We start from the raw sequence: 72,089 nt of genomic DNA, 5'->3' as shown, positions 1-72,089 counted from the left end.
GATGTTGCAGGCAGAAGTCTTCCCTCTGACTTTGGATAACTTTTTGCAACCGATTCCCTTGAGTGTCACAAATGAAGGCAGGCTTTTTCTTGTCCATGGAAGGAGATTCCCTCGTTGGCATTATTCAACATTTAACTGCCTGTCTCCAGGAATAAATTAAAATAACAAGGTAGGGCAAGCTATTTTATTCATTCCCTCTCTTAGCAGGATGTCCCTCAGAAGGGAAGTGCTTTCCAGTGTGTTTCTGCTCCTATCCTAATTTCTTCTTTGTTGCCCATAAGGGGAATAATTGAATCATAAGTGCTTTGGACGTCAGCGTTAACCTCCTGGGTCATCCTCTTTGCATGGGATGGAATGAGGGCAAGTAGACTTACATTCCAGCCTGTGACTTAGGAAGGTATCCCTTTGCTCATCAGCAAGCTGGAGGCTGCTGTGTTATATAGTTTTCACCGTGGAAAAAAAGCACAATTATTATAAGGCACTGTTATCTCCTGTCACATTCAATAAAATCAGCCCGACTTTTGGGAAGTCCTATGAGGAAGGCGTCGGGATGAAAATTCATGAGTGCAGCCTAAGAGACGTTGGCAAATAAGACCTTCTGTCAATCATTACCCTGCAGATACTTTTTTTAGGGAAGGAATGGGCAAGCTGGGGTTAGGGGACCATGTTGTGTGATCTGGCAAGCATTCCCAAATGCCGACCCTCACGTAATGACCAGTGATGAAGGCAAGTTGTGTTAATGATCTTTGCACTGCAGTGAGGTGGGTTATACAACTGTGTAGCTCTGTCTGATGGTGGATGTTGACTTTGATCAGCAGGCACAGTGGCTCCTTGCAGAGAAGTGGCTCTCATGAAGGAGAAAACATTTTGAAAGGCTCCATAGCGTGAGACTTGTCATGGATTCACGAGTGGGCAGCATCCTGAGAGATGACTACCCCTGAGTAAACACTTGTAAAAAAGAGCTTGTGACAAGAACATTGAAGGGAGATAAAAGGGCCTCCTCTGCTTGATTTGAGACTGCATCACTGAAGTGAGATCTCTACTGTCAGCCAAGGAAAGCCAGTGGCTGCTTGCTGTGGTTGCTATCAGCAGGGTCTCCACAGCCAATTTAACATTTTCCAAAGAAAGAGCAACTCACAGTGGTATTGCTGCTCTCACACTTGCAAGCACTATTGTCCTTCCTGTCCTAAAGTTAGGAGAAATTAAAATGGTGGCTTTATTTCTCCTGACATTAAAGGTTTTGAGTCCATCATGTTAAGTACCAAAAAAACAAACCCTGTGCACTGCCTTGGCCAGCTGACCATGTTTGCTGAGGTTACCCACATGCTCATTATCAACCTTTACTCTGTTTGTGAGGAGACTCCCTTGGAAAAGGGTGGACAGTTTTTGCATTTCAATTTGCAGCCAGGCTTGGAAATGCAGCACAATCAGAGAGCCCATGGTGACAGGTTTCCCAAAGCTGCAGAGCTGCAGAGGAGCTGATACTCTTGGTGTCTGATCTGTTCTTGGAACATTAAACCCATTCTGCTTGTGTCTGGGCCTGCAGATCTCCTGAGGGTTTTCTGAAGCGCAAGTGACAAAAAGCAAGTTGTTTTTCTGCAAAAGCTTTTCTCAGGAAAACTTTATCCTGCAAAATGTTGGCAGCTCTCCACCCTTACTGACTTCAGGGTACAGGGGGAAACTTGCTTAGTAGCTTTCAGAGCAAAGCTCATGAGGCAATTTTAAAACATTGAGGTGCCTGCAATTCACAGATGCTGCAGCAGTAATCAAACACACATTTATTTTACATGGGGATTTTGTAAATGTATTTGAATAACATTGTTGGCCCATCTTTTTCATCCTGTTATTAGCTTCTTAGCATCTCTGATGCAGATTCCCAGGCATATATGTGTTTAAATTCAAACTTGACTGCTGGAGGTGAAGAACCTGCTCTTTTGCCGAGCCTGTGTGACGATGAATTGGCAGGACCTGCCTTTCTGATATTGATATTTTAATTTAGATCCTTTCCAGTATGTGATAGAAAGTGGAACGTTGAAGATAGGCTAATCCTCGTCCTTGCTTTGCTAAGCATCAAACTGAAACACTTTACGTGTTTCTGAGTCACTTTGCTGGCATCTCATGGGAAAATGGGAGCAAAGGCTGCAGTCAACCCTTTTGCAGTGTTGTTCCAAACAGGATGACTGATGTATGATCCCACAAAATGTGCAAATGAGGGACTGTGACCATGTTAACCCATTAACTGTCAAAGACCTCATCCCAGTCCCTGTTCAAGCAAGAGGGCAGTGACACCAGGGATGCAAGGCTTGCCCTGTGTCAGCACCCAGCAATTACTACAAAGGAGGGGGGAAAACTGAGGAACTTCTCCAAAGAAGCCAGGCATTTGTGAGAAGGGTTTTTTTTTTTTTAATTGGTTTCCACCTGTCAGACTTGTCAGTGGTGAAACTGGATGTTTTCACAGAGAGAAAAAAATCCTTCTCCCTCATCCACCTCCACATGTCCTCCCTCCCCACTGGCCCATCTCCAGGCTCCAATGTGACAGCTGAGCAGGTTTATTTCAGCATCCGCTGTCAGCAGGAGTGGAGGAGTTTGTGAGAAGAGGCATCCCACGGCTTTGGTTCCTAGCTGATATTTTGTGTTTGATCTTTGTTTGGGAATCATTCCCTTGGGATGCTGTTGAGAATCTGCTGCGATCCATATCCCAGCCTTTAGGCTGAAGTTCTTTCTGAGACGTGCTGGTGCTTTAACAACAGCTTTGCAGCTCTGCACAGATTTAGGATGATCCGCCCATGTCCAGAAAGTCCTGGCAACCACAACATTGGTCTGTAGTACCAGGTACCATAGGTGGATGTGGTTGGATGCAGCTTAGAACAATGGGATCACCTGGCAGGGGCTGTGTGGGAGTGTTTGGAAACTTAAAGTGGGGCTGCTCATAGAGGAGGGTCCCTGGCACAAGCCCTGCCTCTTCTCATGAGAAGGAGTAACTGGAAAACCTGTGAGCAAGGATTTTGCCATCAAGTGACTGGGATATTTAAGGGAGAAAGGAAACAGTTGTCTTTTGCTGACAGTAGAAGGCAGAGGCAGAGGAGTGAACAATCCAGCCACAGCCATGCTCTCTACCTGAACTCCAAAGCCCACTCTGCAGGTGACTTCCCTGCTCATATGACTTCCCTTACTGGAGCTGTAATATAGGAAAGACTTAGGTGGTGAAACCAAAGCAAAAGAAGACCACAACTTTAAGTTATGGGGAAAGTGGCTGTGTAAAAAAAAAAAAAAAACAAACCAAAGGGAAACAGGAAAGAAATTCCCCTTGTCCTCAGTTGTCACCTGAGGGATCTCTGTTTCCACAGAATTTCCCAAATTCCCTGAGCCTGTGAGACAGAACATATCAGTTCAGCTTTGTGCCAACAAACAATTGAGACGACAGCATTATTAGTGTTTCAGATCAAGCCTGTCATGTTGAATTAACAGTTCATAAGGCACAAGAAATGCTGTTCCCCCATGTGAATCAGAACTGAGACATCACCTGCAGAAATAATTGTATTAGTTTTGAATCAACAATGAAAACAAAGGATAAACAATTATCTAGTTAAGTTCCTCATCCTTCTTGGTAGCATCATTGTGCAGAGTAATTGAATTTCCTTTGTCTTCCCATTTGTCATGGGGTTTATGAGACACCCTTGTGTTGCTGTGCATATGAACACTCTTAGCAAATAGTGCCCAGTGTGCCTCTGGCTCTGCATCCAAGGGTGGGAGCGTTGGTCAAAGATGTCCTGGTCTCCAGCTACCTGCTTCCTGGGGATCTCAAACTGCAAGCTCCTGCTGTGGTCTAGAAGGAAAGCTGAGCTGCCAGACAAAGGGGTGGAAGCAGAGAGGAAAAAATGTAAGGTTCATGTACCAGGATCCCAGATCACCCCTGAGGTGGTACAGGACTGAGATACAGAACTAGAATTGGCCTTTTCCAGTTATTTTTCCATCACTTGGGCTCATGCAGATGGGGTTGGCACTTCTGATTGGCACCACACACGTCCCTGCTGTCACATGATAAGCGAGCAGGCAGGGGTGGCTCAGGAATGCCACAGGGAATGTGAGCTTGTGCTGCCCTTGGATGCAGACACTGAACACAGGCACTAACACCTCGTGGTTCCCAGTGCTGCAGATCTGCTTCAGCCATAGGTACACTGGCCAAAATCCTGGCTGTTGGCAGCTCAGTCCCCGTTGTTGCCAGTGGTAAATGTAGTGTTTGCAAGGCTGGTCCTTGTTTATTGACAGTGGGGAAAATCTGCTGGCACAGTATGTGTGGAGTGCTCACACACAGGTGTGGGAACATTAACTTGCAGCCTCTCTTTTTCTAATTACAAATCACTGATGCATCTTCCCTGCTTTCTGTGACTGTTTTATTCTCTATTACAGCTACTTTGGAGGGGGAGGTTGTGACACTTCTGAAACTCAGTGGGGTCTGCCAGAGTCAGGTCTGGGATGGGAAACCAGGACTAGAGGCTCTTGGAATGGTAAAGACAGCAGCATTTTCACCCAAAAAGTGAGCTCCTCTTTCAAAATGATCATTGAAAAGGAGCTGGTCTCTGCTTACCTGTTTGCTGTCCTTCAGATGAGCTGCAAATGCAGCATCCCTACATGGCTGCTCACAATCCCCATGATGGGGCTACTCTGTCTGTCTGTGGTATCCCAGTATTTTCACCCAATGCTGGTTGTGCAATCCCAGTTTTGCCTGTCTCAGGTTTGCTTTCTCTGTCTCTATGCAAATGTCATACATCAGTATGTAGCACTGCTGCCACCACAGCTCCTGGTTTATTAGAAATAAAATCCACTTTTCTGCATCACAGTTTTTCTGGGTACATCTGGTTATGATGAGGTCTCTGTGTTTGTCTTTTGAAACATTAGATTTTCTAGTAGCACAGAACAGTTTAAGGGAAAATAAGTACTTTTAGCTATGAATATTTATGGCTAGAGTTGAATTGTATTTTAGATTGCAATTTATTATTGCCGGAAGAATAGTAGATAGAAAGTAACATTCAATTTATTTAACATATTTTCTCTTTTGTGCTTTGATCAGTGAACAAATTTATCTGAAATTTGTATAGTGTCTCAGTATTAAAATCTTACTAAAGTTACAGTCTTATTAAAGAAAACAAAGCTGGGAACAAAGCTGTCCACAATGCAAATAAGCCAGAAATATTTCTGCTCACAAAGAGTGAAAATATAGAGTTGACCCAAGATACTTTATAGACCAGATATTTTGATATGAACATAAACACAAATTATTCTCAATTTAAACATTCATGAGCTATAACCACAGCTGCTCAAGTGAAACTTCTACTTGTTAATCCTAAACAAAAGGAGCTGGTTGGAAAGATGTAAATATTTGCACTAGAGGTGAAACAAATCAAATCAAATACACGCTCATGTTAAGGATATCTGAGTGATTGTTTTTTCCAAATTTAATATTTGGAGAATAAGGATGACTGTGAAAACATTTTTGATTGAAAATATGGATGTGGGAAGCGGGGTGCTGGTAAAGATGCAGCTTGACATGCTCTGGAGCTGTATTGGGCAGCAGGAAATCCTGAAAACTTTCCTAATTTTTGATGTTTATCTTTTTCCTTTTTATCCCACATCTCTCTTTCTCCTGTAAGCCAGGTGAGTGTCCCATTCCTCAGCCTGCAGCACCAGCTCCAAACCTCTTTCTCCCCTTCTGCTCTCTTCTCCCACTGACTTCTCAAATGTCTTGGCAGCTCCCCATAGCTGGGTAGGTACAGGTAAGACTCTAAAGGCAGGTGATTTTTTTAGGTGCTCCAAGGTAAGACTCTAAAGATAGGTGATTTTTTTAGGTGCTCCAAGGAGCTACTCCCAAACTGAATAGAAGTGAATTTCGTCAGAGCAGAAGGGAAAATGTCCTCAGTTGCACTTTGGAATAATTGCTCTACAAGAGAGTTGAGAACAGCTAAAAAACACAGAACTCTGGCCAATCACTCTGACAGTGATTGTGGGAACAGGCATTTGCTGGAAACGTGAACAAACTTAACTCTTTGTTTCTCTGCTTTACTCTGATGCTGGGGGGGGGATGCTTTACTGAGCAGGTTAACAGAGTTATACCCATGCCCCTCCTTCATCCCACTGCAGTGGGTGCATCACCTGACCATCCCTCTCCCCTCATTTTGATCGTGATTCTATTCTGCATTTCTCTGTGCACCGTTAAACAGCTTCCTGAGAAACTCTATATTGTGCATTGCAAGAAATAAGCTCAATTTCAAATAAATATGCAATATCCTCAGCTTTATCAATCGTCACCACAACAAAACATCTTTCCCATCCTATCCTCTGATTCACTGTTTCATTGCAGTCCTACAGCTCCTCATTCTCCAGCACTCTGGTGCCAACTTCTAAGAAAGTCTGTTGGGCTCATCAAAGTCTTGCTGTGACTCATGGCCCCTTCTTACAGAAAACAGCCTTTTTCTGTGAATGAAGACAACCAATCTTCAAACCCCATGGTGCCTGCTGGAGAGATGGATATAAAAAAACAGGCAGACCCTGAGCCCTGCAGCCAATCTCCAAAGAAAATGAATAGCACAGGGGGATGAATTGTCACAAACAAGTGGAAGGGAGGTTTTGGTTGAAGAGAAAAGCTTTTGACTGATCTGTAGATGTGAAAATCAGACAGGAGCAGAAGGTTTTCTTTTTTTTTTCCTTTTCCATTTTCTGGTGGTTTTTGTTACACACTGATGTTGCTAACACAACTGTATTCTCTCTGGAAAACATCTGCAAATCCTTTTGATGACATGATGTATGTAGAAACACAGAAAGCAAATAGAATTATTATCACTGTGCCCTTATTTTGCCCACAGTTTCTGAAGACTTTTAGAATCCTTTGTACCTTTTATCCTACATCGTAAGCTGATATGGCACAATCTTCCTCAAAGCTGAGAGCATTGAAAAGTCAGAGCTTTTGGGTTGGCATGGATTTCAATGGGGGGAAAACAAAGTCAGATTCACTCTCTGCAGAAACCTTTTCTGCCTCTATCTCCCTGTACAGAGATTCATTAATTTTGCATTTGCCTTCCAGACTGAGAAGTGGAGCAGAGATAGTCCTCCCCAATTTCTATTCCAGCGTTCAGCTATGGGTAGCTTTGGCTTTCCTGGTCACCACAAGTATAAAGCTGCCACTCACACTTATTCTTCATTGCCAGGTGAAATGTTCGTTACCAATGAAATGTTTTCCCGGTAGAACACAGCATTTCTTGCCCGAGGATCAGATTATAACAACGTGGCTTGTGGCTGATATCACAGAAATCATATCACCCTGGGGCAAGGGGAGAGGAATTTTTACCAGTTAGCCATTCTAAGACAAGGACATTGCTCTTGGAGGCTTTTCATGGCCAGGTTGGTTGGGGCTTTCAGCAACCTGGTCTAGTGGAAGGTGTTCCCATCCATGGAGGGGAGTTGGAATGGGATGACCTTTAAAGGCCCTTTCAACCAAAACCATTCTGTGATGCTATGATTCAGTCATGAGGAGCTGATTTTAATGGTGTATCAATGGAGTGAGACTGGCAGCATGGATTATTCTCTGTCTCCCAAATCCCATGAAAACTTATTAGGGTACCAAGAGAAATCTACAGGGGTGTTTTGTGAATGCCAGTGAGCTCCATATGATGAACACTACATTAAAAAACACTGAGGCATGCTGAGATAAACACTCCCCCCCATTACCACTGTAATATATACAATAAGCAAGAGATATTGTCTTATATTCAATCAAAATCAGGACCAGAGAGTCTTTATTCCTTCCAGACACAAGCTATAAACTCTGATTTCTGTTTTAATCTGATCAGCACCTCTGGCATTTAAGACTGGAGCTGTGAAGATAACGAACTGCTTCATTTTCCCCTGCTAAATGATATTTTTTTAAAAAAAGCCTCAGAAAACAGAAACAAACAAAGCTAGATTTGGTCACTTACAAACACAACCTGGGTTTCTTTGCAGATGCAAACTGATTTATACTAGCTGTGCAAGTGGGCCTTTACTGAGGCTCACAAATGCTCCACAAATATGTATTTTTTTCATCCCAAAAGCCTATAGACTTGTGTTTACATGATTTGCTAGATCAGCCTCCCCGGGAAGGGTGCTCACTTCTCTGGGCAAAAGAATTAACCAGTCTGGCCCCCCTGCTGTGGTGTCATTGGTGACCAGCTTTAAAATCCCTGTACCCTTTGGTTTCCCCAGTCCAGCTCAAGCCCAGAGGGAGGAGAGGTGTAAGTCTCAAGTTCTGAGTCAGAAAACACCAACAGCGACATAAGGTGTTTTTCTGGACGGGTCACGAAAAATGTAATTTCATGCTTGTGTTGATGGTAAAGAGAAATTAATCTTATTCCAATTGCCAGTCTGAAGGAAGACCAAAAAAAGTGATTTATTGCAGTAATGTGAAACTCTGTAAGAATTCACGCTCTCTGTGTGGGAGCTGTACTAGTAATGCTGTTGGCAGTCTGCTTTTCAGTTGGACAGGACAACCAGAACATTGAAAATGTCAGGTGTCACAGATTTCATTACAGTTCTCCATGGCACTGCTAAGTTCATTCCCACCTAAAGGACTTTGTTGCTGTTTGGGTATTTTTTAAATTCAACACACACTGCTTCACCTTCTCCTTCAACCTGTATGGAGCAGACACCAAGGATAACAGCACGGTCAGGAACACTTTGAAAGCTGCCAAGTGCTGTGATGAGGATGTTGCTGTTGCTGACAACCAGTGAGAAGCTGCTTTTTAATGGTTTAATGTTGGCATGTTTTGATTATATGTGTCTTGGAATGAAGGCTTAATATAGCTCATGGACTACCTGCTTAGGGTGAATGAAGGGAAGGATGAAGCAGAGTTGACTGCTGGAAACACTGGGGTTTGAGTCTCTGGTCTACAAGATTTCACTGCAGTCCTTGGGTGAATCCCTGAGGTTCTCAGGGCCTGAAACCTATTCCTAAAAAGGAGCACCCTCACAGTGACAAAGATATGGAGTGTGCTGGGTTGTTAACAGTGTGCTAATGCTACTGAATCTTGATAACAATGGCTACTACATCTGGATTATGTTCATGTAATAGGGTGCTGGCGAGATCTAAATCTACCCTCTCTCAGTTTTAAGCCATCCCCCCTTGTCCTGTCACTCCATACCCTTGTAAAAAGTCCTTCTCCAGCTCTCTTGGAACTCCTTTAGGCACTGAAAGGGATTCTAAGGTCTCCCTGGAGCCTTCTCTTCTCCGGGCTGAACAACTCCAACTCTCTCAGCCTGTCAAAGGATGGTTATAGAGTTTAGCGTAGGTCAGCTGAACCCACCAGGGACTGCAGCTACTAAAGAGAAAGAAAACACAATTATTAATTCTTGAAGGCAGACTTAGTGAAAGGAAAATAAGTGGGAAGAGTAAAAAAAATTAAATGAAACTTAAACATTTCAGAGATGAGCAAAACATCATCACAGGTGTGGATACAATACCCACGTGCATACACTCACTACAAATATTTGGTCTTTCTCTTCCTCTTTCTTGGAAGTCCTGGCTGGTTTGGCTGGTTTGTATCACCAGTGACATGATGTTTAACTACACTTGGCTGCTTCTCTGTTTAGATGAGACGTTAGGAAGAAATTCTTCCCTGTGCAGTTGGTGAGGCCCTGGCCCAGGTTGCCCAGAGAAGCTGTGGCTGCCCCATCCCTGGAAGTGTTCAAGGCCACGTTAGACAGGGATTGGAAGGTGTCCCTGCCCATGTCCTTCCAACCCAAACCATTCTATAACTCTACAGTCCTTTCCCATTGGATTTTGGCTGAGTGAGCCCCGGACCGGGCTGGCAGTGGATGGAGGCTGGGCTGGCTGCTCTGTGCTCCCCTGGCATGATTTTGCTCCCAGAAAACAACCCCAGCAACCGTGGTTTGGCCACCCCGCAGCACTCAGGGCCATGCCTGTGTGCTTCTGGAATGGTTTTGCACTTGAGTGCCCAAAATCACTTTGTGTGATTTGTACTTTGTACTTGCCAGCCCACAGGAGACCTGGAATAACAACCGTGATGGGCTGCCCTATTGCTTAAATACCCTCATGAATATACTCCCACCTGATCTACAGTTCAAACAAATTCAATAAGGCAGAGCAGGATTTAAAGACATTTTAAATAAATTAACTTCTGGATGGATGTTTATTAAGTTTTATGAAGCCATTTACTAAAACGTAACATTTGTTTCGAAAGGTGCCTGAAATTTTCCCCTTGTGAACTATGGAAATTACTTCTATAATTGAAATGAGAAATAAGGCCCAAATGGAAAGCATTCCTCATTGCTGGAGGCACAGTCCTCATGCCTTTCTCAAAGAAAAAAAAAGAATTATTTGACTCTCCATGGCTTTTGTTTCCCTTTGCATTGGTGGGGCCTGATGTGGTGCAGTGATACCAGGTGGGAGGGTGGCTCGGGAGGAGTGAGGATCTCTGCCCAAACTTCCCAGGAGTTTGGCTTTTTCAAGGAGTCAGCCCTGAGCTGGAGAAGTCATGAGCAGAGGGCTTGAACAAGGTCTGGATTTCTGCATAAGCCATGGAGGCTCTGCTGGGAGCACCATGCCCAGCACAGAAACCTCCTGCAGCCAGAAAACAAGGACGCTGCCACGTGCTGGGGATTTTCATTGCTGAAGACATGAGCTGCAGCTCCTTAGGCAGCTAACTGAAAAACAAACCTTTTAGCACAGCAGACCACATAAAAGGATCCATAAAATAAATGATTTGTTTTTTTTAGTACTTGATCATGTGGGACAACAGAGGATTCTGTTCTTCTCATCTGGATGCAGCACCAAAAAGCCTTCAGAGAGGCAGTGCATTCGAGCTAGGTTTTAGAAGATGAATTTTTCCAGGCGTGAATGATTCCAAATATTTAAATTTTATTTTGTTGCTGCTTTCCAATCAAACTTTGCCTCTACCAGAAATAAAAAAAAAAGGGTTGAATGGCTAAAAACTGTGATGATTTTACAGCTCAGCTGAGCTACTTCGCAGCAGAACATTAACCAGGAGCTGCAAGGAGGATGGAGGTGACTGATTTTTCCTCATTTAGTGTGAGGAGACTTTAATATCGTGGGCAATAACCAAGTATTCTGTTCTGACAAAATTACCTCTGTGTCAGAAAAATGAGTGCCAGGGAGGAAGCAGATCATGCAAAAGATGGGAAGGTAGGAAGGGAAATCTTACTGTTAAGACAGAATAAACCTATTTCTTGTTGCTGTGCCCATCAGCTGAGCAGGAGAGCACAGATCCTTTGTTTTTTCCAGGTCTCAGGAAGGTTTTTTTTTGGGGCAAACATCACTGATGGGAGTCTTCTTCAAACCTAGCTAGTCTTTTCCTCCATTTGTTTGCCAGCCTGCAGACACAAGCAGCAGCTGATGTTTGGATGCTGTTTGTGCTGGATGGTGAGTGTGTGCAGGGATAGGACCACTCAGGGCCTTGCTGCAGTGGAGATGCAAAGTCCAGTTCAAGGCCACTGGGATTTCACCAGTTTAAACCCCAACCAGGGTGCCGGTAGTGGCAAGCAGGATGTATGATAAAGGCACACCTGCCACTTCAAGTACAAGCAGTCCAAGCCTTAAATCTGGATATTTATTTCATAGGATCAATGAATAACAAAATAAAATAAAATACCATACAGTACAAAGGCTATATCAGGAATTAACAATTTCATTACACTTTGATCAGTACATACAGTATCAATAATAGCATGTTACACTGAAAGAGTGTTTCCCATTGCTACACAAAAGGATTTCTCACCCTCTTCCTTCCCTTTGTCACAGAAAATATTACAAAAGAGACACTGACACACTTTAACATTCATTTTTTCCCCATTGAGCAACAGGCCACAGAAAATAAAGCATATCAACATTTTGTATCTCAGAAGAAAAAAAAAAAAGGTGCACTTTAAAAAATATTTGCCATAAATACAATATGTGCAAGACTATCAGGTGGCACAGCTGGGGAAGGACTCTGGATCACAAAGCCAGGACACAGCATCATGAAATTTTGGATCAGTAATTTCTGTTTTCATACTAAACGAATCCAGACTGAGAACAGGAGAACTGGTTGAGCTGGAATGTGAAGAACTGGACAGAGCTCTAGCAGATACAGCTTTGGTTAAACAGCTACCAAGCAACACAGCCAGGAGGACACCAGACTGACACTCACGGCATTGCACAGGGAAGCACCAGTGCTCCCATGCCCTGTGGATGTCTGTGCTCCCTGAGGGCAGGAGCGATGCAGCTGCACAGATGATGGGTTCAAACCTGCCACACGAGCTGTCTGCAGCAGCAGCACACCTTGGGGCTTGTTTCACTGAACGCTGGATGCTATGAATTCAAAGGTCCTGCTATTGTCATGTTTACAGCACGTGTCCTGCTAACCCTCCTCACCCATTTTCCACTCAGTTTTCTCCTGAAACCCTCGCTGAAGTGAGGTCTCATACACTTTACAAAAAAGACAAGCTCAGCAGAGCATTCCAACACTGATGTACTGGGCCTGTGGTGAGAAAGTCCTGTCTGGGGGAAATTTCTGAATAGAAAAATGACTTTATAAACCTGATTTCACACTCTGCCAAATGGATGGCCTTGGCAAGAGCACTGTGAAAAGAAACAAAACCTCAAAATAACATTTGAAGAGGTCACTTGATAGACTCTCTTCAGAGGGGAATTTCTCAAGACCCACGTGGCAGCACTTCACATCTGTGGGTTCGACAGATTTTATTCTTTTTTTAGTCAAAACAAACAGTTCAAAACCTCAATAGGAAATTTGCATAGATGAACAGCGTGTCACCCCAATGCTCTCCTCTCTGCCCTGGTGAAGAGTTCAGCTCAGACAAGAACACAGTGGATGGGAGTTTGTGTTCTGTCTAATGGCAAAAGCCACTCACACCCCATTAGGTTTAAAGCTAAACCTTGTTGGGTTAGTAGTTTAATCACTGTTAAAAGGCATGTAAAGAACCATTTTTCTGGTACACATGGGGCAGTTTGTACCTCTTTCTTCTCTACAGTACTGTGCTTTCCTTTACAAAGAAATGGATGGGGCTCTGAGCAATCTGGTCTAGTGTTCCTGCCCAAGGCAGGGGGTTGGATATGGATGGCCTTTAAGGTCCCTTCTAACCCAAACCACTCTGTGATTCTGTGAAAACCATGGGGGTTTGCAGTGAGTTATCCTCACTTCTTTGAGCTCAAGGGAACCACATCTCTAGGTCAGAGATACCAAAACTAGGTGAGGAGGGGAGAGAGAATAAAATCAGCTGTGACTTACATTGCTCAGCTCAAGATGGTCAGATTTGGCCAGTGGAAGAGGTAGCTTTGAGCTGCAATCTCAGATTAAGGCCTTGGACCCAGCTCTGCTTTCCTGTTAAACTGAGGGACCAGAGCTGTAGAAGTCAGCAAACCACTTGGATAAATCCCCTAAATTCCCCCAGGTCTTCAACACTTGAGTGGCCCAACAATAGTGAGAGTTTAAAGTCTTATGATAAGTACATTTTTAATCCAGCTTTTTCCCATTGTCATGCCAAACCAAAAATAAACCTACCAGTTTCTCTGAGCTGTGATCAAGTATTCTGTAAGCTGCCAGTGTATCTTGGTAATGAAAATCAAAGCCAAGCATCATATGTGAAACAACAACTTTTGTACAGTGTTTTGTAAGATAATCAAGCACATTTCAGCAGGTTGGTGTTGAACAAGTCTAGTAATAGTGTTTAATATATCAAAAGCAACTGAGACATGCAGGGTGTTAAATTGTAATGGAAGGCAAAGCAACACACAGTTCCAGCTTCTGTGGGAAGTTTCAGAAACCACCTCCCAGATGTTGACTCTGTTTAGAGGTGAAGTTAAAAAATCTGGGTTCTGTCCAGAAATATTTGAAGTGTCTTGCCTGGAAGGCCAACATTGTGTGACATTGGCTTCTCTTCCTCTCAAGGAAGACTCTTCCCCTCTCCTGTTCATTGTACCAGGACTTTCCCACAAGGCAGTATGAACAGGCCTAAAGATTCCTTTTCCAACCTGTCCAAACAATTTCTAACAAAGACACAGATAACATTTGCTGGTTTATCCCAGATTTCCTTCCAAAGTGATGTCTCTTTTTTGCCTTTTTTTTTTTTTAATTTATTTATTTGTGTCCTACTACCTGTTTTCCTTGTCAAAGAGGAGTCAATAGTCCATAAGGAACAAAAGTGCTTTGTCAAATACAATCTCTGCCCTCTGTTTGGTACAACCAGGACAAGAAATCAAAAGAAGGCATGATAGAACAGAGCTTGCAGTTTGGTTGAATCAGAAGAAACTAAAGCCCCACTGATTTCTATTTTGAGCCCTTTCTTTTGGAGTGGTTCTGTACTAGGCATTAAAATCATCTCCCATCCCTGGCTGGTGTGGCTGGAGTCGGTTGATGGTCTACCATGGTAGCTCTGTACAACTGCCAGGTTATAAAATGCCTCAGAAGTAGTCAGTCATCACCAACAACTCACAGGAAATGCCCCATGGGTGTTTTCTGTATGTCCTGAGCCCAACAGGGCCTAAATCACAACTCCAGGGAGTTGGGCTCAGTGATCCTTGTGCATCCCTTCCCACTTGACATGTTCTATGATTCTATGATACAACATCTGTAGGAGAAGTCACCAGCACCCAGTGATTCAGTAACTGGTCTCCATCATTTTGTGACAGTTCACTGGGGCCAGATCCACACCTCCAGCACTGAGATTTCTGTTAGGTACCAGGGGTGATCGTTAGTTGAAGAGTGATATGGGATGGGCAAAGCCCAGAAAGCAGAATCGAGCCAAGTGACTCTTCTACTTTGTCATGATAAAGAGACAAGTCCTGCTCTCCTAATGAACTGTGGTGTGAAAGGGGCCACAAGGTCATCAACAGCAAAGGTTGCACAGGATGATAGGTTGGTTCCAGGTTTGTGCACATCTGGTGATGTGACAGCAGGGAAAGCCCTTCAACTTGTCCCAGAGCCCTGTGATTTCTGGTACTAAAGACTCTGGAGCAACATGCTGTATCACATAGTTAAAGGGCTGTTAGAGGTGGAACCATATGGGAGAAAAGCTCATGCCACCTATCCTGAACTGAGAAATTTCTTGTTCCTCCGGCTTGTTAAAAAAGTTGTTTTAGAGTTAAGACTCCTCAGGTTAGACTTTCTTGTGTTCTCCATTTGCACTACCTGAAGATTTTGGGTACAGATCAGTGTGCCAACAGGTCTGGCAGTAAAAAGAAATAAAAGAAAAGGTAAAACAAGAAGCCCTGCTGCCTACAGCTGCTATAACCTATGAGACATCAGCTTTGTGAAAATGGTGAGGAAACAGGTAAAATTGGAATAAGAATGGGAAAAATCTGAAGGTCTCACAGAATTGGAGCAGATTGCTCTTACCTCAGCAGCCTGGAGCACTCATGACCTTGAAGTTTTCTCACCTCTTAATGCAGGCCAGCAAACTGTTCTCCGCTGTAAAAAATAGGATTTGACTGTATGGAAAGAATAAGATTTTCCATTTCTGTTCATTTTCAGCACTCCAGCTGGGCACAGCCTCTGCATTCTTGACTTTGCCAGAGACTCTGCTATTTATTGGTGTTGTGACACCAAAACCAGCAAGAGAGGGCGTTTGCTGTGCCAGGCACTATGGATGCCCTAAAGCCAAAGGTGCCCCCCATTTCCCCAGGCCACAGCCACCCCAGGTAAGGCATCATCTGTTCTTATTTGATTTCAAGGAGCCAGAGTGGCTCTCTTGAGCACCTTGGTCATATTACTCAAAGTGTAGATATATTTCTAAAGTAACCACCTGGCTCCCTGAGCTTTCACTCCTTGTCCACTGAACATCCCAGAGATGAGCATGTCCATTCTCCAAAAACATCCCTCTCTGTTCAAAACTGCTTTCTCCTCGTTGGGTTCTCTGCTCGGTGCCACCAAGAGATGTGATCTCAAACCCTTGGATGTGAACACGGCAACTCTGCACTGAGAAAAGGATGAAATGCAGTACGGTTTTGCCTAAGTTTAACATATTTTGGCTTCCCAGTTAACACCACATCTGGATTTATGCCAGACTGAAGTTACAATATGTGTAGACATTACTCACAAGAGGCAAGGCCAATGCTTTAAAATAACCTCAAAGTTACTGGCGGAACAAAGCCTATTTTTCCAACAAAAATGACTTTGCTAAACACATTTGTGTTACGTGAATTTGGAGACCATGCACGAGAGTCACAGAGGCCTCTCTCAGGTTTTGACTCCATGATGAATTGCATTTCCCTTCCTCCTTTGGCTTCAGTATGTGGTCTCCCTTGTGACCTGGCTGGAAAATGTGTGGTTGCTGGAGATACTGTTGGATTTCCTGGTGAAGGCCAGTCGTTTCTTCTTCTTCCTCCATGGCAGGCACACGAGTGTGAGTGTAGAGAGGAAGATCTGACGGAAGTTTGCCGACACCAGGTTGTAGAGGATGGGGTTGATTGCTGAGCTGACGTAGAAGAGGACGTTTGTCAGCATGTAGAAGTAGTGGTAGAAGTTGTAAAGGAAACTGGAAGAACAGATGAAAGATAAATTCTGAGTGTGGAGAGCTGAAAAAATTCAAAGGCACAAGGTAAAATGTGCACACGTGAGAAGAACATGAGCTGCTTTTCAGCCAACCTTTCTAGGCTGGGCACATGAGCTTACCAGTGGTGTATAAGCCACTTAAAGCATCTATATCTTGAACTGGAACTGGTCAAGCATAGATCAAATGTGGCTATGAAGATATTACCCCAATCACTACTAGTTAAAAACTTACTGCCCTGGGGGCAGAGATGATATTTTCCTCATGTGTTCATTTTGTCTTTGAAAATAGACATTCTGGAAACTGAGCAGCCAGATGGAAATTTGTTTCTGTGTCACACATATACATTAGCCTGACTTTTTTGGCTGCAGTTCTGGTCTACAGAGCTTTTAGAAAAGCCAAACCCCCATGACAGATGCAGCTCTGTCCTCCCCCCCCAGCAGTGAAAGCAACATCAGCTCATTTGGTGGGTCCTTGGATTGGGATTTTTCTGTAATCTGGGATAGCAATCCCTGTTCTTGGGGCAAGTTGATGATAGCATGTTTTTTAAACACATCCTGACCACCACAATATAATGTTTTCAACCAGAACGGATTGAAAATGCTTAATTACCTTTTTTTACTTTTGAAAATATCTTTCCTTGGGACAACTGAGATCAACAGCCCTGAGCTGGTAAAGCATTTACAAACAGCGTGGGTCTCATTTTCAGGAAGATGTTGCTCAGAATCATTTATCTTGGTGGAAATTGCAGACCTCTGTGCTAGCCTGAGCAGTGTCTAACAAAAGATAAATAGACATGTGCTGGACTTCATCACCCATCCCTCCACATCCCCTTGGCACTGCCAAGGACTACATGGCCCATCCAGCTCTTACAAGCAGAGTTTCTCCACGTAGTTGTGAAGAATTAATATAGGAAAAATTTCTGTTCTTCAGGGGCAAGGCACATGCATTTATAAATGAATATGTCAAGCTGCTGTAAACTCTCAGTTAACCACCAGACTGATAGTTCACCGTTCATAACATGCCTGCAAATTCAACGTTTTCCTAAAATTGCCCTTGGCTTTTAAAAAGAGAAAAAAATAAGATGGGAATGCAACCAGGATGCATAAATTCACACTAACTGCAGACAGACTTCTCTACCCCTCTTGCTCAAAGCAAATGCAGTCATTACATAATTGAACACTGCTTTAAGTGTTTTTCATATAGGAAAGCAAAGGAGAGACAACAGTTTGTACCAGTATGGGCTTAGAGCTCTGTTTTCATCACTGAAGATAGATTTTGGATTTTACTATGGATGGATGTACAGTTCCATTCAGTAGACTGGTATATCCTAAATAACTATTTTTTGGTTTGGGAGTTTGTGAAATTTTGATGTCTCATAGTTGCTCTGCTTTTTAGTATTGCAGATTATTTTTCCTTTTCCTGTTCACTGCAGGAAACAGACCCGGTCCCAGGGAGAACAGGGATGTAACACCGTGGCAGGACACACACAAGTGCATCCCATGGCATCTCAGGCTCCCCAGACAGCATTAGTGTTAAAGTGCATATTTAGAAAGAATAACCAGTTTGGTTGTTTGTTTCCTGAGGAATCTGGCCTGGTGCTGCAGAAAGGGAGCTCCTGGGGTGCCCTTGCACATCTGTGAACAGCACACGTGAGTTCAGCACAGGTGTGCACATATCCCAGAATTCTCGGACAATCTGGGCATTTTCTAATCAGCAGCATCTGCTGGTATTTAATTCTGATCCACTCCCTGCAAAACGCAGTAAATAACCTGCCCCAGCCTCAGCAAGCAGCACAGTTATTCCTCCACCTGTGTGATCTCTTCTGTCACTGAGGAAATGTGGCCTCGTGGAGCTAAATCATGTGTTGATGGGAGGTGATCCATCTTAGGGCGGGGGATCGATATCTCCGGCACGGAGACAGAAATCCACTTGGGATGTATAAACCCCCCCTGTCCAAATGTCATTTCATCAAGGGCTGTCAGAGGTGAACACCCCTGGCTGTGTCCAACAGGGGTGAGCCTGTGGTTACAGCCCACAGGAGGAGGAGGGGCTGATGATGAATTTTGGTTCAAGCTAATGATTCCTTCAGCTGTGTCTGGGGGATTGATGTGGTAAAACTAAGAGTCTTAATCTGGCTGGTAAACACTGAGAAATCCAAAAGAAAAAAAAAAGCAAAACAGCAATGAGGGGTTTGAGGCTTTAACCCCTTGCAAGGAGAACACCTTTGCTTCCAGATCCCCTCCTCCACCTCCACATCTGTGGGTGCCCCAGTAGCTCCAGCTCCAGCCTGACCCTCCCAACCCCGTCCTGGCATGGGGGGACCTTGTCCCCCACATTGTGACTCACTCTGTCCAGTGGCTGGAGGGGACGTAGCAGAACATGAGGCGCCGTATGTGGTAAGGGAGCCAGCAGACCACGAAGGCGATCACCACAGCACCTGCAAGGTATGGAAAAAAAGCCCATTGCTTTGTGAGCAATTTATCACCAGGGTGAAAAAGGGACCTGTCCGCGTGGGGTTTATTGCTGTAAACTGTTTTCCTAAAGCCACAGTTGTTCTCCTGTTGCCGTTGTGCAAAGAATTTAATAACCCCGAGGGACAATCAGCCTGCAAAATCAAGCATAACAGGAGTAATAGAAAATAGCAAAAGCACTGGGGCAGCAGCGTGGTGAACAATGGAAGGTGCAGATGAAGGACTGGTTCAGATGCCTGGCTCAGACACCAGCTTAAATGAAACTCTATTCACGTCTGTCCCCTGTGTTTCATGCCCTTGTAGCACTGGCTATCTTGTCCAAAGTACTCATAGAGACAGTTAGTGTGTGTTTTTCATCCAGGTAGACAGAGAGCCAGGGACATGATAATCCCATTAGCTTGTTACATGGAGCCACTGGCTGCAGTCCCCACGGTGCTGAGGATCATTAAACAGCCTCAGGAGCTCTTTCTGGTGGCAGGGCTCGTCCTTTTGTTCTACGTTTGTGCAATACCTGAGATTACAACATGTTTTGGGTCTGGATTTTGCCATAATAAAAATGATTCATTAAAGGGTAAGCAGAGAAAGACACTGCTTTTTTTTCCTTTCCAGATTCTAGCTGAGGGATGTCAAAGAATGCAAACAAAATGCAACAAATCTGAAGGGTAAAAGTGCTGTTGATAGAGTGCATTTGTCAGTCTGGATTAAAAAGGAGACATATCATACAATCAAGAGAAAGATTTGTTTCCTTTTTTAATATACACTTCAACCTCTGTATGGAACAACAGGATCCTGGCAGAATCCTAGCAGGAAATAAAGAAATTTCAGTTAAAACATAACACAATAAAAGGCAAGAAGAAAATATAATAATTAAGGTAATTTTTTATCCCAAATTTGCTCTACGGACAACAAGGGCTGCATAACTCTTGTCCTCTTTGTGACCTGTAATGGCCTGGGAAGCAGCAAAGCTCTCCTGCAGAGTGAGGTACCACGAGTGCAATGTGGATTTGGCACGTGGAGCCAAAGGCTGCTTTTCCTTCTGCCTCAGGATTCAAAATATTTATGTGGATATGTCGGCAACCCAGACTCTGTCATCCCTCAGGGACTGTGCTGTAGCTCATGGAGAAGATGTGCAGAAGGTGTGCTTCCCTCAAAGAGTGCAGTCCAGGAGGAACAAGTCAGGCCGTGGTCACATCTCCCCATCAGCCAAGAGACAAAGGGGAGGCTTTAGTAGCGGAGTGGGGAGGGAAGAGTCTGTGCCCTATTTTTGTGGGTGTCATCATTAGTCGAGTCACTACCTAATTTGTACAGAAATTAAATAATTCCTAGTGCCCAGCTCCATAATCACAGCCCTACTTCAATGCCATGTGCTCCATCTCTTATTAAACACATAACTTACAAAGGAGAGGGTTCTATTCCTTTAGCACCAGCCTGCATGATGCATGACAGCATCTTCCAAGAATGCTGCAAAAGCCATTTATTCAATAAAGATTTAGGCAACTGAAGGGACATGTTTTGGAAAGAAGGGTCTGGTTTTATTCTCTTGTCCAAGTGAATGTGTTTTTTCAAACTGAATATTTTTGGCTGCTCTATGGCCATAGTGATCACAGATGTAATTCATCATCAGACAGCCTGCAGCCCCTCAGATGGCATCAAGTGAATGAATTTGATCTGTGTCTGATCCTTCCCTGAGGAGCTTTGATGGAACTGACTGGGAGAGGCCCTACATGATGTGTGGCACAGGAGAGGTGAGAAGATCCACTGGGAAGCTCGATGGGAGCGTGGATGCTTGCCTTGCTCTTTCACACTTCTGAGCACCTGCTTTTGACCACCTCCAGAAATTAATTTCTCTATTGGACAGACCTTTGGTTTGCCCTGGATGGAGCAGTCCCACCATGATTCTCCAGGAGGTCCCTTCCAGAGGCCACAGGAGAAGCAACACTCCAGCCTCTCCTCCTCCACCATCAGCCTCGGGACAACAGGAACCAGCCAACATCACAGCTCCAGCCCATCTGGTTTCCCAGCGCCTGCACAGGATTAGCTGCATTTTCAGGCTGTGAAAGCAGCTTCCCAAATGGCTCCAAACACAAGTTCATTCAGGCACATCATAATTTTTGCAAAAATCTCCATGCACTGGCACTCTCAGCTGCTCACCCCTGCGTGCAGCTCCTTAAGAACGGCAGGATCCGGATTCTTTCTACAGCCAGTTTTAAGAATCTCACACATCTGCCTCTTAAATTTACCAACACGTTAAATGAAAGTGGTTTTGTCCTGGTTAACGATCTCTGCTTCTGTTGCTCAGGCAATGCTGTGCCAAATAATACGAAGGCAGGGATCTATAGCAGCAAAAACACATATTGAGAGAAATATCTGCTTAACCTCAGCAATTAAGTAATTTGTGGTAATTCTGTAATATCACATCCAATCACTCTGCAATTAAAATTCTATTAAACATGTAGTAAAGTGCACTGGAGACACTTAAGGTCTGATTTGGAAGTTCCCAGCTGGGTAACACACTTGCAGTTTTGTGCCACGCAGATTAGGAGAACCTGACCTGTATTTGTCGCCCTTAATCCTTATGTTTCCATATTATCATACAAGGGATCAAGCAGAATTAGGGTGGCAATCCTGCCCTCTTGGGTTCTCTCCCCAGGGAGGAATGTGAAATGTGGGAATGTGTTAGCTTTAATCTAATACAGAATAAAAGTGTCCTTTTCTCCCACATACCTGGGGCCTTTTGCTGCTGTTTTGTTCCTCCCTGAGCACGTACCTATCAAAATGGAAGAGCTGTAAGACAAATGCTGGGTAAAGTGGCTGCCTAAATTAATTTTTATTATCGTTATCAGCTCCTTGGATGTGTTCTCTATCATCAAAAGCTTGACACAGGGTTTTTTTTGGTGGAGTAAAATGGATCAGGTCAGCCTGCTGGAACTGAGCACTGCAGGGGAAGAATTCAACCCCGTGTGTGATGAGGTGACTGTCTAGGATGGTGTTTGTGAGGTCGGACATCTCCTGCCTTTATTTTTTGAACTAAAAAAAACCAAGACCCATCCCTCACTGCTAGTTAATTCAATGAGGTTTTAACAGGAGCAGAGCTGCTCCATGAACTTCTGATATTTCCCATATTAGAGCAAAGGAGGTGCCAAACCTCAGGGCTGGGGAGCGGAGGGAGGGCCCCAGGAAGGTGACTCTAGTGTGCCGTGGGTGCCAGGGAATGATCCTTCCACCAATATATTTTCATTTCCCTTCTAAATCAAACTACCAATTCAAATGTGTATTAAACCCTGGATTATTGCATCCTGTGTCTTTCTATTTTGCCTTATAATTCTCTGCCTGTTTGAACTGCATCCCAAGGAAGAAGGGGAGAGGAAGGAGGAGCAGCAAGGGACAAGCTCTGGCTTGTTTATCCTGCAGGAAGTCCTGCAGAAGGAACCATCAATTATGAGTGACATCTTCTTCATTGAGCAAAAGAAAATTTAAACTGTGCCAGTTTTGATTTTCAGACTAAACTGGATGTGGAAGTAATCCTGGAAGTTAAATTGTATTAGTTCACACTGAGTATTTTATTTTACCCTGCGTGTATCCTGGGAGACAGCCCTTCTCCAGGACCAATGTCTCAGAACACCCACGCTGGGTCAGCATGAGCAGGGGGCAATTTATCATGTGTAAGAAAACCACAGCAAGTGCTTGGTGGATGGTTTGACTGAGCACAGGAGTGATGCTCAGGAGGGATTTTCATCCCCCTGTCCCTTCTCTGGGGCCATCTGAGGCTCGGAGTGACTCAGAGCACTGAGACACTGGTGGGTACGGTGCCGCTCCTGCTGACTCACACGGGACCCCAGGGATCTGCTGCAGTACAAAAAAGCACTTGGCTGGTGTTTTCCTCCTCACTTCATCTCTTCTATCCCCTCTGGGGTTGTGCTGAGTCACAGTCCTGTGCCTCCGTGGTGGCCCTCAGTGAGGGTATCCCTCTGTCCCCTTCTCCTGTCTCTCCAGGAGAGGTAGAAAACAGTTGCTGCTCCTTCTTACAACCAGCTCTGCTGTTCCTAAGGCCTCAAGAGAAGTTCAGATCCATCTTTCTTTGATGGTTTTGTTTAGATTATTTCAGCCAATTTACTTCTTTTTCTCTGCATTTCACAGGGAGCTGAGACACACAGGGATGGGGAACAGCACAGTGGAATTCCTGGGCAAAGGCAGGAGCTGTTTTGGGATGTACTGACCCAGCTGAACAACAGCTCTCAGCCTTTTCTGTCTTTCAGCTCATCAGGGCCACGTGTCTCCAACACTGCCCAAGGGACACACACACACCAGCTGGTACTAATAAGGTGTAGGACAGGTTATGGAGGCTCATGTCAGGGTAATCCTGATTTTTGGAGAAACAATCCTTTTATACTCCAAGCTCCCAGTTTTTTTATACTTATTTAGTCAATGCCACTACAAGAGAACCTCCCTCAAAGTGCTGTTTGATATGAGAGGTGGTTAAAACTGGGCCACGTGTAGACACAGCTGGCACTGCCAAGTTAAACCTCAAGGCACTGTTTATGTTAACATGATGTTCTTCTACCTGACAGGCCGTAGGCAATATTTATATCAGTGGGCCCCAAAGCGGGGACTGCAGAGGCTGCAAGGACAGGTATGAGCCCAGTAAAATTAAAACCAATTATGTTAGTATTTGGGTCATCAGGCTCTGAAATAAAGGATTTCCATAAAAGTCGATATTATTGGCGGAGATTGGGAATCACCAGAATGCACCATGAGTGCTCAGGAGAGCAAAGAAAAAGAATCTGGAAATAGCAATGAGCCTGGGGAACCCTCAGCTCCTTTAGACACCACTGAAAACACACATCATTTGTTGGATACAATCCCCCAGCGCTTTGGAATATATTATTGGTAAGTGTAAACATTAGATTTGATTCTTTAATTTCCATTTCCAGCATATTTTCTACTTTTTTTTCTTCTGTTGTTGGATTGTCTCTTTTTTGGATTGATGGGTAGACGATGCTATCTTGCTTGAAAGGAGCCATGTTCCCCTAAGTACTTCTTTACTAGTGAAAGTGAGACAGCACACTTAATGGAAAAAACTTTTGGCGTGCAAAATCAACATATTTTACTCAGACTATATTCTCCAGTCCTGATTTTCAATGGCTTCAGATGACAGATTTGAAAACAGATGTGAATTCCTGCCCCAGCTCATGCTGCTGGTTAAATCGTGCCCTGGCACCACTTTCATCCATCAGGAGCAAGGCAGAAAATACTGGTTAGAACTGGCCCAAGAACAGGCTCCGGAAAGCAGCACATCTGCTGTCCCAGTGCAGACTGGGGTCTCTTCCCAAGTTTCCTTCTAAGACAATTACTTTTTTGAAAATTAAAGAAGAAGTTTCCTGATTTTATTTAAACTTCATTCATGCCATTCCCCCTGGGAATGTCTGGATGTTTGGAGGAGAAGGAAGAAGGAAGGAAGAAAATTTCCCCTTTGGAAGATAGGTAAGGGCTCCCGTCTTCTCCTCACCAGGTTCAAGGCTCTTTCTTTTTTGGTAAGATCAGGTATAACTCCAACTGGCTTCCTCTGCAGCCCCTTTCTTCTTTCCCTCCCAGTTTTACATTTCATATCTCCTTCATTCCTCCCAAAGGGTCCCTGGAGCTGTGTTCACTGCGTGCTTCTACACCGGCTAACGGTCCTGGCCAGACCTTATGTTTAAAAACACATTAGTTAACTTTTCAAACACTCACATTGCCAAGGTTTAACACCTGGAAAATCTGCTTGCAGGGCATGACTGGTCTTGGAAATGTCTGCAGAGATGGAGCCACAAAAGCCTGCAGGAAAGCTGTGACAGCCCAAGCTGTGGTGCCAGCAAAGGGAGAGGGGAAAAAAAGAGTCTCCCTGCCCCCCCTTTTTTTGCTCCTTGGATGGTGTTTATAGAGCGCTCCAATTCTTCTTCTTATGTCACTTGGCAGGCTGTAAAGTAAACCTACAAGTATAAACATCTCCGGGAAATATATACAACTGTTAAATAGGTAATTTATCCTCCCAAATTTCAGTGTGACGCTTCAGCTGTAAAACTCAGCTTCCACTCATGCTTAATGCCACGGGGGTTTTGCTGAACTCCACTTGGAGTTGCTCAGATCTTTTATTAGAGATACACACTGCCGTGAATTTTGTTCCTTTCTTGCAAAAGATATTATTCCTGAATAAATAAATAAATTTGTTTCCCTTAGAATATAGGAATTATGAAACACATCTGTTTGAGGATTTTTAGACTGGTGGTGTTCTGTGTATTGTGGTTGCAAAGTATGAGCTATTTACTATTCCTGTTTGTAGGATACTTATACTAGATCTCATGGTAATATTCTCCTTCTGAAATGGGTAACTCAGACTTGCAGCACCAGGGAGGAGAAAGGAATGAATTCTTCAAAGTATTTGTTCAGAAGGGGAATTATTAATGCACAAATTAATGAAATACATGGATACATCATTAATTCTTGGCCTTTGTCTTGTATTACTTGAAGAGATGCAGAGACCCCAAAATCATCATTTAAAAATTCATAGATGTTCAGTAAAAAAACGTGGTTTGACTTCATCTGCTAAAAAGCATTTTACTGAGGCATCACCCAGCCAGCTGTGGGAGACTGAAGGATATTCTTTTAATTGGTTAAACCTCTAAGTGCTTTATAATTGCTTTCACTAAGCAGCTTCTGTAACAGAGCAAATGTTACCTGGAACTGATTACATTTTAATAGGCTTAGCCAGCGTCCATCCAGGGACATGTAAAGCCTCCCCTTGATGTCCATCAATTTGTCTCAACGTCGTTATCAGAGCTCAGCTGTGCCATTCAATAACTCCTTCCCTCCATCCATGTGGGAACTGATCTGACAGGCACCTGGGAGGTGCTGAGGGCTGCTGGGAGGAGAACGGGCTCCAGGCAGGTGTGTTGGTGGGGAAATAAATCCATGTCATAAAACTGACCCCTTTCAAGAAGATATTTTGGCTGAACAGCACTTCCATCCTGAGCCAACCTCAAATACACCTTGATTTTTGAGCAGCTGTTTGGAATGTGATAAGGTACAGAAGGTTTATATGGCTGTCTATGTCTGCATATGGAATGCAATGGCCTGAGAGAGTAAATGAGGTTTTACCCACTGAAGGCTGATTGTTGGATGGAATTCCTCTCTTGTGAGGAACAGCTAAGAAAATAGGGGTTGTTCTGCCTGGAGAAGAGAAGGCTTCAGGAAGACCTTTTGTAGCCTTCCAGTACCTGAAGGGGCTCTGAGAAGGCTGGAGAAGAACTTTGGACAAGGGCATGGAGTGACAGGACAAGGGGGAATGGCTTCAAACTGGAAGAGGAAAGGGTTAGACCAGAAGAAATTCTTCCCTGTGAGGGTCGTGAGGCCCTGGCACAGGTTGCCTGGAGAAGCTGTGGATGCCCCATCCTTGGAAGTGTTCAAAGCCAGGTTGGATGGGGCCCTGAGCAACTTGGTCTAATGGAAGGCGTCCCTGCCCATAGCAGGGTATTGCAATAAGATGGTCTTTAAGGTCCCTTCCAACCCAAACCATTCTGTGATTCTACGATTACTCTGTTGGGTGTATGTGCATGTGAGCGTTTAAGAATTATTTAGAATTTTATCAAATTATTGGCATATCAGGCTACGCAAACAGAGAATATTCAACTTTCTGTGAAGCATCACACAGCTCTGAGACACTCAGCATCCCAGGACTGTAATATAGCCAAGGAATAATAATACAAATTGGAGGTGGTTTATAGCTGGAGAAATGGAAGGAATTGGATGGAGGAAGGAAAGTGTGAAATCTCTTGGTGTGAGGTATTTTTAACAGCAGAACTGGCTGCCCTGTTATCTTCATAAAAGAGCTGGGAAGCTGCCAGTGCCTGCAACTCACTGAATTTGGATCCTCACACCTGATGAACATTGACAGCAGAGAGGGAATTACAATCAGGAATCACATACTTACTGAATTAATGAGGTGGCTTCCAGGCAACAGGGCTGACACATGACCACTCTCATCCTCACCCTGATCCTGATCACCCTCATTATTTTATAGATGATTAAAGTCAGAAACAGCCAAGAAAATACAGAAATGCTACCAAAGAGGAGGAAAATGATGTTGTGGATGTTTCAAATGAAGCTGTTAGCCTGATCACCTTCAGCTCCTGTTTCAGTGTAAACAAATACCTACTCTCAGTATGTTTGGAGCAAGGAAGTTTTTTTCTGCTCTGATCTCATCCAACAGCTCTGCACACCATGAGCTGCAAAAATTTCTTTTTTAAGCACTAGTTTTACAAGTTCGGAAACATTTCACCATTAATCCAAAGTCAACCTCTTTGTTCTTCAGGCCAAAGTTCCCTTTTGGAAATGGAAAATACTTTGACCCCCGTGAAGCTCTGATTTCGTGCCAACAGTTTTAATAGTGGGGACAAGCGTCATTTTTCTTTTCCCATCCTCTTCCATAAATTAGCCTAGATCCTGTACATGGCTTTGGCTGCCATGGATGCCTGGATAAATCATGAACATCCTTGTGTATTTTTTGCTACTTTTCTGACAGCTCACAAGCCTGGGTTATTAAAAAAAAAAAAAAGTCGTGAGGAAGGGATGACAAAAGTAAATGTGAATCAAGCACCTCCAGTAATCAAGCGCATCTGAAAAATGAGATGCAGCAGGATTTCACTCACATTTGGATAAAAAAAGCCTTTCTGCAGAGTGGAATGAATCACAGACAAAACTGAGCAAGGGTTTTTTCATCTACTGGATCTTCCTCAGCACAGAAAAGCAACAAGCAGCCACCCTCTCATCGTCTTCCTAGCAGGGAGGGGAGCTCAATCCTGCTGCCAGGCTGGCCCTGCAGAGATGCAAAGATGCATGGAATATCTGGGCATCACTGCCTGGGGGCCCCATGGTGTGCCCTTTTGCACCATTTCAGGCTTCTCACTTTTGCCACCTGTTCTCAGCTTTTGCAGTACACAACAAAAGCAAAAATTTGTCTGAAGAAGAAGAGGAAAAAGAAAATTACAGTCATTGATCAGAAAGAGAAGAGCTGTTTTTCAGTGCCTTGGAGGAGATGTGGATCTGTGGGCAAGGGATGCACTTCCACCACTGCCAAGCAATGCCAGGTGTAAGTTTAGGCTTCTCTCTTATTATTCATGAAGAGCTCTCTCTTCTTGATGATCAAAGAGTATACAATGCTAAAAGGAGAGAGAGGTGTGAGGTGTTGTAGCAAAGTGAGAAAAGGCAGCTTCTCACTTAATGGCAGCAGGCAGAAGTGTTAAGAAACAGAAAAGGATAGCATGGAGTTGAGTCCTTGCAGGCTCTGAGCCAAAGCAAGGCTCCCTCCTCAACCCCCTGTGGATAACAGTTCACTGGGGTGCAGAGACAGTAAATAAACACGGTCCAACAAGATAATTATGAGGAATTTAATGATCCCTTTTCTCAGTAGGTGTTTCCCAGTGCAGTGTTCGAAGCTGGGATGCATGTGGTGGCTCATCTATGGTATGGGCATCAAGCGCTGTATGGGCTGCATCCCTTGTGAAAAACTGCTGGAAAAATCTCATGAAGGTTCTTGTAGCCTTCTCTAGGGATTTCTCTCCTTGTTGGAAATATGGCCCTGGGCAAAGCACTTCAGCTACCAAGATGCCCCACCCCTGGAAGTGTTCAAGACCAGGTGAGATGGGGCTCTGAGCAATCTGGTCTAGTGGAAGGTGTCCCTGCCCATAGCAGGTGGTTTGGAACTAAGTGATTTTTATGATCCCTTCCAAACCAAACCATTCTAAACAGCAGTCAGAAAGCTTTCTGCTAACAAACTCTCACCATATAATGTTTAAAACCAGTACAGACATACTTTGTTAGCTATTTTGGGTACTACTTTAGAACAGCTTTTGCTTTATCATCTATAAATTTAACCTACCAGATTCTTTGGTCTTTTCCTCAGCTTATTTAGTCGAGCTGTCTAGTATTTTGCAAAACAGCTCAATTCCTGAGTGCAGAATCTTTTATTTAAGCTCTGCCTGAACCAAAGCTCTGCAGAAAAACAACAGGAGTGAAGTGATACATGCAAGGCTTAAGTTGCTATTGACCAGATCATTAAAATGCTGGTTTTGCTTTTTCAGAGAGTCTCTGCACGCGAGCACGTCTGTTCTTTACCTTTGCGTATCAAGAAGCGAAGGCAAAAGAAAGGGACGTTTTGAGGGAAAGCATTCACCGATTTCAGCTTGTTCCTGTCCGAATCACATTCACTCAGACACCCCTGGCCCAGCCCCACGCCCAAAGGAGCCCGTACTTACGCAGGACCCTCACGCCGTGTTTCAAGGCCTGCACGCGGCTGGGCTCCATGGACATGCTGAGCATCGTCTGCTGCCCGCCGATGGTGCACACCTGGTTCTCCTGGGCCGCCTGCTTGAACATGACAATGAGCTGGTTGGCGATGATGGTGTTGAGCACGGAGATGACGACCATGGGGAACACGAAGGAGATGAAGGTGTTGACCTGCAGGGGAGAGACGCGGCACTGTCAGGGGATGAGAAGGATCAGCGGGACAGGAGGTGGTATCAGTTCCTGGCCTGGATCAGGAACAGTGTGGCCAGCGGGACCAGGGAAGTGATTCTTCCCCATGGCACCTTGAGTGCCATGTCCGGTTCTGGGGCCCTCAGTTCAGGAAGGACATTGAGGTGCTGGAGGAGGTCCAGAGAAGAGCAACAAGGCTGGTGAAAGGACTCGAGTACAAGTCCTATGAGGAGAGGCTGAGGGAGCTGGGGTTGTTTAGCCTGGAGAAGAGGAGGCTCAGGGGAGACCTCATCACTCTCTACAACTCCCCGGCAGGAGGGTGTAGCCAGGTGAGGGTCAGCCTCTTCTCCCAGGAACCAGCAGTAGAACAAGAGGGCACGATCTTAAGTTCTGCCAGGGCAAGTTTAGGTTGGATATCAGGAAGAAATTATTTACAAAGAGAGTAATCAGACACTGGAATGGGCTGCTCAGGGAGGTGGTGAATTCACCAGCCCTGGAGGTGTTTCAAGTAAGACTGGATGTGGCATCAGTGCCATGGTCTGGGAACCACAGCGTAGTTGGATCAAGGGTTGGACTTGATGATCTTGGAGGTCTTTTCCAACCCAGCTGATTCTGTGATTCTATGGTTCTAGTGTTTTAATTTCTCAAAGCAATGGAGGAACAGCCTGCAGTGGAAATCTTTCCCTTCCTCTTACTCAGCTGGTTTTGGCTTTTGAAGGTTTATTGTGCAGAGGGAAAACTCAAACATCACTGACACATGTTCTTTCATGTGGGTCAACACTTGAAAAAGGCAAATTCATTCACATCCAATTAAATTCTTTTCCCTTTTCAGCGCAGTTCATTGCCTGAAATGTCTCAACTGAAACATGCCATTGATCTTCCCATCTCACAAACAGCAGGATGCTGCTTAGCTTTCATCATGCGTACCATGACTTCTAAATAACAGTGTGTTATTGTCTTTTTTGCTGCATTATGAGCACTCCTTGTGATCTTCTTAACTTTCATTTTTTTTGTGTTCTGTCCTTTCCTTGTAGATTTAATGACAGCATTTTGTTATCTCGTAACTAAGTTATCCAATAAACCTTGTTCCTTAGAGGATTAAAATTGATCAGAATAAACAAGTGGAAGTTGTAATGTTTTTAGTACAAATTATTTGATTACTACGGTTTTGATAAAATTAAATGGAGGATCAAATTAAACAGTGATTGAATCAAGTAGAAGTCACTGTTCATGTCAAATGCAGGAAAGCTTTGTGAGGGCCTTTTGGGCTGTCTAGAAACCTCAGTGGAACTGGGCTTGACAAATGGCAGCCCAGGGAAATACAGGCATGTGTAGGATTTGCCTACATATCTGTGGCAAAGCTGCCATGGTGGGATGGTGAGCTGCTCTGCTGATCCCAGGGGCTCATCCTCTCTGCTGTACAGCTCAGAAGGAGACTTAACACATCACTCAGATGAGTGTGGGACAAATCAAAAGCCCTTTAAATATCTGAAATTTCAAAATATTGGCGAGAATAAAACTGTGCTGCAAATTGCTGTCGAAACAATTGTATTAAAAGTGATAAAATGACAGAAAGATAAAACTACCAAACTCAAGAGGGAATTTGCCTGGTGGTAGGGTTCCAGAGCATTCTGACTTCTTCCCCAAGCCACTTATCTTGCACCTCAGTGATCTAAACCACAGAAGCAACCCTGCACTGCAAGCCAACACCATGAACCCTCCTCAGACTGCAAAACCTCATCTACAGACTAGTGCTCCATCTGCTCGGATGGAGACAACCCCTCTCCACCCACCCACCCCTGCTGGCCCATCTCCAGAGTGGACAAGATTTGCTGTACACCCAGTGTCTAGTGCAGATTTGTGCTCTCTTTGCTCTGGAGGGATTCAGAAATGCCAGAGGTGAACAGAAACAATCCACCCACAGCCCCAGGGTGCTACAGGGGATCTGTGAAAGAAAGAAGAAGCACATAAGCATATGGGAGCAGGTGCACTGGCAATCAGAAGCATTTCAGTTTCTCTGTCCATAAATTTGAAGATGCCACTCCTCTTTAGGTGGAGACAGGCTGTGTTGTTGTTGCCAAAGTTTTCTTTAGATGGATGAAGTGTCCCTACAGCTTTTTGCTTTGGATCTCAACGTGTTAAGCAAAAGTACCAGCTGGGTTTTGTCTCTGGCAACCCACATGGTGAGAACATCTTCTCTCCTCTAATAATAGAGCTCCTCTGGACTGAGTGAATTCCTAGATACACCCCGCTATTACAAGCTGTTAATGACCTCTTTTGTTAAATATAAAGCAGTTTTCTAAGCTTCCAAAAGATCTCACAGCCTCCTTAGTATAATGAAGAGTTATCTTCTGGAGTCCTGTCCACAGGCTAAGACAGATCATTAAGCAGTAAGGACCAACTTCTCAGCTGGTACAAAATAAGAGAGTAATTTGTGTTTGTGAAGAACCTTCTTGGTTAACTTAACCTTCATGATGCAGCTGGGATGAGCTGGTGCACACAGGGGTAAAATAACTTGCTCAGACTTACCAGGTCAGACTAAGAAATGAGCCCTGCAGTTCTCACTCTTATTTCTGTGGCTTCAGCTGCTAAATGCCTTTCTTTTTCACTGCTGAGCAATGTTTGCACATCAGCAAAATGCAGCACTTAACTCTGTAAATGCTTCACTTTGTTACACGAGACTCAGAGTTTATTGGTTTTCATTCAAAAAACTTTGCCCTAGCTATAAATTAGTCTTGCTTAATATAATTTTGCAGAACTCAGAAAGTCTTTCCTGAGCTTTCTTAAAAGCCTTGATTCATTCCATAATTGCACTGAGAAGTCTTTAAGGAGCTTGGGAAGTTGTCTAGAACAGCATTGACTTTCCCTCTTATGAATTGTTACAGTAAAAGTGTGAATATTGCATACTTTCTATCAAAGACTATATTTAAAGATTTTTACCCTGTCTTGATTTGTACCAAAACTCTCATAATAGTTAAAAAAAAAATCAATATTTTCCCCAGTAGCAGAATGCTTTAATTTGTTGAAAGAATTATTTACAAACACAAACTCCTGAGGGCCATAAAGACTAGAAAAGCCAATTCTGCTCCTGCAAACCCCTTGTATTTCATGTTTTTCTGCTGAGCTGCTTGCTGGGCTGCATGAGCCCAGACCCCAGCACACTGTGCACATCAATGCAGCAACACTTCATTTTAGGTGACTTTGCACACTGCTGGAGCTGGTACCTCAAACAACTCTTCAAAGTCAGGGGAAAATTTCCCACGTGCTCAAGAGAAGCTGGTCTGGGATCTCAGGGCTACATTTGCAAAAGCTCGGGAGCAGGAAGACTTGTGGAGGTGTTTAATGGGATTTTTTACAGTGTCTCCTAACATCAGTGGACTAAGGTGGCCACAGCTGTCAGTGAACACCCATGGGAGCCTTTGGGTCCTTACGTATGTTTACAGATCACTTTGGCCCCAGGAAGGAGGATTTAGGCAGTGTGCAGGCTCATGTTTGACCTGAAGGTCTCAGGCTTTAGGTTGGCTCACCATGGAAAGGACAGTCTGTGTGATGCTGGATCTACACTAATTCTGTGTTCAGGGTTGTTTGGATGCACAGGCAGAGGGGTCTGGCCTTGTCTTTGCCCTATCCAAGCACAGTTCAGTCTGATTCTGCTCCCCCTCAAAACTGATGTGTTTGCATCAGTGTGAACCCACCAGTCCCATGGTCTCTGCCCAGCACCATGATGGGCATGGCCGTGCAGAATGGGCTCGGTGCAGAAGCCCAAAGCTGCGCATGTGAAGGCTTAGCACTGGCTGCTCTCTAGTCTAAAAAAAAACCCCAACACCACAAACCCCATGACTGAGTGCTAAATCCTCATTAAAAAAAATAAAGAAGAAAATCCAATACTACAATGTTTGCCACTGGCAGGACAGAATGAAACACTAACCCACTTCCATGCTGCTGTCACCCCTGTAATCAGTGCAATCCTAAATGCCGTTCAAGCACCAGTCTGGCAGCATCTGTGGGATGGGATTAGTCCTCAGGACCAAATTGTGTTTTATCTCATACAGAACAGCAACCTTCCCTTCCAGCACTGCCTGAGCACTGACAGTCAGAGACCTGAATCATTTTTCTCCAGCTGCCCCATCTTAGTGGCCGTGGGGGTCCTGCCCTACCCAGGCACGGAGCCTTCCTGGCTCTCTAATGATGCACTATTAGTGCCAGCTTTCTCTTAGCCCTCTATTGCCAAAGGTGATTTTAAAATGAAATACAAATCATTAAAATTATGCAGGGTTTTGCAGGACACAGGAGACAGAGCAGAGCTGGGCATGGAGCTTCATAAGCTCGTGGGAAATGGAAATTTATGGAAACTAAGTCAAACTCCTGGAAGGGAAAAAAATGCAGCTCTCAGCCTCATAGTCAACTCAAAAAAATCAGACATTGCACGAGACTAGAGAATTCAGCAAGATGTGAGTTTTCATCTTCCATTCAAACGGGAACGTGGGAGAGACACGGGGGAAGGGACCAGAAAAACCAAGGGACCCAAAACCAGAACTCAGTTCTCAGGTTTGCGACTCTTCCTAAATCTTATGTACAGAAAACTGCTCCCCTGGCTCTGCCAAGCTTCATGCTGACGTGATTCACTTTAGTCAAGTTGTCCCTCAAATCATTTGACTGTGTGGTTTCCCTGGGTTACCACTGAAAGCAGCCATCAGCTCACTCCAACCGTGACGGAGACGGTGAGCACAGAACTTCTCACAGGGACTCCCCAGAGGGCTTAAACAAGTCCAGTAAATCAGAAGTTTAGTGGAGATTTATTCTTTTGTGCTCCAAGCTGACTTTTGGAGAAACACAGACTTGAAGACCACTTTGGAAGAAGAGGTTTTTCCGTCCCTCCTACAAGCCCAGACTTTTGTCTTAGATGTATCTGAAGAGGAGGAGGGGAAAATTTACAAATATTACACCTGTTACAGGCATTTATGGACAACCTTTGCTCCCAGCAAAACTCCATCACCTGAGCCACCTACAGCTGACTGTTCCCATGGTCCATCAGCACATGGTTTTGGAGAGGCTGATGAGTGAGGCCTTGAAGCACTTAAGTGGTTAAAAGTAAAAAGTTAGGCTAAAGGCTCTTCTGGAGATAGAGTAGCAAATTCAACACTGGAAGTATTTGTGATAAAAACAGCCAAGAAAGAGAACTACTCATGATAATTTAATTGGAAAAGTTTTGATGAGAAAATGTTCCATTATCGAGATTCATAAAAGATTTTTGAAAATGTGTATTGTGTTTTCCCTCGTGCCTTTTTTCTAAATAAGTAAATAAAATCCCCTAGACCCAGTCACAGCAGCAGCACAGTTCCCATGGAGCAGAAGCCTGGATGCCCTGCCAGGAGGAGCAAGGCCTCTGGAGTGGATATCAGGGGTAACTAAGATTTAGGGATAATTTTAATCCCGGGTTTTGTAGCAGAGATCAGAGTTGTTCCCTTGTTTCCTGATAAATGAGGTGACAGCAGAGCCGAATCCTTGGTCTCTGTCACTGCAACCTCTCTGGAGACAAGGCCCCTTCTAGTAGTGAGCTGGGATGCTCAGAGCAATTTTTTCTCCCTTCCTCTTCAGGGTTGTGGGAAGGACAATTAAAATGGAGAGAAGTGTGGATATTGGAGAGCTGGTAAAACCTCACCTGGTCTGACTAAGCTTCTCTCATACTTCATTTCCCTGCGACACACCTGGGGAATGTTGTGAGATGGTTGCAGCCTTTCCATGTTCTGCTGGGGAGGATTCTCAATGCAGATGCTCTTGGAGAAATGCCTGGGGAAGTGGCTGAGAAACCCCAAAGGAGCAGAAAACTATCTCAGGAGGAGGTGTGTCCTTGCTGGTTTCCTGGAAGTGATGACGGAGATGACTGAGGGTGCAGCGCAATGTTTGATTCGTGGTTTTGAGCAAATCTATTAAACCACAGAGCTGCATTTTAACAATCTACCACATTCTGTTTCACCTCATTTCCAATGGAAATGGAAAGTAAATTATCCCCCCCCCCCCAACTGGGGAGGCAGTATTGTTAGCATATGTCAATCAGGAAAGCACATTCTGCTACAACAACATTTGGCTGCCAAAAAATCTTATTTGACTAAATGTACTTTACAAAATTACTGGTTATCGCACTCAGTAGCCAGAATTAGCATTTTTTAACCACCCAGTGGATAATTTCAATTGTTAATAAGCACAGTACTGCATTCCAGGATACGGCAATCTGCAGAAGACAAAGCAGGAAAGGGGAAGGTGCATCGTGTTGGGATGCCAAAGGGGGCATTTGGCAAAGGCACTCACGTTTGATGTCCACAGGGTGTGTCTGACGAAAAATCCAAAGGCTTTTTTTCCCCCCCACTACATAAATTACCATCTAATTAAACGCTATTTTTGCATAGCTCTCCAGATTTCCGTGTCAAGTGTCTCGTGGTTATCAGGTAAATACCATTCCTTAGATCCAACGGGGCAGGAGAGGTTTGTGTTTGTGAGTGATGGAAGAAAATAACCACTGATTTTAGAGCCAGTAACTGTTACAGGGAAAAATGTGGAAGCTGGAAAACTGCAGCCTACAAGGGAATTCAGCTCTTCTGGAATTTTTTGAGGGGACCTGTACTGCAGGGTATCAGTGCCAATCTTTAGCTTGATTAAGTGCATCCTGGTATGGGAGCACAGATCCTGGATAAATAGGAACAGGGCCAAGTGCCAAAGCCTGTGTGTGGATCTGGAGCTCTAACAGTGTGTTTGAACAGGAGCTTGACCTTTCCTCGTTGCCAGTTTTAACTCAGGCAGGTTTGCCTGTCACGTTTTATTTCTGGTGGCTGCAATCTCCAACAGCCCTGACAGTGTGATACGGTGTGACACAGCTGTCACCCTTGGAGAGAGGCTGGTGACGTGGATGGGTGGCACTAGATGCCCTCACTTGGCAGTTGCATGAGGTGTGGTTGAATCCTACAATCCAGCAGGATGCCCTCACAGCACCAGACAGTGTGACACAAACCCCACTGCCCTGACACACAGAAGGACTGTCATCAGCTGGGTGAAGTGACCTTCCCATCGCCTCGTAATCAGGGGCAGTATGCAAATATCTGTGTAGATCCAGGTGATAGGATATTATATCCTGTTATTAGCTCAGTGGATAATCAAAAACAGGATACCAAAACCCAACAAATATTTTTCTCTTTAAAGCACCCTGAGAAATGGCTGCAAACCCCCCTGGATGTTATCTCATGGTATACCCTGTGCCTCTTCTATCCAGCTAGAGGTGAGTACACATTCCATACATCTTCTCCAAGGGAACAGAATGTGGTCGTGTGAATTGCTCTAATCTCATCCCAAAGACCTCCCCTGTTCAACTCCAGGAGCTGTGGGTGCTCAGAGAGACTGAGGAGCACCTTCCCTCTGCCTCAGGGAGACCTTTTCAAAAGCGTTGAATATCAAACCCAGACATTTCAAAGAAAGGTTACGATGATGTGAGATGTTGTTGTCAGTCACAGGGGTCACACAGCCGAAGTGTGTGATCAGCTATGAATCACGGAGGCAAAGCTTGAAGCCAGGGCACGGCTGTGTGGGGGCAGGGGGATGGATGGCAGTCACAAGCAGCTCAACCTCAGGGAGCTGGGGCAGTGATGTGTGTGTGAGCCTGATCTAAACATCAGCACGAGCAGGACACCAAATGGGTGTCATTCAGGGGAAAAAAAAAAACAAAACAAAACAAAGAAAAGCCTGGAACACAGGTACATCCTGCCCAATCCATCACTGATTAAATAACTCAGTAGGTTTTCCTGACCTCAGCCACAGGAGCTGGAATCAGCCAAATCTCTGTATTTCAGACCTCTGCAGGAGTCCCATTTTTATTCTGACTTTGGATGGGGTCTGGGAATGGGGGACTGCAGGTACCATTGCTTAGGTGAAGAAAGAGAGTAGACAAGCGTGAAGATAAATTGTCAGATGGAGCTGATGGATGATCCCAAGTCACTGGACTAGTTCCTGTCCCCATGATGCTGCTACCCTGCAGCCATTAATGTCAATGAGACTGGAGCTCAATTAATTGCATGGCAAGGACATGTGAGCATCTGTTACTGACACATCCATTTGCTGGCCTTACTCACTGTGGGAAAACCCCTTAAAAGACAACTCAGAGGATAATGCAAAAGACTTGTACTTGAGCTCTGGCTGCTTGATGCTCTGAAGGTGTTTCTGGTTTTGTATTGGTAGATATTTATATCAGAAGAAAATGCATGTTACTACAAGGCTCAGGGTGACAGCATGCACTGTTTGCAGTCTGTGCTTTACTTGGAGATCTACAAGGTGCAAGTACCTGCAACTTGGTGAAAAGCAGGACTCGCTCAGCATGAAGTGGCAATGGGCAGTGCAGTGGTCCTCTCCTCTCTCTGTGCTGGCTGGATGCCTCTGGATCCGTCTCCAGCTGGATAACACCAGCCATGAACTCTTCCAAAGGGCTTAATTTAGCTCTAGCATTGAGATCAGAATGAGGATCTGCTTAAAGTCTGTTTTCATTAGCATTTTGTGCCTGCTGCATTCCTGGCTTCTCTCTTTAGATCCATGGTCACCACACAGAGAATAACCAGGCAGTGTGGATTAGGGTATTAAAAGTAATCAACGTGTAACATTTTCAAGCCTGTGTGTGGTCCCACGCTGATGAGCTATAATGGAAATGCAGAGCAGCTAATGATCTCGAGAAGTTGAGTTAATCACATACTCCACAGGAGTTAGTCAGATACAGAACAGATGGAAATAAATTGCACACAGACAAAAAAAAATCCATCATATCTATGGCAAAAACATTCCACCAGCTTTCCCATTCATAAACTTCCCTCTTTGGAGAAAGCATTTGTACATAAAAAACAACATCTGATGCAGAACAACTCAAATGGGCGTCTTGCTCATGATGGGTTGGCAAAGATGTCAGAGCACTGAATAATGGTGTCATTCCTGAGTTTGACTGGATACCTGAAGGATCATTTAAGCTCAATTCTATGCATAGTTACAATCCTGTGGCCTAAAGTATTTTCATATTTATCACAAGTAGTAGCAAAAGGTATGATTCATCCATAAGTGATTTATATAAAGCTTATTGTTCCCAATTGTACACAAGGGTAACACCTAAGTATCGAAATCCCCAGGGACCTCAGACCTCCTCATTACCTCTCTAAATGCCAGAGAAACTACTTCATTGTAACTATTCTTAAGAGGAAAATTCCTGCTTTCCTGATATTTGGCCAGCAATCTCAAACCTGAATAGTTCTGCTGATTCCAGACCCCAAAGAGAAAGAAAAGCTGTGAAATTCAGGAATCCTGGAAAAAACAGGCTGAAGAATGGGCAAATGAGAAGGTTTTAAGACTTACCTCTGTGCACTGGAAATGCCATGTATATAAAGGATATTCAGCTGTTTCACTTGATAAAACTGAAGGATAAATGTTTATTTAGAAAAATGAAAGAGTAAACCAGTAACGAAAAGAACCCAATCCCAAACAAAAAAACCCAAAACAATGCAAATTCTCTCTAGGATTATGTTTGATGAAGATAATGATTTTGGGTCTTGTACATCTCTCTTCAGCTGATCTAGGGCCTCCTGCCACTGATTTAAGAAGGATAAGTGGAATATACAACTGAAGGATTTTGGCACAGATTGGTTCCCACCTTCCTGTACCTGGTGAAGGACGATGGAAAAAGTGACAGAGCAACAGTGATGACCCTCCATCTTGTCATCATTAATCTGAAAGCTGCAAATCTTCCCCCTTTCCTCCTTCAGGAAATCTTCCTTCTTCATTTCCTGTGATTGGTACAGTGAGCTACAAGGTAAATTAATTCAATTTACCCAATTTTGTTTGCAAAAAAGAATAAAGTCAATTTGTATGCTGTCAGTTTGCTGGCCTCTGCCTTTCTCCTCAGATCTAGTTATCCATTGCACTATTTAGGGCAATATTTTTGGTTGAACAAAAACTCAGTGAATAATGTTCTTGATTTTCCCTTTGAACACGCAGATCTTTGTCACCATTTCCCTCTCACCCTCCCCAGCAGCTATATTCTACTGGAGGGGAAATAATACTTCAGCTTCAAATGACAAGTTGGAAATAAGCTTTACATAATTTACCAGTGCAGTTGGACTTCAGTTCTCACTATCTGCTGGTATTTTGGTTCCTACTTGTTTTTGCCAAAGGGATATTGCCCATCTCCTATCACAATATATTTGGGGTTCTCCAGTTCTGCTGCTTGTCAGCCCTCTAAATAATTTAATAAATGTTCATACAGTGCCTAATGGTCCTGACATCTGAGTAATCCTAATCCAGATTTTGCAGTTATTTTCTGTCTGTCCTCTTCTGTTTCTCCTTTCCCACCAAGAGTTGCACAAGCCATGGGAGCTCACGTGGTGGACATTCATCCAAAGAAAATGTCTCCATGGCTCAGGGCTTCCCATGGTGCAGGCTGATGCCTTCTGTTGAGTGTAGCCTATGATGTCCTTGTCCACCCAGAAAATCATCCTCTTTGCTGTGCTATTGGGCACAACTGCAAGTGCTCAGCACATCTGATGCTCCTGCTTCTGCTGTGTGGGTTTTGCAGCCTGGGGTGGGTGTGGGAGGGGCAGCCCCCACAGCCTTAAGGAGAGCACAGACTGCACATGTGTCTGAGGGCTGTATCACCACATAAACAAATAACAGCAGCTGATTTTGTGAGCTAAATCCAGATCCTTGGTTCTCTAACATGTCCTTTTTGATCCAGAATTCTTTGATTCCTGCTGGGGATAGTTGTTGTCATGAATGAGACTGTTATATGTGGATTCACTCACAGAAAACATTAAAAAAAAAAAATCAAACCATGGTGACTGTCAGTTATCCCCCAGTTTTTCTTGTTCTGGCAATACTGAGTCATTTTGCCCCTGGTAGTCCAAAATGGAAGGCTTTTGCCTACATAGATATGAAATCACTCACTTTCAGGAGCCTAATTAAAACAGTGTGTTTCATGAGTAAAATAAAGCCAAAGACACAAGCATGGGAGTAAAATAAGCAAAGATTTATGACTGTGAAGAGCAGTAAACAGTTAAATCAAGCGGTGCTTGCGTTCTTCCTTCCCACACTCTCTTGGTAGGTGGATCATGACAGAGGAAAATGTGGGTCTGTTTGGCTCACGTGGTGCCTGTCAGACTCCAGTTTTCCACATGGACTGTGGCAACACAGTGTCTGAGCACCACCATGGAGGAGTTGGGTTCTGACCTCCCCTTTTGCTGCTGGTGTCTGAGCCAGGTCCCATCCTGGGGCCAGAGGGTGGGTGGGCAAAGCTGCAGTGCCCCCACCCTCTGGGTTTTTGTGGGGAAAAAAATGAGGATGCAACCAGCAGCTGGGTGACAGGCGAGCACACACTCCTCAGAGCGAGAGCGCAGGGTAATTAATAAACCAGCTCCATCTCCAGGATGATACTGAAGATTTAAGACAGAGACTTTTTTATAAACCAGCCAGCAACTGCAGCCTTCGGCCTGATGCATAAGGCACACACTGCACAAGGATTCAAAGGAGAGTTAATTTAAAAAAAAAAAAAACCAAACAAATGGAAAGAACAAATCATTCTCCTATTGAAAAACACACTGGCCCCAATTCTGGTTTTGCATTTCTGCCAGGTGAGGTGGAGGTAGAAGAGGGTAATAGGTGTCTGAAAGACAAGTAACATCATGACAAAAAAAAAAAAAAATCTGTTGAAATACATCTCAGTATCAAATTTTCTGAAGCTTTTTGTAATATTTCGCATATGCTGAAAAGTATCATTAATATAGCTGGTAAAATAACAGCTTGTCTACTTAAAGTAATTAGTAGTTGACAATTGGGTTGAATTTTAAATCCATGAGGAGCTTTGGTTAGTACTAATAAATGTTGATTAAGGTAGCAATTAAAATCTAACAATCTCTCTGGGGGTCTGAACTTTAAAGCTGAAGTGTGGAACATTCCTCAGTTTACAGAGAAAATGCTGCAGTTCCTCCCCAAGTTGCTTTATTAAGTTGTTGCAGTGTGGATTTTCTGTCTTTTTCCTTTCTTCTGGGTTGTTGTTTTGTTTTTTTTTTCTTTCCAGTTTATACAAATTAATTGCAGTCTAAAATAGTGCCCCACAGCCAAGGCAGCAACCAGCACCTCTCCTACTCTCACAGCCGAGCGACACAAAGGCTTTGGCACAGTGGTGACATTTAGCAGTGTGAGGTTTTAGCTTTCTCTCGAGTAAGTTAATGCTGTAGGACCCTCTTGACATCCCTATTTCCATAGCAGTCTGTCCCAGGAGGCAGTACCTGTCCCTCTCCTCATCAGGCTTTGAAGTGGGCTGGAGAGATCTGCATCTCTCCTTCAAGATGTTCTGCTTTGGAAATGTAGCTGACCTCTCGAACACAGGCGATGTCAAGTAGCGCCGAGTGTGGGCTCATCTCTCCTGATTCTCTCCCCTACCGCTCTGAGAGACCCAACTATGCACCTCTTAATCAGGATGATTGGATGAGCTCCCAAGGAAACATGTAGGTAGTGTCTTGAGAAAGGACTAAAATTATCTCCCTTTGTTGCACTCGAGCAGCGTGACCAAGGCAAATCAAGAAGCGCATTTTGTTTATAGACTTCTTTTACTCATTTAGGGACTATTCATGATTTAGGGACTTTACTGATTAAGGGACTATTCATGAAGGTCTCAGGTTCTTTGTGATCTTACTAAACTCGAGAAATCTCACTCGCTTCCCTGCATTTTTCTATCTTTGAATTCAGAAAGCGCATTTGTATTTCGTGGAGCACCTCCTTTATGCTGGCCGAATCCTCTTGTGTTTTTACCACTCTTGCATTGGGCAAGATATAAATTGAACACAAAAGCAGATTTGTCTTTATCACACACTAGCTGTGTGTCACCCACTAATTACATTTCAACCCCCAGATTTTAAACTGAGTGCCAGTGGGAAAAAAATAGAAATACAATGTGAAATGAGAGCAACTTGGTCCTCTCGTGCTCCCAGTTGAATGCGAGTCTGTTGGTACTTTTGCTTTTTTCATGCCACTTAAATCACCAGAGATGTCATTGTATTTTTTTTCAGGTCTGTTCCTGCTGACTTTGGGAGCAGCTGAAATGAGGTCCTTTACTTGCAGGGTACTTGTCATGGCTGTTATTGAAAAAACAGACCAGCAGAAAATTTGTGCACGTCGCAGTCACTCAAATCCAGAGACCGTTCCTTGGGGGGAGGCAGGGAGGTCAGAAGGAAACAGTGTCCCCTTGATGTCCCAGGGCTCCTACTCAAGGTGGTGGCTGCTGCTTGGTCCTGCTTCTGGCTCCAGCATCCCTAGCATCCTCAGCAGCTCTTGGCTGTGAAACAGCCTCCATCCTGAACAGCTTATCATTCTAGGAAGGACCTTTAATAATCTGCATCATTTTTAGATGCTTTCTTAGCCCAGCCAATGTGATCTGAGTGTGTCTGTTGGTTTATCCATGGCTCTGCGTGTTCCTCAGCACATTTTCTGAGTCCATCCGTTGTAAAGGATATTTACAGCAAGAGAGAGATGGAGAACTGAGGATGTGAAGAGCTGGAGGAGGAAAGTAGAGACTATTGATCCAGAGGGTGGAAAAAAAATCCCATTCACTCTCAGTCGATGTGTCTGTCACTTTTCCCCCCCCTTTTTTTTTTCCTGTGTTGTAAGGAAAAAATACAAATGGCTCAAATGACTGTGGAAAGGGATGCAAATGAAAGCTTGATAGCCAGAGATGCTCAGAGTCATTTTTTTCAAAGGAGGCTTAAGAACTGGTTGAAACTGTGCATTTATATTTGAGGGAGCAATTTCCCTGCCTGAAGCTTTGGGACAGCTCATTCTCCGTTCAAGACGGACACAAGAGATGAATCAGCCAGGAACTGGAGCCGCAGTGGGACGTGAGTGTGGACATTGGTCTGGAGAGTTTGGCACTACAATTGGGCTTCCAGGGAAAACAGCAGCTGCTGTGAGAGGTTCCCAGGAAGACACAAGTCACCTGGACATCTCCATCCACAGCCAATACCACCTTCCACATGGATCTACCTGTGCTCTCAGGGCTACCATGGGCACTCAGGGCTGCTGTGGAGACATCACCTGGGGTCTTGAAACATTATTGTATGGAAAGCCATGAACTCCCGAGGAGAAACCAGGAGGATAATTCATGCACAAGCTTTCAGACTACTTAAGAGGGCCTATTTAATATTTTTACAGTAATACTGTGCACTCTGCTGCTCTTACTGTAGAATTACAGGTGTCATCCTGGGGGGGGAACATATTTTTGGAGAAAAGCCATTTTGCCAGGGAGATGAGACAGAGGGACTGCAGAGAGATCTGACATCTCCAAGGAGCTCAGAGGATCTACTGGTTTCAGGCTGCTGACCTGCCACCTCACAGAGACAGGAAGGTAAATCAGCAGATAAATACACATATAATGGGGACATTATGGAAGTATATATTGGCTCAACTGACCAGCAGAGAGAGAAATCCTAAATCTAGCATAGACAGAGAGGAAAGCAGATATGAGCCATCCATCCTGGGTGACAGTGTCTCTGTGTGCTAATTAAACCCCACTGCATTGAACAGGTCAGGTCCTAATAAGCTGCAGGTCCAAAGCCTAACTGGACAGCTGGAAGGCACCATAACCCCAAATCCACATGGTCTCTCAGAAAATGAACTCAAGGCAGAACAGACAGAGAAGGTCATGGCCCTCTACTGTAAACCACAGCATGGACAACTCCTCAATGCTTTCCCTTTTCTCAAAATTGATTTTCTCTTTTTCAAATTAAAGGACAAAATGAACATGTGAGACCAAATGCTATTGGATCAGACTGCAAATGAGGCTAATAGGCCAAATGTCAGATTTGTTTCTACTGAGGAGTCATTACTGAATGCAGACTTTATGTAACCTGCTTTGCTCTAAGGCATAATCCAGCCAGCAGATGACTGGCATGAGGAAGATGTTTTGCCTGTGGAATGGCTTCTTTCCTTCTTTCCTTTGGACCTTACCCCAAACAGTAGGGGTACACATCTGTTTGTAGGCAGCATCTCAGATTGGCTAAAACCGTGATGGATAAGGGAAGTTTGAGGATTAAGTAACTCCTTGGATTCTGTATGGAGCTGTAGCTGCCTGCAAAGATATGAATTGCTATTCCTGAAATCAAAATTCTGATTGCAGGTTTAGAAGAATCTCTAACTATTTCCCCATGGCAGTTCAAACTCCTGGAGTGCAATTTGCAGGCTCTCAACAGTAGGATTGGTTTTCAGATTTGCCTTTCTCAAAACCACAAAGATCCATGGAGGGATGGCTGAGAATGCTGACCTGGAGCAGGTATCCAGTGTCCTGACTTCTGCAATGCAGGGGATCAGGAGCTAAATCTCTGCAGGCACCTCATGGTCCTGTTGAAGGATTTGAGCCTGGCTGCTGGTAACATCACCCTCTGCTTACAGAGAAGTTGCAGCTGCTGTTGCTGGCACTTACTTACACTGGCCTTTGCCATGCGTTAACTGAAATAATTTCCTTTTTGAAGCACAAGAATTTCAGTGAAAAAAATGCTACTTTTATCCCTGGGGCAGGCCACCCAGACACGAGACTGTCTCAGGTTAAAACCACTCCTTTCCAAATAGTTGTGAAGGCAGATTCCTTGCAGAAGAGGAAGTGATTTAGCAAGATGAAGTAATCGCAGTGTCATGAATGCAACCAGGATTCCCCTGTTAATTACCTCACCGTTAATTAAGGGGTTATTTTTTTTAATTAAAATAAATTCTCATCTTTTTAAAATATATGACTTAAAAAGGGGATGTACAGAAGTGTTTATCACTGATATCCTAAGATGCTAATTTTCCAATGTTATGGCTTGTAATCAAGTTTAATTTTCCGACTTATCCTCCAAAGGAAAGACTTTACACCAGTTTTGACATTTAAATTACCTTTGATTTGCAAGTCCAATATTGCCATAAATATTCATAGCCAAGAACTGAGTATTAAGTCTTTAATTTTTTTAAAATTTTTAATTCATTACTAAAAACTGGTTTCGGAACAAGCTGAAGGAGTGAAACGAAGCACCTTTCATTCGAAGCACTGGGAGCATCTGGCTTTGCTACATAACAGTGAACCGACACACCACACTTCTGTGTGACGCTGCTGAACAAAATTTGACAGCGAAATCATCCTTTGATCCTTTTCCCTACATCTGTTCGCAAAAAGCTACTTTAATGTGGAAGCTGTCGCGCAGCTCCGCCGTTGTTTTGGCATGTGCCACGTCCATCTCTGCAGGAAACCAGGGCAGGGCACTCCAAGCCACAGAGGCAGCTCCGCAGGCGGCCGGCAGCTGCCGGCACAATCTGCTGCCACGTGCCGTAAAGTTGGCATTGCTGGGCCTGGTCTCTCTTCTCGGGCAGGCAGAGCATTTAGGCTTTCACAGTTACACAAACAGAGAGTGCTTGGCTTGCCCTGAACGCTGTCCCTTGTGGGCACAAACCCCAGCTTGGCATGGGCGAGATGCCTGCTGAAAGGATGCCCAGGGACTGGGGGAAAAGAGCCTTTTTGGTGCTTCCTGGCTTTCACCCTGTGAACTCACTGACCCTTCCCTGACAGCATGTCAGCCTAAGCATGTTGCTCACAACTACCCCAGTTAAAGCCAGGAGGCTCCTGGCTCCAGGAGGATCCTTGTCCCCTCTGGCAGTGATGGCAAAGTGTCCCCTTGCTGCTCCTCTCCAGCTCCGCCGTTCATTCAGTCTTTGACACAATATCCCTGACCAAGGAGAAAGCTGAGTTCCTTCACCAGGACTCTGGCAGCCTCCCAGGAGTGATGTGTCAAACTTCCTTCACCTTCCCTGTGCAGAGGGTCACCAGCTGGCAGGAATCCAGGTGAGAAGCAGAAGAGGTGAGATGCTCCAGCCCCTGCCATTCCTGATGTCTCTCTGGTGGCTGATTTCTGCCTCAAAATGTTTTAAAGACACCCTATTTTTCTCCAAGATACTGTGAGAATGTGGGTCAGTGTGGGATGGGAAGAGGGACAGAATCAGTCCATATGTCAAGCAGAGGGCTCAGAGCCTCACAGCCAAAGGCTGAGCAATACAGCAGGCAAGCACCTGCACATGTCAGTCTCAATAAAGGGCATATTGGCTTCAAAACGAAATATTCTCCTCATTTCAGTGACTGATGACTTCTTCAATTTTTTTTTTTATATCTGATATCTTTCAAATGTAATTAATATCTCCAGTCTTTTTTCTCCCTTCAACAATAAGGCAGGAATGGAGAATCAGCACTATCACTATTCCTGTCTCAAAATCATTTCTACTTGCAAAAGGCTAATAAAAAAAATCAAGACAGAGAGTGACCCTTGCTACCCTTAAACCAATGAATGAATTTTAAGCATAGACACCTACTTCTGTAAAAACTGAGAGTCTTCTAAAAGACATCTTCTCATAAATAATTCCATCTAATGGAAGATAGTTTGATAATTGTGGGATTTTAATTTCAGCCCTTTAAGTGCAGAGAATTCTCATTAGCCCTCAGCATTCAGGTACAGCAATGAATTTTCATGGAGAGAGAATAGGATACACAGCGCTGAAATGGTGGAAGTATGATGCATTTATCCATCATTTTATGGACAAAGACGTTAAGTGATTCATTAAGCAAAACCATCCATTCCCTTCTGGGTCCAAGAAAGTTTTTATTATTCCTGTTTTTCAGGTAAATAAATGGAAGCAGCAAATGACAAGATCTAGCCTAAACCTCTTCATACCAAGCATTTTCACAGTGACTTTCTCTGCTTTCTATCAAGGTTTATTTTTAAATTAAGCCTTCAAGTGACCCTGGGGAGTCTGACTTTCCATACCTCAATCTAACTCCTGTGTAATATTGCCTTGACTAAAGGCAATAAAAACATCCACAGGGGACCTGAAAAGCCAGGCTGGCAGACTGAGTGCATGAATATTATAAATGAATAAAGCAACATTTAGATTTCAGGACAAAACCTACCTTTTCACTGATGCAGAGATAATTTAGCCTGGTCATGGTTGTTTAAAGGAATTTGTGGTACCTTGGAGAAGTGATTCCTCTATTTGCTGTGTGTTGCCAACTCAGAAATTGAGTCATGGAAATTAAAACACCCATGTTCCCAATTATTCCACCAGTACTGAAAGTGCTGAAGAAGGAAGAGGGATATTAAAGCAGAGCGTGCAAGAGCAGAAGTGCTTATTTTACCCTGAACTCTGAGCTCTCTTGTGTGGCAATGGGTCATAGTGTCTCAGGCAAGCCAGGCTCAGCAGAGGTGGCAGCGTGGGCAAAGCAAGAAGAGTGGTGGCACAATTTCCTTCTGATTGTCTTTTAAGTGGTTTCAAAAATAGGTGTACACAAGGATGCAAACGCTGCTTCCTTCGTGTCTACTGCAGTTAAATGGAGCTGGTAAAGGTAAAGCATTGCAGGTAAAGTTGGTGGGAATCACAGAATCACAGATTGGTTTGGGCTGGATGGGACCTTAAACAGCGTCTCATTTCAACCCCCCTGCTGTAGGCAGGGACACTTTCCCCTGTCCCAGGTTGCTCCAAGCCCTGCCCAACCTGGCCTTAAACACTTCCAGGGATGGGGCATCCACAGCTTCTCTGGGCAACCTGTGCCAGGGCCTCACAAAGTGAGTCATTCCCTCCATTTAGATTGTATTGAATTACCAGCACAGAGGCATCACTTGATCTTATTTAAGGTAGAAATTAAATGTTGCCAAAACTCAACTCCCTGCTGAGCTGTTGTTTACAATCAACATGTGAGTGATAGGATAGAGGACCATGGCCAAAGCCAGGTGTCAGCCAGCCCAGAGGATTGCTGAGCATCCCTTTATCACTTCTGTTGATGTTTTCCTTTGGGGATGGTTTAAACACACTGGTTCTCCTTGCTGACATAGACAAGACACCATGGCTCCCTTGCCCAGATCCAGACATCTCCACACCAAGGTGCCTTTCTCCTGCCTTCTCTCATCATCTTCCTTGACCATCTGAACCTTTCAGGTTTTGAGTTGGTTACCTTCATTTCTCTCTCTTCAGATCCGGCTCTATTTGATATTCTGTTTCTAATTTGCTCATACAGCAACTTTCCATCCCCGGCTCCAATCACGCTGCAATCCCCCTCTGAGGGTACCCAGCTGGTTTTTGAAAATATCTCTCTTCTCCATTACTTACAACTCTTATTCATTTTACCTTCTATTTCCTGGTACTTCATAGCTACAATGACAGGTTGATGCCAACTTTAACCACAACAGATTCACAGCTTATAAAGGGACCTGAGAAGTGCAGGTCACTCCTCACTCACCCCAAACCCATCGGCATCCGGGTACATCCAGGTCTCTGCAGCTGCAGTTCTTACAAGCAGCTGATGCTTTTGGCTCTGCAAAAGCCCCTTCAGTGGAATTGTAAAGCCATTTTGCATGAAGAATGGCTGTTTGTATAAATACATGCATGTGATAGCAGGACCAGCTTTAATTCTAAAGGTGGAGTTCAAACCTAATTCAAGTGTGCCAAAATGTTTTACAGGTGAAGACCTGCCTGTTGTTGCAAAGGCATTCAGAAGTTCTGCTTTGTGGCACAACTCTTGGTAAAGCAGGGATCATATAGATAAAAAAGGGATTTGTCTGATCTTTAATGATACAGCCAGTCTCACAACTTGAGAACAAAAATAGCCTGAACCAAACAGCAAGAGGGAGAGGCACCAGCCATTTGAGTGCTATTTGGATTAATTTATTTAGAGCCAGTTAGAGATCTTATTAAACACTCTTCCTCCAGGATCTCCCTGGAACATACCTGGCACAGACAAGGAAAAACATTTGATCTTTAGCAGTGAAGAAGCAAGAACAAAATAAAAAAACCCAAAAGACACACTGGAAGACAGGCACTTTACACAAAATGAATCACGAGAGAATGCCTAGAAGATTGTACCTAACTTCTAGGGGACAATTTGTGTATCAGTTTCCTTATTTACTATGCATTAATTAGAATGTTTAAAAGAAATGGAACCTGGCTCAGGGTGTGATGAAGCCAAATCAGATTTGCTTTGACTCATCACGGTGAGACAGTGAAAGCTCCACAAAAATATTACCAGCAAGATCTGTTCGGAGAATTTAAAAGCTTTTTGCATTTAGGGATATATTCCACGCCGTTGTAAGGGAATGAAAACAACTGGAAAATGTCTTTGTCCTGTAAGGAGTTTCTAATGGTTGAAGCAGTTCTATTTGCCATGAAAAAATGAAAGAGCAGATGTTGTGCTCCTTGAAGCCTCTTGTACCTGTGTTGTGACCTGTGAGTAGCTGCTATACACACCCTCACAGCAAAAGCTGTGTCTTTTCAGACCCCTTCTGCAGAATGAAGCCTCTAAAGTGAGTGATAACATGCTGTGCTGGTACTTTTGGAGGTCCCTGGTTCAAGCTTCAGCAGCCCACACAAGGTGAAGGCTGATGCAGAAGGATGGGTGGTACAGGACAGACATATATATATATCTATATATACACATTGCTTAGGTATGCAGCAGTTATAGACAAATAATCTTCTTATGAGAATGGTGAATTTCATGAAAAATGAATTTTTGGAAGGAAACCAAAAGCTGCTTGTCATAATTCAATATACAGTATTGACAAAAAAGAGGGAAATGTTGAACTATTTCAGTGTTTTCAAATAAACACTCGTTTTCTCCCTGGAAACACTAACATATTTCATTTCAAAATATCAAATAAGAAAATATGCTTTATTTCAGAATTGTCCTAAGCTAAAAGATACAGAAGAAAAGGATGTGTTATAAGCCCAAAATGAAGCAAAGTGACCCACCTCAGCTCGAACTAGAAGTTTCATTTGCACACAAAGTGCTGTAGGTCAACCCCAAATTAACTGCTTTGTTTATCTCATTCTTCCTGGCTTGACTCAAACATTTTTTTTTTCCTTTGAAAATGAATTATTTCACCGTGAAACCACAAACCCCATCATTCTCCCAAGTGCAGAAGGAACATCTCCAGTGGAAAGGAAGGATGAAGGAGAAATAGTGGCTCCAGCCCATGAGCACTGGAAGCAGGAATGCAGCTCTTGCTTGGGCAAGAATTTGCATCTTGCATCTCCACAGTCTTGGATCCCAGTTTTCCTGCGACAAGCACTCATGAATGAATAAGTGCAATAGGAAGGACCAAATTCTCCTGCTGCTGCAGCCTGGAGAGACCACACCAGCATCTGGAGAAAGCCAGGGCAGAGATTACCGCCCTTCTCTGAGTGCCAGCACTCTCTGTATTCTGTAGTTCTGCTGGGCAATTTCAATAGAATTAGGTAGAAAAATCTCCAGTATCACATCTATGCAAACGACAGAGGACCTCTCAGTAGTGACAGCTTTAGAGACTCATGAGAGGCAATGGGTTAATAACAACTGGAATTTTTCATGAAAATAATTATATTGATGATGCACAAGGACATTTTAGCTTAGAGTCTCTGGCTTTTCAGCCAAGCCCATCTTATTGATTGACAGTCCTAACTACTGGACCCTGAATGACCAGCTCTGGACCATCCACACTCATGGCAAGCATCGTTTGATGCACCATCAAAGTCCTGTCAATGAAATCAAGCCAGAATCCCTGTAAACACAAATACAGGCAGAAAACCCACCATCAGATTTCAGAACTTCCTTGGACATCGCAGGTGAATGTCACAGGTCTTCCTGGCCCTGTACATTCACCCCTCTCCAGGTTTTTGTGCCTCCTTTCTGTGAAACGTGCTCTGATCTCATGTGGAGCCTGCTTATCCAACATCTCTCCAGGCTCCTAACATCACACAGAAGGTCAAGATTTCTCCCAAAGCACCAATGCTTTTGTGAGGCTCAGCATTTGGGGGGTAGAAGTTATGACAAGAAGGCAACCTTGCTTTCAAGTGTAAATCAACAGTGCCTTCAGAATATTTTTCCTCCCTCCTCAACAAAAACAAAAAAAACCAAAGCAAACCAACCCAAACAAAACAAATAGAAATCTAGTATTGGAAGAAAGGAAGTTCATCTGGACTGAAACAAATGAGGAGGAAACAGTCTGTCTTGTCATTTTGATGGATCTTTGCAGGGAGCATTGAATATCTTTGTTTTCCAGATGTTGTTTGGTCTTAGATTAGTCATTCTTGACACGGGCATTTTCCAGCTAACAGATTCAGCTTCTCCTACTGGGTGCAAAGTATTTGGATGTTGTCTTGCAAAATAAGCAATTTCCTCCCCCACCTTTTGGTCAGAACAGTGATTACTGTTTGCTGGTTTAGACAGTGAAAGAATGGGTTCTTTTGGAAAGAACAAAAAAATAAAATAAAATCTGGGAACATTTCCATTTCCCTCAAATCTTCCTTAACTTGTTTTAAGGTTTTATTAAGGGCACAGAGTGGTTGGCAATAAAATTATTTCTCTGTGCTGGGAGAGGTAAAGCAGATTGTTACACACAGGGAGGAGGGAGCTGACTGCACTCATAAATAAGTCAATGTGTTACTCCTGCAAGACTGGAAGCGGAATGACAGCTCTTCCAGATGCTGATGCTCTACTTCTCTGTGACCCTCAGTAAACTGAAGTTTGCTAAAAATACCCTACAAAAGCACACGTGCTCCAGGGCTGCAGAAACACTTGGAGCAGGGGAGGTTTTAAATGCTCAGATTCCAGCTGCCCACCCCAAACCCCAGCTGTGCTGGGTACCACAACTCTGCTCCCACCTCATGTGCCCAAATCTCCGTCGTGGCTGACGGGCTTTGTGTCGGGGGAGTGGGAAAGGCTGGTGGAGCCTTGGCTGCTGAGCCTCCCAAGGGTGGTGAGGATGGTGCCTGCTGCCTGCTGGCTGCTTCGGGAGCAAATCCAGGCTCTGAGGGGCTGCTGAGCTGCGCCACGTCATTGATGGTGAAGATTATTTCAGGTTCTGTTTCTAACAGGGAGGTTTGTGTACATGCCCAGTCTTGCTCTACTTCCTGCCCTCCCTTGAGACAGTGAAGAGGAAGGTGATAAAACAAAACAAAAATTAAAGGCAACAGGAGGTGGAAGCCCATTAAATTTCGAAGCAGGCAGCGGGCAAGGGCATGGCCCTCCCTGAGACCCAACAGAGGAAGCTGATCAACATGATCAGGTGTCATCAAGACCCCTTTTATTTGCAATTTGATATCTGAGATGCATAAGGAAAAGGAAAGCACAAGTATAACAGGGTGATTAATGCTTACCTTTACCCACACAGAGAATAAGTTACCACTCTGTCCCTATCTCCTTATTTAAAATGCAAACTAACATGAATGAAACAATAACATTTTAATTAGATGGAAGTAGAAAAGCTACAGGAGAATGATATTGTTGCAGCAGTATGAGGTTCCTGAGCCATGTGTAACTACTTTGATAGATAACACACCAAAGGGAGAGTTAAACAGCACAGTTTCCACAATACTTTTTGCACCATTCTGTCTCTTCTCACTTACAGTGATAGAAGCCAGGGACAGCTAGGGTGGGAAATGATATTCTTTCCAGTGCAGCAAGGACAGCCTTCTGGGGAGCAGACCCAGCCCTCACTCCATCCCTGCCTGCCAAGTTACCTGTCTTGCTTCAAAAAAGAAGCAAAAAAACCCCACAGCTCCAAAGCAAAGGATGCCCAGAAAGCATTAAAAATGAGGGACAACATGTAAACCATGATGGAAATCTACGTGTGCAGGAACACAGATTCAGAGAATTGTTTAGGTTGGAAAAGACCTCTGAGATCATCGAGTCATGGTCTGACACAGAGCCACGGTGATGAAAAGAGGAGCTGGGTCATGCTGGGAGGTGGTCACACCCATCACTGTCCAGGGCTAAGCAATGGAGTTACTCTATGTATGAGGAAGGGGTTAAAAAAAAGAATAAATTAAAAAATAGAAGAAAAGAAAAACTGTTAATAATGTGACCCATGAAACTTTTCACAAGAATGACTCTAACAAGTAAGACTGCCACAGACAGCTCTGATGCCAACTTGCACTCTGGTGTCAGGGATAAACTTGGTTCCCCCAGAGTCACTGGAACTAAAAGCTCAAAGTTTGGAGAGGCACAGCCAGACTACACAGTGTATTGAGGCTTTTGAGATGAGGCCTGTTGCCAACACAAAATGTGTCACTGTGAATCATCTGCACACCAGTTTCAGAGTACAAAACTCTTCCCTGAATCGTGGTGAGAAGCACAAATGTTCTGCTCTGAAACAGAAAACTCACTGACTCCTTCTTGAACCAAAAATAGGGAAAAAGGTTATGTAATCCATTTACTTTGAAAAATAAGCATTTCAAAGTTATCTAAACAGCACTAATAACAGGGAAATCTCTGTTTATTTAATCAGTCCGGCTTTGCTGGGATTGATGCTTGTGCTCCAGGCAAGTTTGAATCGTTCACCTTAAAACAATTTAAACATAAAACGTTATCCAGCAGCTGGGAGAGGCTGGCAGGGCAGCAGCTCTATTTCACATCTATATTACCACCATAACCACGTGCTCCTAAAAAATATCCTATTTTTTGTTGCATGCCACATTGTGAGCAGAAGGAGAAGCTGGAAGCATTTTTTGAGTAAGTCTTGGCACAGCTGTTTTCTTAGGGGTGACCAGTGCACATTTCATCACCGATTTGCCCCATTTCCAGCCCAATCAGCTTGGGTGGAGACACATTTCTGACACGTTGCATTATAAATGAAAAAAACATGATTATTTTCAGCTGAATTTCTTGTCTCCTTGGATAACTATTCTACTTCCTGCAGCGGTCTTTGCAATTCATTCTTTGTGACCAGACACAAAAGCTCTGTTTTCTACGAGATCGCTTTTCTCCAGCAAAGCTTCAATGTAATATTGAATGAAGGCATCACAATTCTGTCAAAACAATCACTGTCACAGCCTGAAAAGTAATTTTTCAAGTCTTCTTTCTTGATATTTGCTGGTAATAATTTTCACGAAGTTCATTGCCAGAAAGGATTGGGAGATTTTTTTCCCCATCAGCCTCTTGGGACACTGGGCACAGCCAGTGTTCAAGGCCAGGTTGGCCTGGACCTGGATCAACCTGGTCTAGTGGAAGGTGTCCCTACCCATGGAAGAGTGTGGAATCAGATGGTCTTTAAGGTCCCTTCCAACCCCAAACATTCTGTGATTCTGTGATTCCCCACTCGAGAAGAGGTCTTTGATTGCCAAACACATTCCTGGTTGATTCTCGAGAATATCCCTATCAGTTCACCATGAAAATCTTGGTGTGACACAGGTGCACACTAAAAGCAGCGTGACAAGGTGACACAGGGTTGATGGTGGAAGCACTGGGATCACCCAGCTCTGAGGAAGGAGACCAACCTTGCCCCGCTGCAACACCAACCCTGTGTTTGGGGCCCGTGTGTGTTTGTAAGTGGAGGCAGCCAGGCAGAAACCCTCTTTCTCCACCTGAGTGCTTTCCCACTGCCGAGATGCTGACCTGAAAGGACCCAGTCACGGGCTAGGTCTTGGCAGGAGAGCAGCACTGCTCCTAAAGGGATGCTGGGTCTGAAGAGGAGGATCCAGCCAGTCCATGCAATGGCTCCGGGTGGCACGAGCAGGTTTTGCAAGTGTGCTCATGTGAAAATTGTAGGACAGAAATAGAGAGAAATCTGCTATCTATTAAGGTTTTCACAGAATCATCAATGTTTGGCCACTGTTTTGGTGCAGAAATTCTTCCTGATATCCAACTTGAACTTCCCCTGGTGCAATTTGAGGCCGTTTCCCCTTGTCCTATCACTAGTTGCCTGGGGGAAGAGTCAGACTCCCAAAAGCATAAGGAATAGGGGTGCAGACCAGCCTCACAAAGAGGAGAGAAGCCCATTGCTGAAAAGAAATTAATGCCCAGAAGATTTTCAGCTGCATTTCAATCTTGTATCAACCATACCCACAGATCACAAGTCAAAATAATCTCTACAGCTGGATCAATACACATGGCCTTTTAACCAAGCTTCTCTCTTCTGTCAGGAGGCTGTCTCAGCAAAGGTGTTAGTGCAAATCCACATGGGTAATCAGGGATTGCATCCTGACAGACACAGCCCCAGCAAAAGCCACCTGGCAGAGCCACACTGGTGCAGCTCTGCAGAACAGGAAAATAGGAAAAGTCTTGCAAATCACCTGAACCAACTCCTTCTCCTGAACAAAATCACCTGGAATGTTTGTTTGTTTGTTTTGCTGACTTAGAAGGTACAGCTTTGATTTATAGCACCAAGGGAAAGCATTCCCTGTCTTTTCTGAATTCAACTGGGAGGCAGGGGCACAGAGTGAGCAGATGTGAGGAAATCAGTCTGTTCGCAGGCAAGCGCCTTCTGTGCAGAGCTCCAGCTGTAGTTGTAGAGCGCCAGTCAATAGTTACTTTACAAAAAAACAGTTTTGTTTTGCAGGCACAAAGGCTTCTTCTATCCCTACCCAGCAGGAGGTTTATAAAACTGTCATTTCTTGTCCTGTTTCTGCCCTTGTCTCTTTGCTTCTACTTCTTACAGACTGCCAGTAGGTTTTTTATTGCTTTCAGATTTTTGTTTTAATTGAAACTGAGTAAATTGCATTTTTCCCTAAACAGCTTATGGGTTTAACAAAGTTTTGCATTATTTAATGAGGAAGAAAACAGCAACCTTCAGAACAGAAAATAGAAACATTATTTAAACTTGGTTAATTCAAGAGCACAGAGACATAACCTTGCAATGAGGGGAGCACCTCTTGAGGGACCTTAAAAGCAGCTTTTTCTTGGGCAATATTTAAGGGATAGTGTTTAGCATAGGATATGAGAAAACCTCTGGAGTATGCCCAGCAATTTTCCCTTTCCCAAACACATTTGTTTCAAAGGAATGAAAACACCAGCCAGCTTCATTTCTGGCTGTAACATCTTTCATGAAATATCTCCATTGATAATGGGGGAAAGAGGGGAAAAAAAAACATTCATGAAAGCAGAAAACATTCTGTCTCATCTCCCTCTGACAAAGCCATTCTCTGCAGATCACATCTTTAGCCCTTTTCAGAGGTACTCGGGCTAGGCAGGGAGTGACAGGAGTGAGTGGGATACTCATTTGGTGGAAGACACAAGAGCTGGAAAGCAATAATGCACCTGGCATCTCATTCTCAAAAGAAATAGCTCCTGCCATGCTTCATCTTCTTTCTTTTTTTCCTAGAGGACCCCTAACATTAATATCATTAGTGAACAAGGTGCTGGTCTTTCTTGTAAAGGAGCAGAGCAGCTGCCTTGGGCACAGCTCAGCTACACTACCCTAAAGCCCCATATCCATGTTTGTAACCTGAAACACTCCTCTTGCTTCCAAGCTCTCCTACAGCTCCCAGCCTGCCCCTAAGGCAGTGGGAGCCACCCTACAGAGGGGGAATTTAAAGAGCAGGTTGACAAGGGATTGCACCAAGCTGAAACAGAACGAGACTGTGGGAAACACCAACTGGAATCAATGGGATCTGGGAGGAGCAGGGAGGATTTGTGGCTGGGAGCTGAACTTGGGCAGCTGGACAGTGGGTGCCACAGTCTCTTTGTGTTTTGCTGTTATTACCCCATCTCTACCCTGGCCCCTTTTAGAAGTCCATTTCTGTGGTGATGGTGGGTTTGTTTTCACTGGCAGCACTGCCCTGGGAGTCGCTGTCAGTGGGACCCTCGTGCTCTGGCTCGTGACCAACTGAGGGAAAATGCATCCATAATGGAGCTCAGTTGGAAACTCTCTGAGCTTTTTGCTGCTCCCGAGCAGAGTGTATTCAGCACTGAGACAGAAGGTCTAATAGGCTTCTGCCATTTCCTTTGACTCAGAAAAATGGCTATTGTAGCTGCTAGTGCTCTACCTTTGCATGAAACCCCTTTCTTACTAGATACTAAAGAATAAATCATATTTGCTTGGCTCCAGGATGCCCTTGGAAAAGAACCAGCAGATCGGGCAGTGCTTCTAGCCATGCTGCCATTGCATTGACCCATCTCTAGTTAAAGCTGGGCTGGTTATTCCCTTCTGATACCCCAATGCTTCCCTCAAGCAATAGCTCCCTTGGGAGTATCATCATTGCCTGACTCCCTCCTGGAGAAACAGGGGGAGAGGTTTCCCTTCTCCATTGCCACAAGAGACAAGCTCTTAGCAAGCAACAAGTACACCAGGAACAGAGACAGTACCTGTACAATGACAGGGAATGAGTGGCATTGTTCTGTGAGCTCTTTGGCATACAGAATCAAAGAGTCATTTAGGTTGGAAAAGAGATCATCAAGTCCCACTGTTCCCCCAGCACTGTTAATCTCACCACAAACCATGTCCACAAGTGCCACATCTTCACACCTTTTAAATACCTCTTGCACCACCTTTTAATGCTGTTTGTGCAAGACCAAGTGTACAGGGACCAGGACAACTAATGACTTTGGCTACATTCCACAGTGTGATGTTGGTTGCATTTCTCCTCCATGAAAGGTGAACAGTGACCTGAGCAGGGTGTTTTGTTCTCTGTAGAGTGGGAGAGATGGAGAAGAACCAAAACAGACAGAAACCTACACAAACCTATTAATAAATTCCACAACGAGGTGCTGAGCCCCTGGCATTACATCTCACAAGTCTGCCACACGAAGATACCAAGGAATTAAACAGTTCCAGATAATTGCAGGGCATAAATATATTCAGTATGATCTTAAATTTGGCGAGATTAATTTTCCTGACAGCTTGTTTAAAAGAAAAGTGGGTTATATAATTAAAAGAAAGAGACCCCTCTCAGGTGGCCCATTGCGTGACCAGCAGATACTGCCTTTTGAGATTCTCACCTACCTGGAGTCAGCATTTCCCAGAGGTTTTTATGCCTCCAGCCCTTTCATTTGGCTGTGGAGTCACAAACAGGCTCTCAGGTACTGATTTTTGCAAAACAACAAGCTTGGATATAGATTTCTGGATTCAAATATTGTTAACACTTGCCTATAAAGCACAGGGCACAAATCAACACTGTGTAAAGCAGAGTAATAGAAAATCCAGGCCGTTAATCTTCATAATGTGCCTCTCAGTAGGGATTTCACTTGAATGTTATTTGTATTAGACATAATACTGAGTGCAGTATATGCAGTTATACATAAATTAAAGGGGGTATTTAAGTTAAACACCATCCCCCTGTTGAGTGCAGACCCAAGCATGAGAGCTGTTAACAGTGGACTGCACAGGTCTGTTCATCTGCCTGACTTGCTGGTAGTGGCATGTTCCACCCTTGGTGCCCTGAGAAACTCATTTTGGGGGAAAATTAACGTCTTTTTAATGAGGTTTGTGGTGCCAGCCCAAGGCCTAGGAGTGCTGGTTGTTTTATGGACACTTTTTCTTTCCTCTCCTCCTCCCCACATTCCACTTATGGATTTTCCCCACAAAAACAGTGCAGGCAGGAGGCTGTGACTGAGCCTCCTCTTGCGTGTTGAGGATGGGAGCAAAGAAAATTCAATCAGACTTTCAAACAAAAAAGAAAAGGCTTAACCCAAAGGGGCAGTGAACTTCTTGGTTACTTTATTGATGCTTTTCCTCAGTGTTTTTCTGTGCTGCAGCTCCTCTCGGCGTCATGGAGTCTCAGGTATAACAGGGTTTTTTTCCCCAGCATGACTTGTTCTCCAGGCAAGCCTCAGACTGCCAGGCTGGGCATGTGCCCTGCTCCTCTGGACTGCTGCACTCTGATATGCTTTCTGACCAAGGTCCTGCTGGTTTTTTTTGCTCTTTCAAGGGATTTTCCATTTCACATCTCTCCTGTGCTGGCCAGGAAACACCTGTGAGCTACCAAAAGGCTGGGGTAGAGTTTGCTCCTGCAGACTATTAAGTGTTTGGGACATACACAACTCCCCATCATTGTATCTTGAGGTCAAATACCTATTTATTAGTCCGAACCTATATTTCTCTTTCTGCCTGTGCTCTAGGAAACTTGACACACTTGAATCTCAGGAACAAGTATGACAGTGTCACAAGCCCATGACCGACAGTGATATAAAAATGAAACATGGACTTTGGTGAGGGGAACTCAATCCTCTGAGTTTCTTTTTTGAATGAAATGTATAAATTATCCCCGTGAGGATAAAATGTCAAGTCTTTACAGGAGTAATCAATAGTGATGTGAGCAATGAACTAAATGTTCCCAGCAGCTGAGTTGCATTTTTATAACATGGTTTTGCAAAAATCATAGAATAGGTGGGAAAAGTGGGTTTATTTCTTGTTGAACATACTTATTAAACAAATTCTCCAAGGGAACAAGGTGGTACGACAGTCCTACCACATATTAATACCACATTTACTCAATTCAGCACTGAAGACCTGCTTTGTTCTCGATTAAGTTAAAATTAATAGGATGTGGCATTGCAACGACTATATTAATTAGTTCCTTGGAGTCCTGATCAAAAATAGGGGTCTGCTGAGCCAAATGCCACCCTACATCAATGTGTTCTCAGCTGATCTGCTCTGCAGGTCTGGGTGAAGCTGGTAGGTTGGTAGACCACTTTTTTCAAGGTTAAAGGAGGAAGAAAAAGAAATGATTAATGGATGAGATTGCTCCTTCATCTGCTAGACACCTCACGAAGCCAGGGCAGTGGTAAGCATCCGTCAGGCTGAGCCTGCAGGGGCAGGAGAGGACCCATCAGCTGGGCTGAGCTGCCCAGGATGAGAAGGCAACAGGTATATCCATTGCAGGCAGAAACATGAGTACAGGACAGTGAGGGACTGCTCCACTGGGGCTGACAACACGGCCACAAGCAACACCACTCAACCCAGGGCACGTCCTCCAGCTTAGCTGCCCCTCCAGTGCCTCCCTGATTTATTGATACTGAATATGCTTTTAGCTCTGTGCATGGCTTCCCAGTTCAGAGGTATTCCCAGCTTTTTCACTAGCATTTTGCATGAGATGCTTTTTCTTCCCTTTCAGATGCTAAAGACTTTGTGAAAGTTTACAGTTTTTCCTTGCTATTTTTTTCCATTTCTACTAGGAGAATCTCTTCTCTTTGATTTCTGTCTGCAACTGTCACTTGTCTTTAGTTCCTGAGAACTCAAAAGCTTCAAAGAAACATTACTGAACTTTTTCTCAAAAGAAAAAGTTCAGCAAAAAAGACCTTGTTCATTCTATTGTTTTTTTTTCCTGGGACAGGAAAAGCCCCCATGGAACTGTGCCCAGCAATGCAATCTGCTTTGAGAATTATTGAAGTGAAAAAGCCACAGGAGATGAGGAGCAAATCTCACATGCTGAAAACCACCTGCAGTTGACCAGCTCCTTCAGCCCTCCAGGTTCATCTTCTTTAAAGGTCAAAGATGAGAATTTCACTCTCTGTCTAGGTACAGCCCTGTCCCACAGCATCCTCTGTCCTGGCAGGAGCAGAGGTGGTGACAGGCTTCTGGTACCCCAGGGAGGGGGAAGGAGGATGGACCTCCACACACAGATGTATCAGGACGGCCCTTGAGCATAGGGATACAAATTTGTCTCACTACTATTTCCCTCCTACCCATGCAAAACTTAACAACTGGTAGTTTGAATGCAGGAAAATACTGGGAAAGAGCTGTCAGCTCAGAAATTTGCTACCCAGTTAGAGTTACTACTTGTTTCCTCAATAACTCATCAGCTCAACTGATTTATCATAACCTTTTTTTTTTTTTAATCCCACACCTAAGAGACTTCGAAATTGGATAGAAGAGATGGTATCCATGGGAAGCAAGACACAGGGGTGGTGTTATTGGAGCACAACGAGTTAGCTGGGCATTGGAAGTGTCTCCAGCTTCACACGGCGCGAGTGGCTTGTACTGGAGGGCAAAGAGCAACCAGACAGATTGGGAATGTAATAACCCAGCTTCATCTGCTTAATGCAAGGGAAAGGAGGGATGTCAGTGCTGGGGCTGATGGGTTTGGCATCTAAGCTCTCTGCTTTAGGGGTAGATGGTCACAATGTTCAGATTTCCCCCCTCACCAGCCCAGGACCCCCTCACGCTCCTCAGCCCCTCCAGACACCTTTGTTCACCCACCGTCCCGTGCCACTCAGAACGGGGCAATTCCACAGCAGGGAAAAGGCAATGGGGACACCACAGAAGCCTAAATTCCCCTCTGTCCCCCACCCAGGCACCCCCATGTCCCACAGAGGGATGCTGGCCACTGTCCACACCTCAGGCAGGACACAGAAGCGTTTCTAAACGTCAGGAAGAGAAAGTGCCATCTGTGAGTCTTGAGCAGATGCTGCACAGAGACGAAAGCCTGGTGAAAGCCTATAAGGGAAAGGAGGGGGGAAGTAGGGAGATGACAATTAAATAGCTATTTTAAATGATCTGGAAGAAGATTAATGGCAGATGCAGGTTTGGGCTTTTTCTTTTTTTCTGGGAAAAGCAACTACGAGATTACCTTCACCTCTTCTGCCTTTGCAAACTGCTGTTAAGAGGAAAACCTAAGAGCTAAATTGATCAGCCACATTTCCCCGGTTCTTTTATTATCCCTCCAGCTGACAACTCGGGAAGGGGGAGGGAAAAGGAAATCAAGTGAATTAAAATCAATTGGGGGAAAAAAAGAGAAGAAATTATGTAAGAACTGGCAAAACACAGCAGGCCAAGTGGTTATGTAAAGCAATGAACACAAGAGCTTATTTAAATTAGATCTAGCTGCGAGACAGACCAGAGTGTAAACGGGCTGGGATTAGGCAGGCTGGGCTGTCGTGCATATGCTGAGTTAAAGCCCTGAGTTCCCTGAATAGTCCATGAAAAAAGGCAGCTTTTTAGGGATTCTCCTGCCACCATAGATGGGCATTGATGCTGGGGCAAGGGTTGGTCTCTCACCATCACTGTGGGGATGGATCCAGACACATTTACACACCAATATTTTCATTTTCTTGTCTACCTGAGGGTGTGGCAGCACCATGACCTGATGGGGTGCAGTCCTGCCACAAAGGTGCTGGTTTGTGGTGCTGTCAGAGGGATGAGTGCACCCAAGCCTGGATTTCTCTGGTGTAGAGAGTGATTTAGAACAGCACTGTTATTAAAAGCCATAGTAGGAATTTGGCTGTGACTTAAGGAAAAGAAATCAACTTCAATTCCTCTAGTCAATACCAGTATAAACACAGGATTCCTGAACAGAAGCCACTGACTAATCCTGGATAGGATTTGCCAGCAAACCTGGAGAGAATTCATCCATTTGGTTTTATGGGTTGCTATTTTTGTGTACTATGGAGAGATGTTTGTCATATTTATTTACCTGGCACCACAGATCTGACGGTGGGCAGAGCCCTGCCATCCACAGCACCAGAACAGTGAGCACATCACACCACCCCACCAAGATGCTCCTCACCAGAGAAAGGTGTGAGGGAGTGTCTACAGCAACATGAACGGAATTAATAACTTTGTAAGCCTCCCAGACTAATGGGAATTCAATAGATGACCTTGGAAAAGTGTGTAGAGAGCATGGTGATGGATGCCAAGAGGACAGGCTGCACCTTGTGTCTCCCAGCTCCAACACCTGGTTCTTCTTTCCCATTCCCTTCAGACCTGAGGCTCTTTTGCATCTTCCTTCAAAGGCATTACAAGAAAAAATGTAGGCAGGAATAAAGCAGAGGAGCCCCTTGGGCAAGCGGTTGTTTCATGTGCAGAGTTAGTTATTGTACAAATCATCCAAACTATGAGCAGGCTTCATAAAACATAATAAACAAGGGAACTGGAGGGATGGATGAGCTGCAGCCACACAGGGTGGGATGATGCAGAGCAGGACCTCAGTGGAACAGCAGCCTTTCCAAATGGCTGAGGAGGTCCAGAGCAGTTCCCCATGTGCTGCCCTAGCAAATGAGCAACGTGGAGCTGCTGGAGATGTGGCAGTTTCTGGAGGCGCAGGGCCTGCTGCCATGTGTTTTAATAAATGGGTTCACACCAGCTGTCCGTGCAAATAAAACATTAGCATGTGTCAGACACTCTACCCAGGCACTTGCTGTAACTTAGGGGACATTTTTCAGCAGAGTCACTCAAGTGCAGGCTGTGCCATGACAGTGGGAAAACACCTCCCTCTCTCCCCTGTGAATTATGGCGTGCCAGAGAGCTGCCCACACCCAGGCTCCCCTCACGTGTGCGCCCAGTCCTGGCTCAGATAAAATTCCAGGCTTTTAGGTTGAGGGGCTGCCGACTCCGTGTGTTGGGACTGATGGTGCACTAAGACTGTAGGTATTTCTTTCACCTTCCCCTCTTTCCCCAGGTCCACTATTTTTCCTCCAGAAAACTGGCACGAAGGTAAGAAAGTAAGAAGTGAAAAAGGAAAATCAAATTGCACAGCATCTGGCCATTAAAATTCAGACCTTGATGAAAATCAGGGTTGAGAGTGTACAATGTTAGTGGCACACAGGGCTGCACATGGTGGGACAGGACACTCAGCGGGCTCCTGTTTCAAGGGAGCTGCTCCCAGAACCAAACCCACAGGTACTGACCCACAAGTGAAGAGGGGAAGCATCTCATCCTGCCTCAGAACTCTCTTATCTGTTGCTACCACAACGAGGAGCTTTTAAAACCTCTCCAGCTGAAATGGAGGAGGTTTTAAGTGCAACCATGAAAGCATGAATTTACTCGTATGGCTTTAAGAGGTGTTTAATTTATGTGGAAAAAGAACCTAAAATTGGCTGCAGTGTGTTTCAGAGGATGTCTGCCAGCTAAAGCATTGACTAGACCGGAATAATGTGGCTATAATGGACTTACTGCTGTTACCAGATCTCATGTGGATGCCAATATCCAAACCAGACATCCCTGACTGACACAAGCAACAGGCAAGCTTGGCAATGAAGAATATATAATAAACCAGATTCACAGGCTGATTTAAGCAGCAACAGGGACAGTGACAAACAAAACTGGGCAATAGTACTGTTCTAAAGAATTCCGTGTCAGGGGCCACACAGAGAGTCTCGATGGCATGAGGAGAGATGTGCTCAGAGTACAGAGCATGGTGACACACAGTGTCACCCTGCAGATCATCTCACTTACTGCTTTTCCTGATTAGCAGTGTGTGCTGCCCTGAACAATTTGTAATTGGTAGGGGAATATCAGTAATTACTTCTTACAGTTGTTATGGAGCTTAAGTGGTGCAAGTTAATATGTGCAAGAATCAAATATGCTGAGTGTTGTTTGAATAATATTTTTTTTTTTTTCTTATTACAAGGAAACCTGGTTGTTCACTCAGTCTAGTTTCACTCAGGAATGCCCATTAAAACTTAAATACTCAAAGCAAATACAGAGGAACTTTTTGAAAATCAGAAATGTTAAATTGCTACCAAAAAATAGGCCCTTCCAACTCAGAATATTCTGTGATTCTGTGAAATGTTCATTCTGGGAAGCTTGTTCCAGTCCAGGGAGAAGCATTCTCCTACAATGATCCCAGCAGAACCAAAGCTCACAGTGGGCTCTGAGGATATAAATGGTTACAGTGGCCCTATTCTGGGACTGACTTTCAATCAGTCAACAAATAAAACCACTTGGAGAACTAATGGCTTCCAAAAAAAAAAAATTCCCAATTTACTTTAGACAGTTTGCCAAACAGGAAGAGGAGTGAAAACTGTCGAGTGATTTATTACAAATGATTTGCCAGCTCAAGCAAGTGCATCATTCGGAAAACGAATGCAAAGAGATGCTGTAAAGCAGCATGAACCCACCATGAAAGACCAGGGCTCCAGACTGCCAACCAGCAAGACATCTGCACGTCACTCTCCACATCACCACTGCCCTTTCAGTCACAGATCTTCCATCATTTGTCTTTTTTTGTACCTCTGCACAGCTTACGACGTGAGAATGCCGGCTCACACGCTGTGCGATGGTTTCCATTAACGCACTTCAAACCTGACTTGCAGCTGCTTTGCTTATTCACTCTGGAGCCTTCCCCAGTCCAGGGCCCTGCATCACATTGTGTGCTGCTTCCCCGTGCTTGGGGGAATGGAGTGAAACCATTAAACAACCTTCCTATCTCGGCAAATCTACTTTTGCAGCCAGATCCCCCAAGGAAGAACAGGTTTGCACGGTCTGGGGTTTTGCTCCTTCTCGCTCCCCAGCAGCTGCCTCTTTACTTTTAAATTAATTCAGTAGTTAAATAAATATATATATATCTGAGGAAAAGCCCACAGGTGAACTTCACATACTGTGCATTCATGTCTGCCTACTCCTTACTTGGCTAATGGGATAAGGTATAGCCTGAATTGCAAGACTGTCAAATACATTGAGAATTGTTTAAACTGTAATCTCCAAAGATATGGATAGGAAGTAATCCTCTGGTTTTAGCCCTACCATGGTAACAATGAGCATCAGTTTAATCCTAAGAGGAAGATGAGTGGAAATAATGCATTTCAGTCCCATTGTTCTCAAATCAGATGGCTCATGTCTCCTCAGAGAGTGGAGAATTTGGGTTAAGTACACTGGGCTGCTGCTGACAAAACCTTCAAAACATTTACAGAAGAAATGCAGCCCCACCACCTCAGATGAAAGTTAGGGACCACAACAAAATGCAGAAGGAATCCAGGGCTTCTGTGGGGGATAGATTCTGGTTTCCTGGAATAGTACAGAAGGAAACTGGGAAAGACACGTCTAAACATTCACTGGCTCTGGGCTTAAATCTAAATGCATATACCCTCGCCTGCTTTTAGTGGGAGAAAACATTCTGATTCCTTTCCCTTTAAGTTCCCTCTGACTCTGGGAACATCTCAACCACTCCAGGACACATGCAGCTTTAAATTCCAGCTGCCCGCTGATTAACCCCACCTGAAATTCATGTTCCAAATAAAAGATTGAGCAGCTATCACATGCGAGCCTGGCAGCAAAGGGACTATGGAGATTGGTGTCTTGCTCTCTCTGTCCCTCCTTCCGTGTTTCTTACATTTTTCAAGCCCAATGCTTCAGTAAACAAATGCCTCAACCTGTCAAAGCACTGGAGCACAGCAAGTGTTGATGCTGAAATCCGTTCCACGCATGGGCGTGTTGGATTTAGCAGTGTGTGGAGACCAGCAAAGCCTTGCTGAAGTCAGGAGGGGCTGCTAGTTAAACCAGCTATGGATTTCCCCAAAACAGCAAAAATAGCAGCCTCAGGCTTTGACGATGCAGTTCCTTTTCAGATGCCTGTGCTACACCCTGTGTCCAAAACTTTCTGAAATTAGGAGCTGTCACTACACTGAGGAAACGGGCTCTGGATCAACACAAGGAACTGGGGGAGAGGGAGAGATGGTTTTATTCCCCCGATCTTTCTAGTCGCTTTCCAGCAGAAGGGAAGGAGACGCAGAAGATACAGAGAAAGGATGGAGATTTGGGTTTTTCTGGCGATGAACTGCCACCTTTGGGTGAACGTCCCTGGGGCAGTACGGCGGAGCGGAGCCGGACGCCCCGGGCTCAGGGGGGCACGGGAGGGTTGCACCGGCCCCGGGCAGGATTAATCGCGGAGCAGGATTTATGCCGGCGCAAGGTCTCAACCCGGCGCGGTGGGGCAGGAGGGGGTGCGGGGTGGGGCGCAACAGGAGGAGCCCAGACGTCCCCAAATCCCTCCTGCCCGCACCCTGGGCCGGTCCGTCCCGTCAGGGCTGCCCGGAACATCCCCATTCCTGAGCCAGTCCCCCGCTCCAGCCTCCCCCTCCTGCCCCGCCCGTCTCCGCAAAGTTTGGCCAACCCGGGAAGGAGGAGGCGGCTGCCCGGACCCTCCCGGCCCCTCACCTGGATGACCGTCTTCAGCGTGGAGGTGTCCACGATGGTGGTGCAGATGAGGGAGTCGGGATCCCGGTCCTTGGCGTAGATCTGCCCCATAGTGAAGATCATGGGGATGGCGAGGAGGAAGGAGGCGATCCAGATGCAGCTAATGAACTTCTTGGTGCGGCTGCGGGACATGATGCTCTTGGCTTTGAAGGGGTGGCAGATGGCCATGTAGCGCTCCATGCTGAGGCTGGCGATGTTGAGCGCCGTGGCATAGGTGCAGGCGTCCCGGAGGAAGTAGTAGCCCTTGCAAACGGCTCCCCCGAAAGCCCAGGGGTGATGGACCCAGATGAAGTTGTAGAGCTCGATGGGCATGCAGAGCAGGAAGATGAGGAGGTCGGAGAAGGCGAGGCTGGCCAGGTGGTAGTGCACGGTGCTCTGCAGGTTCTGCAGCGACTTCTTGCGCACCAGCGTGTACGCCGTGATGGAGTTGCCCACGGTGCCCACCAAGAAAAGAGCCAAGTAGATGACGGTCACCATCACTTTGGAGTAGATGTCGGTGTTGACGTCCAGATCCTCCTCGTCGGGCACTTTGGGGAGCAGGTCGGAGCGGTTGGAGGCGTTGGCATAGCCGCTGGGGTGCGGGTGCAGGGGCCCGGCGGGCACGGCCGGGGCCGTGGCGTTCGGGTGCATCCCCGGGGCCGGGCAGTACCGCCCGGACCGGCCGCACCGCCCGGACCCGCCGCTGCCCCCGGCGGGGAACTTGGCTCGTTTTAATGCGGCGGGAGGAGCCGCCGGTCCCGGGGCTGCCGCGCGTGTGCGTGTGCGAGACGCGTCCCCCGCCCTGCGAGCCGCCCACAGCCCCGGCTCCCTCCTCCCCGCCGCTCCCACGGCGTCCAGATGTGCCCTGGCAGCGCGGGAGCCGCCCCGCACACACGCACACCAACACAGACCCGCACACACGCGCACACCAACACAGACCCGCACACACACACCCGCACTCCCGCACACACGCACACCAACACAGACCCGCACACACACACCCGCACTCCCGCACACACGCCCGCCCGCCCCGCACAGCCGCGCCGGCAGCCGCCGCCCCACCGGTGACCGCGCACCCCCTGCCCGCCCCGCCGCTTCCTCCCCCGGACCCGGGGACTTTGCAACCTCAGCTGCGTCCCCAAAATGTGGCCCACGGAGGGAGGGAGGGAGAGAAGGAAGGAGGGAGCAGGTCCCAGGCTGGGCTGCAGAGCTCCTCACCACTGGGACCCCCCCCTCTTATCCATCCCTCACAAAGTCAGTCACAGAGGCACGGCTGAAAGCTGAGGGCTGGTAAGGGGCTGGTAGTGGGTCCAACTTCCCTGTTCCTCTCCCACAGGGAGAGGAGAGGCACCAGGGGTGCTCCAACACACTTGTACATCCATATGTCCCACTGGTCCCCAAATACCCACTCACCTGCTGCTGCTGCTAGGAGAAATGCATTTAAAAGAAGGGAAAGCCCACCTAAAAATACTTACCTGTGCCCTGACCTGTCCGGGGCACCCTCAGTGCCATGGCACAGCAGTGACAGCTTTGCTTTGATCCCTACCAGTGACTTTTCACTTTATCCCATATCCTCAGGTCTGGGGATGTGGGGTCCTCTCTGAGCTGCCTTGTTGCAGAGGCAGAGGGGGTGTCACAGTGATGCTGAAGGTGACAGGGGGATCCCCCACAGGGAAGGGCCCCCCAAGGCTGAACAGTCTGTGCTGGGGTTACCCTTTCAGCCACTCTGTAAAACTCCAGTGAGCTGTTTGTCCACTCAGTTGTCTTTATGATAAAATTTTCACAAATGCAGAGTATCAAGGAAAATCTCATTCAGGGCATCACTGGTTTATCCAAAGACAGCCATAACGTGTCCCATGCATCCAACAGCCAGTGGGCTCTGTGTTCACCCAGACTCCTTACCTAGTTGATGCAAAAAGATGCCTAATCCTTCAGTCAGTCAAATCTTCTCTTTTATACGAATACCAAACTTTCCACAGCCATCCACCAAGAGCCAATATTACCCCCAGCTTTGCTCCTCTTACATTCATCCAGTAGGATCACCATGGAAGAATAACCAAAATCAGATTTATTTAGTCATCTTATTCATACAAATGTGGAGAGAAATATTTTCCAGCTCTCATCCCACACTAGTTTAGAAAATGACTAATAAGCTCTTAACACCAATGTTCCTTTCATTTGAGCTCTTCTGTTATGAAATTTCTATTAGTTGAGAGGAGTTTGTCAGAGTTGGTTTTCCCAGCTCCTCTCACCCATTGTTCCTGGCCCTTGGACAAGTTCTTGGGATGGATCAAGAGTACTTATCCTGAAGAAGGAAAGCGGAACATGACGGAAGTTGCTGGGGTGTACTGATTTGTGAAGGGGAGCTGCAGCTGGGATACAAGCCTTCTCCTGGCTGCCCACTGCCCCTATCCCTCAGCTCCCAGTTTGGGGGGAGCTTATAGCCCCATGATCCAAGCACAAACCCACACTTCTGGACTAAGCACCTCTCTCACAGACACAGCCAGTGAGTTCCTTTGGGATCTTTGTCTGTAACCAAGATATATTGTCCCTTATGGTGCTGTAACTTCATTTTGGCCTTGTGAAAAGCAATTGCTATCCCCACAAACAAGATACCCATCTGCTGGTCTAATTTTGCAGTGTGGATGTGCACGTTTATATCAATAACTGTCTGCAGAATGCTCTGGTTTGGATTTTGTTGCCTCATGTTTCTGCACACAGGCGATGTACAGGCACGGCTGCTAACAAGGAGAGCATTGCCTCTCTGTTCTGCCCCAGCAGCTGTTCCTGAGTGCTCCACGTGCTGCCTCCTCCACCTTCCCTCCATGCCAAGTACTGGCAGGCAATATCAAGAGACATAGTTTAAAAATAATTCTAATTACACACTGAAAAAGCAGGTACCCGGAAATAATGTGGTGTTGATTTACAATCAACATTTCAACAGGCTGGTGCAGTTTGTACCAGCCAAATCTCTCTTTTCCTAAAAGTGCATTGGTAGGGTACTACCCCAAAAATGGTTGGGTACCACCTCAAAAATTGGGCGAGACTACCTCAAAAAAGGTCTCAGCAGCGTATTTCTCTGAGCTAATTAATAAATTTAATAAATTCCATTAATTCCTTGGCAAATCTGTCTCAACCACATGTGAAGAATTCACACTCTCACAGGCAGACAGCTCTGTTCTGTTTCTCACAGACAGGGTGTTGAGCAAAGACCTTGTCTCCTGGGATTCAGCCTTGCATTCCCCATGCAGGGATCAACCTCTCCACCTTTTCAGAAAGTTTTTTTTCCAGGCAGGTTCTACCTTCTGTCCTCACATCACTTTTACAGAGCTGGACACCTACAGCTGGCCCATGTCTGAGCCCCTGCCAACCCTGGTCTCCAAGGAGGCAGAGGCTTAGCCTGCCAAAGAAAGGCACCCTAGGCATCCACCCCCTTCCTGCCTCTCCATGTAGCACCTCTTTTCCCTCCCCACTGCTGGTGTTTGGCCTGGGGGATCTGTGAAGTCTCTTTCCACGTGTGGGATAACAAAAAGAACGGCAAAAGTATCTCTTCTCACCTTCACTTCTGCTCCCTGCAAGGTTTTAATCCATATTCCCTTTCCAGCCAAAGCAGAGCTGGAGTTGAACCACTCTCCTCTTGTGCCCCAAAGCCTCCACCATAAATCCCCGCTGTTTGTTTCGGAACTCGCCGACCTTTAACTAATCTGGGCTCGTTTTAATATATTTTGTATGTGTGTGCCTGTGGCTTAAAAAGGAAAAGAATCATGGAAACCGAGAGATGCCTGATCTCAAATGTTACGGCAAGGCATTTACTTAAAATCTTGCAGGAAAATGTCACCCAAAGACCTCATCTATTAAAACTGCCTGGACTTTGAGCTGAGGGTCCCACAGTGCCTGAGATGCAAGGCCCACAGGATGCCTCACTCCCTTTTATGTTGACCTAAGTGTTTTTCATCTTTGCTTTTTCCAGGTGCAGTTGGGAGTCACTAGGAATTTTTCATGTTAATCTTTTTCCTGTCTGATTTCATTGGGTGGGATTTTTCTGAAGGGCAAGGAAAGCAGCAGAGAGAAAGCTCTGCAAGAGGTTGCTGCTAAGAGACAGCACCAACCTTTTTCCCATCTAGCACCCTGCCCCAAATACCTGTTAGAGCAGGTTCCTGGGTCAGGTAATGCTGGATTGATTCAAGCCTTTAAAATCAGCTCCCAGTGGACTCACTGCAGTCAGGGTCTCCCTAAAAGTCAGGAGCGTCTAAGATGGGTTAGGAAGGTAAAATGCTGGGGTGTGTAGGGCTTTTTTGAATCATGCTGTGCTTGAACAGCAAGGAAGTAAGGGAGAAAGGAGTGACAGAAAAAGGGGCATCGATCAGCCTTGTTGATGACAATATTGACTGTATCATTAATTACAGGCATGGGAATGCATCCCTTCCTACCCTCAACTTATTGCAAAATAAAGTGTTATTAGTTTGGCTGAGCAATAAAAGATAGTTACTGCCTTTGGCTGAACTGATTTCAGGAGAGTATTTTAAATCAAAACTGTTGATACCTCTCATTTTCATAGCAAAGGCACCTGCTGAGACTCTGCAGTGGGAGCACGTTGGTGTGTGGAACAGACAGACCCCGAGCAAGGCAATGATCACACACCCCAGCACGTGTGTCCCTGGGCAACTTAAAAAAAAAAAAAAGACAACCCAAAAACCAGAACACACCAGGGTGTGTGTGGTGCTATTGGTAAGAGAATTACCCTGAAGTCTCTGGGAAGGGACAACTGGGAAATGAGGTGTCCAGGCACCTTCTATAGGTCATGTCTTCTGTGTGCTGCAGGGACAAATTCAGTCCTTCGACAAAACTCCTTAAAAGATAATAGATGTACTGGCTGACATACCCTGTAATATTTGTCTCAGACATCAAA

General features: G+C 44.9%; 1 protein-coding gene across 1 annotated transcript; it reads right to left on the bottom strand.

Moving 5' to 3' along the window:
* Positions 1-11,601: 11,601 nt before the first annotated feature.
* On the bottom strand, positions 11,602-68,010 carry NTSR1 (neurotensin receptor 1). The gene is made up of 4 exons (XM_027710695.2): positions 67,163-68,010; positions 29,312-29,513; positions 18,901-18,991; positions 11,602-16,536 (listed from the first exon to the last, which is right to left on the bottom strand). The coding sequence occupies exons 1-4, from the start codon at positions 67,829-67,831 to the stop codon at positions 16,287-16,289; spliced, it is 1,212 nt and encodes a 403-aa protein (XP_027566496.1). The 5' UTR covers positions 67,832-68,010; the 3' UTR covers positions 11,602-16,286.
* Positions 68,011-72,089: the final 4,079 nt, after the last annotated feature.

The sequence above is a fragment of the Pipra filicauda genome, unplaced genomic scaffold (assembly GCF_003945595.2).
Source record: "Pipra filicauda isolate LSUMZ 115617 unplaced genomic scaffold, ASM394559v2 scaffold13_size5146498_pilon, whole genome shotgun sequence".
NCBI classification, from domain to species: domain Eukaryota; kingdom Metazoa; phylum Chordata; class Aves; order Passeriformes; family Pipridae; genus Pipra; species Pipra filicauda.
Note: the sequence above shows the minus strand (reverse complement) of the source record. Positions and strands in the feature narration are given on the sequence as shown.

Coding starts and splice junctions, on each gene's coding strand:
- NTSR1 (XM_027710695.2), bottom strand. CDS start 67,831: ATGCACCCGAACGCCACGGCCCCGGCCGTGCCCGCCGGGCCCCTGCAC. Junction 18,992..29,311: donor ACACGGCGTGAGGGTCCTGC/GTAAGTACGGGC, acceptor CATACCTTGCAG/GTGCTGTGGTGATCGCCTTC. Junction 16,537..18,900: donor CCCTCCAGCCACTGGACAGA/GTGAGTCACAAT, acceptor CTGTTCTTCCAG/TTTCCTTTACAACTTCTACC.